The sequence below is a fragment of the Crinia signifera genome, unplaced genomic scaffold (genome assembly GCF_055691185.1).
Source record: "Crinia signifera unplaced genomic scaffold, ASM5569118v1 HAP2_SCAFFOLD_83, whole genome shotgun sequence".
Lineage (NCBI taxonomy): Eukaryota > Metazoa > Chordata > Amphibia > Anura > Myobatrachidae > Crinia > Crinia signifera.
Window position 1 is genome coordinate 363519 of NW_028142741.1, and position 72089 is coordinate 435607.

A 72089-nucleotide genomic window follows, 5' to 3' on the forward strand; every position below is an offset into this window, starting at 1 on the left:
GTTTGTGACATATTGGACATTACAGTGTGTGGCATATTATGTCTGGGGCATTGCAGTGTGTGTTTTTTATATTATGCAGATTTTTTTACATTTTTTACTTTAGTAGCTCTTCGGGCGGTTTATTTTGTCGCGAGTAGCTCCCGACCCAAAAAAGGTTGGAGACCACTGATCTAGACCACTAGGGGCACATGTATCGGGTGCCGGACGGGGTCCCGACAGGCATTTACCTGACGTCGGGATCCCAAGTGTCAAAACACCGACAGCCGGGTTCCCGACGGCCGTCGGCTATTTTCCCTCGTGGGGGTCCACGCGAGCCACCGTGCCCGCAGCGAGCCCGCAAGGGGCTTTGTTGCTCTTGTCATGCTGTCTGGGTACAGCCAGTCGGAATCCCGACATTGGGCTAATGACTGTTGGGATCCCGACTGTCGGACCCCTGTACCACACCCGATGTATTAAGTCTGGAGAAGAGATAAACTGGAGATAGAGTGAAAGGAAATAAAGCGCCAGCCAAATAACTGTGTTTGAAAATGACAGTTGGGAGATGATTGGCCGTTGCATTATCTCCTTTCACTTTATCTCCAGTATATCTGTTCTCCGGGCTTAATACATCTGCCCCATAGTTAACTAGTTACCGATATAATTTCGTGACATCACACGCGGACGTTGAACATGCAGGTTGTTAGCTTCATGGCCAAAATTTGCCTGCACGTTCTGACGACGAGCTGGGTGATTAACGTTAACGATGCGTGGGAAGTGCGCATGGTTAATGATACTGAGTGTACACACTAGATATTTTATTCTTCTGAGTAATATCTTTTAAAAGGTTGTTTAGTGTATATGGGGTTTAAGGGGCCCATGTACCCATGTACTGTGATAATACTGTGATAATATCGTCCGAATTTGCTATATGATTATTGATTACATCGCATGGATGTAAACAATAAACCAAAGCGAACATCGCTTCAGGTCCACTGACAAATATAAAATATAACCATGTAGCTAGGTAAAACAGAAAACTATTTCATAAGTATTCATAAAATTACATTCATCTCGTATTTGGAAAGCCATACAGAAATTCACATGGTATTCAAACAAAGGGGGTTATTTTGGTTCACTCTTTCTGACAAAATTCCTTCTTAGATGGACAAAACCATGTGCACTGCAGGGGGGGGGGGGGGCAGATGTAAAATGTGCAGAGAGAATTAGATTTGGGTGAGTTATTTTGTTTCTGTGCAGGGAAAATACTGACTGCTTTATTTTTACGCTGCAAAATAGATCTCACTTTGAAGTAAAACCCCACCCAAATCTAACTCTCTCTGCACAAGTAACATCTGCCCCACCTGCAGTGCACATGGTTTTGTCCATCTAAGAAGGAATTTGTCAGAAAGAGTGAACTAGAATAACCCCCAAAGGGACATCAATGCTCAAACACCAAGCAACTTTCCATCGCTAGGGGATCAACCACAAACAGTGCTTTGGTGTGGAAGAAAGTGCATCAGTGCTATTATCACAAATAATTTCTGGTAAAATCCCCAGCAGGAGGACAACGTTACCCAATCAGTGTATATAGGGGGTGGTTCTGGTTGGTTTGCAAAAGCAAACTCCTTCTGCAGGTGGGGCAGATGTAACATGTGCAGAGAGAGTTACATTTGGGGGAGTTATTTTGTTTCTGTGCAGGGTAAATACTGGCTGCTTTATTCTTACACTGGAATTTAGATTTCTGTTTGAACATACCCCACCCCAATATAACTCTCTGTACACATGTTACATCTGCCACACCTGCAGTGCAGCATGGGTTTGTGCATTAAAGAAGGAGTTTGCTTTTGCAAACAAACCAGAATCACCACCGTAATCCATTTTGTGCTGCTTAGCAAGATGTCCTCGCAAAGATTGCAGATAGTTGGTAGATGGTGTATCTAATCCTCATTGTTGTGCAAGAAGCTGGTGCGGATAGTGGAATTTCCCACAACTTGCTCAGGTGGGAAAATGGTGCTAAGCCACTATGAGAGACACACATGGGTTTAATTAACCATGCCACGTGGAGATTTAAGCTCATAAAAATAAAGTAAAAACTGTATGTATAGCAGAACATCACATATAGACATTGAACCCTTTCACACTAAACCCAGGTCGCCCATTATATACAAGGTAACCCGGGTTTAACCCTTCTGACAAGAGCATAACTGCCATAGGTGCAGGGGGTGCAGCTGCTTTGGGGCCCAGAGCTGAGAGGGGCCCATCTTTACTGTCTAAGTAATGTTTTACATACATTTATTACCATCAGTTGCTAAATAGGGGGCCCTTACAAACTTTTGCTATGGGGCCTACGCATATATATATATATATATATATATATATATATATATAGTTACGCCTCTGCCTTCTGATGACCAGGGTCAAATTGTCAAATTGGTCGACCCGGGTTATTCAGTTTGATGTTATCACACTGCACCTTGACCCGTCAACCCGGCAACAACCTGGGATTTAGTTGCGGTGTGAAAGGGGTATAGGTGATTACCGAATGTCCAATCAAGAGAAGGAAAGACACCAGAGGTCGGGGTCACTAGTAAGAGGAGGGAACCATCATTTGTTTCCCCTGAATGCCGGGAATGAGGCAGTGCAGGGCCAGATTAACAATGGACCTGATGGAGCTCCAGCTCCAGGCCCACTCCAGGCCCTCGGGAACCGGAGATACTGCCAAGCAAAGCTGGAACGTTTTCCCCATAGGACAACATAGGACCAGGTTCCAATGGCTGCCATTTCCCGCCTGGCATCACTGGTAGAACTCAGTCAAACCCAAATCGCTGGGCCTTCAATCTGATACCAGGCTGGTCCATATGAGTTCATTCTAGAGATATTGCGGGTAAAGTGATTTTTATCATTTCTGAAATGTAATTTCATGGCTGTTCATGTTGTTTGAGGACAGATTTCTCTGTAACCAAACGGCCCAATTTCACAGGACCAAAATCATTCAAAGCCTACAAGTTCTGAAGATATAGCTGGTTGTTTAAGGGGGGGGGGGGGTTGTCTCCCCCTCACACCAGAAAATGCAGGTACTAGGCTGATGTAAAAGGGGCCAGCCCGGGAATGTCCCTGCATGATCATGGGACCATATTCCCAGGTAAATCCCTGCATTTTCTGGTGTGAAAGGGGTATTATTTCAAATAGCCGGGACCTGCAGTGCTCTGAATACAGCCGGGCAGCCCCCGGCTGTCAATGGCTGTCCCCCAGTTACCGCGAGCATGTATTCCCCCCTTGGCAATGAGCATGTAATCCCACATGGCAACGAGCATGGAACCCCTGGCCATGAGCATGTAGGGAAACAGCACTTATGTAGCATCATTTTAATAGGCATTATGGTGTTTGGCATAATACGTAGTGTGGCTGAACATGTAATAGGCATTATGGTGTACATTTTTAATGCACAATGCCCCTGTTTATGAAGCATATTGTGCTTTATTGCTCAATCATTTTGGTATAGCGTGTATTTTGGCTTAATCCATGTGGCAAAATGTGAATCCTGCCTTAATCTGTGTGGCATAGTGTGAATTTTGACTCAGTCGGTGTGAATTTTGGCTCATTCCATGTGGCATAATGTGTAAGAGGCAAATACAGTATAAGGGGGTTACTATTGTGTTGCATGATTTGTATATGGGGTATATGGTGTGGTAAACTTAGGTGACCACATAAAAGGTGCTGAAATGTTGTCTACCAAGTTTCAGCTTTCAGTATTTTTTTTTTTATTACTGGAGTGCCGCCTCACCGTGCAAGTATCTTAGCACCTTTGGGGGGGCACCCGCCAATATATCTCCCTGCATTTTTCCTATGCCAGCACCCTGCCTTTTTCAGGCATATATAATAAGCTGAAAGTATTTACACAAATAGAAACACACCCATGAGCAGACCACCGAAACAGAACATTGGTCACACCACCCACATTATTAGGTGCTGACCACCACCCCTATTATTGTGCATAATAGGTCCTTGATCATTTTTAGCTCCTGGCCCATTTAGACCTTAATCTGACACTGGCGACTGTATACAGATAACACAATAATGCAGAGACACGGCACAGACACACAGGAAACCGGATACTGTATACTGACTGAGTGATGTATAAGATGGCGACTGTATACGGATAACACAATAACACAGAGACACGGCACAGACACACAGGAAACCGGATACTGTATACTGAGTGAGGTACAAGATCGCGACTGTATACGGAGAACACAATAACACAGACAGACAGTGCGGACACACAGGAAGCTGGATACTGTATACTGAGTGAGGTACAAGATCGTGACTGTATACGGAGAACACAATACCACAGACAGACGGTGCGGACACACAGGAAGCTGGATACTGTATACTGAGTGAGATACAAGATGGCAGCTGTACACGGAGAACACAATAACACAGACAGACGGCGCAGACACACAGGAAGCCGGATACTAATACTGCTTTCACATTGCAGAAATGGGTAATGACACAGTATTCTTAAATGGGATTTTAAAACGGGTCTGAGCCTTGAGACCTTTCACATTGCAGGTGAAAACCGTTTTAAAAATCATTTAATACCATTCAAAATTCAACCCGTTTAACCCCCAAGGGACAAGTTTCAAGCCATTGAAAAAGAGCCATTCACACTGCCTAAAAAACGGCTTTAAAACGTGTAGGACTCTGCTTTTTAACCTTGTTGAAATACCGGTTATCTTTAACCGGTAAATCAACTTTGGCACTTTCACATTGCAGCCTTAAACGTTTTAAAATGGGAAAAAACGGCAATATACCGTTTTAAAAGTGCAATGTGAAAGGGGTATAAGTGTAGTCCAAGATGGCGACCGTATACATAAAACACAATGACGCAGTGATATGGCGCACCAAATAAAATATAATAATAACACAATGACAAATTTCAGGTCACTTTTCTCTTTACACATTTCGGTACTTGTTTCCTAGCACGGCCACCCCGATTTAGATCGGGGTGGTCGTGACGGAAAAATCGGGTCGATCGCATCGCATGCGATTTGGTCGCATGCGATGCGATCGACGCGACCGACCGATTTTGGACCCGATTTTTTTCATTGAATCCAATGTAAATTGGGTCCCTGGGACCCAATTTTACATTGGATTCAATGTAAAATATTCCCAACCCCCCCAAATTTAACCGCGTAAACCCCACCCCACGATAGACGCCAACCCGAAGCGTGGCGAGCGCAGCGAGCCCGCGAGGGGCGGCGGTACGCGTCCTCCGACCTTTTCATGCCCTACTATCCACTAGGGCGTGGAGTGAGAATAGAATAGTGTGGCGAGCGCAGCGAGCCACCGAGCCCGAAGCGGATACCTTCACAGGTAAACGCGTCCCTTCGCGGGCTTCACAGGTGTCCGCGTCGCCACGGACACCTGTGAAGCCCGCAAGGGGACGCGTATAACTATCGATGCCCCCGATATTGTGTCCTAGCCGGCAAAATGGACCTGATTTCAAAGGAAATCGGGTCCATCGGGGGTAATCGTGTCCCTTAAGTAAGGGACACGATTACCCCCGATTGTGGCCGTGCTAGGAAACAAGTACCCACATTTCTTTATATTACACTATTTCTCTGGTGTATTAGTTATGTAACAATCAGTTTTATGATAATTAATACTATTTATATGTTAAACAAATGCCACCACCAGCCTCTGTCCTTCCCCCACTTATTCTTCTCGGGTATATAGATAATATTATCTATACAGAATATTTCCTGCTGAAAATAAATGTATAGATAATATTATCAATATATAAAAATAAAAATCAGGTTGTTTCGATGTGTCCTTCCCTTGCCACGTGCTGGGTCTCGGGACTCGAACCTGCAACCTGTGGCTCCCCGTAGCTTGGACTAATAGACACGCGCCACTGTGCCAACCAACCAGAAGAGCCTCTCTGTGTAACTCGTAGATCCACTGCAGTGACGTCATCCGTCTGTACTGCACCATCGCCACCTATTGGCAGCTGCTGGAACTACACCCGGAACGACTGTGTAATCCGGGCATACACTGAGCTCCGCTCCCGGTCATCTCCCTGCTCCTGCGGAAGTAGGGTCAGAGTGTCTGCTTCTGCCGCTGCTGCAGTGATCTGGGTCCCAGTACCTTGGATGAAGGAGGCTTCCAGAATATCAGGCTCATGGGGAGGTAAGCAGGGGGGAGGACATTTAACTCCTAGCAGGTTACTATACGGAGGGGGGTGGGGGGGTCTTTTGTGTACACTTGTATACTCATGCTACAAATAAGATGTAATAACAGGCGGGGGGGGGGGGGGTTGGTTACTGAAGTACTGCTGTTCTTCTGGAGGAGGGACTGGAAGTGCTGCTTTTCTACTTGGGGAGGGGTTACTGGAAGTGCTGCTGTTCTATTGGGGGGTGGGGTGTACTGGAAGTGCTGCTGTTCTGCTGGATGGGGGGTACTGGAGGTGCTGCTGTTCTACTGGGGGGGGGGGGGGTACTGGAAGTACTACTGTTCTACTGGGGGGGGGGATACTGGAAGTGCAGTTGTTCTACTGGAGGGGGGGACTGGATGTGCTGCTGTTCTACTGGAGGGGAGTACTGGAAGTGCTGCTGTTCTACTGGGGGGGGGGGGGTGGTGGTGGTTACTGGAAGTGCTTCTGTTTTACTGGGGTGGGTGTATGGGAAGTGCTGCTGTTCTACTGAAGGTGGTGGTTACTGGAAGTGCTTCTGTTCTACTGGGGTGGGTGTATGGGAAGTGCTGCTGTTCTGCTGGAGGGGGGTACTGGTAGTGCTGCTGTTCTACTAGGGGGGTGGGTACTGGTAGTGATGCTGTTATAGTGGGGGGAGGGTGCACTGGAAGTGCTGCTGTTGTGCTGGGGGGGGTACTGGAAGTGCAGTTCTACTGGGGGGGGGGGACACTGGGAGTGCTGTTCTTCTATGGTTGCGGGGGATGGGGGTGGTGTAGTGCATCCCTCACAGCCTGTAACATGGCATTTAAGAGCTGATTGGCTGTTACTTTACCTCTCTCCCCTTTATCTCTCTCCAAGGAGGGTATTTAATCCTGGGTGAATTGTTCACCAGGTGAAAAATCAGCAAATTTCGGCCATTTTTGAGGCAAATTTAACTCGCCCTATTCAATCCCAGTGCTTATTTTTCACATGGGCTGAAAATCCAGCATCGTGAAGGCTGTGTGGATAGGAGAACATTCCACAAATTCACATGGTTTTGCCAAATTGGTTTATGTTTTCACATGTTTTTGCCACTGTTTTTGCCCATCCCGAAAAAAAGGTGAAACGCCATAGTCAAAATGTTAAAACGGGCGATTGAATACTAATCAGAGAATTATTGACGATTTTTCACCTGCCCAGGAAATTCGACCGGATTGAATACCCCCCAAGGCTTAGTACATAGACCGCTCAGTTTGTAAAAGTGTAACAGATCATTTTAAGTACGTTTCCTTTTGTCTCTATTTCCCCTTTCACATGGCACAAATAACCCACAACCGATGTGAAAGGTCCATTAGAAAACTCTCGGGTCCTCGGGTCCCTGGGTGTGACCCGGGTTGCTGAACAGTGTAAACAGGCTCCAAGCGCTGCCTACTGCCACACCCCCAGATGACACACCTTCTTTGTGATGTCAGCGTCCTGTGGGGGAAATCATCACAAATGCCGGGTCGCTCTAGGGGTGGACCCGTGTCAAAAATCCCGGGTGTGACCCCACATTCGCGATGTGAAAAGGGTTTAAATGTCTTTGTGGCCTATGTAAGTTCTGTAAGTGTAATGGGTTAGAATGCCGTGGGTTCTCTAACCTCCGCCAGTGATCACTTCTTGGTTTTCTTCTTATGCGCCTAGTGGGGTACGCTTTCCATGCATCCTCCATCCCCCACTCCTCCATACTGACCTTGTCATTGGAAAGGCCGCACGTAGTTGGGTTGTGGTTTCATGATACCTCCGATCTAATAATTCTGGTGCTAATAAACTCAATCTCCATCCTTTGCCCATACTCCCCTACTTTTTTTCCTCCCCTTTTGATGGGCACATTATGGGGTGGAGCAGAATATTTTGCGCTATTTCCGCCATGTTCCCATGGAGCAATGATGCAATACTCAGAGGGAGGCTGGGCTGTGGGATTTTGATTCGCTGAGACTGTCCGCGTCACGCCCCTATCCCGCCCATGATGTATTACAGCAGCATGTACTCCTCCAGCGGAGGTTGCCACAACTGCATGTACTGTAAAACATTGACTCCTGTTTGGCTGTTTTGAATGGGGTATGGGTCATAGAATCGACCCAATAAAGGTTGACACTCAATAGTTGACCATTGTTGGTCAACAGGCCATAGGTCGACACCTTATAAAGGTCAACATGGCTTAGCTCGAGAAGGACAAAAGGTCGGCAAAAGCAATAGGTCTACGTACAAAAGTTAGACATGAAGGTCAACATGAGTTTTTCACAGTGTCTGTGTCGACTTAGGTCGACATGAACTGTATTTCAGTGTACCGCTTCGCTCACCAGGCTTCCGGCACGATGTCTCGCTACCCTTGTCAGCCTTTTTCATGTCCACATTTTCTATTTCCTATGTTGACCTATTGCTTGTGTTGAACTTTTGTCACTGTCGACATAGCCATGTCAACCTTTTTAAAGTGTCGACCTATGGTCTGTTGGCCAATAGTAGGCGATCTATCGAGTGTCCACCTAATTACCATCGACCCATGGAACGCACACGCCAGGCTTGCAGGTTGTACTGTATGGTATGACTGCACGCCAGGTCACTATGTTTGAAGAAATTACGGTACTTCCTCATCTTTGCGGCCAGCGCTACGCCAGTTATGTTAGCCGCTACTTAACTGCTATGTAAGGGAACCGTTACAAATCTACTTTAGAGGCATTTTTTGAGGTAAAAGATGTTTAGTATATTTGTCCCCTGGCGGGCTCGCTTCACTCGCCACGCTTCGGGCTCGGTGGCTCAGTTCGCTCACCTGAACTTTACTAATGGTAATACATGGTGGCGTGGACACAGGATGGTAGCATGGACCTAGGGTGGTGGCATGCTCCCAGTGTGGCGGTGCGAAAAGATTCGTACAGTACGTAAGATCCGTAGCGTAAGCGGTGGCCGCAAAGATGAGGACGTGGTTTCAAATTGATTATTTTCATGGTGTGAGAACAGAACACAGACATCATTTAGTCCATGTTCTGCTGTCTGTCTATCCCATGTGTATTATTAACAATTTCATGTGTTCTGTTTGAGATTTCACACTTTTGTCAATTTCTCCATCTTTCCAAAATCCCCACACATTTGTGTTACCCCTCCTGGAATCATCAATTCTCTTCTTTGTATATCCCCATATACTGTATCTTCTCTGGCTTTCCTACACGTTATATAACTAGGAATAACTATATGCCGGTTATGGTTATCATTGCAATTTACCTCAGTATTCGCTACAAGGTTGAATCTCTCCCTGGATCAGGATTAAAATCACTTCAGGGATTTTATCTCCTAAAGTATAATAATACGATAATGGCATTTAAAACTGAACTCTCTCTATTACCAGTAGACGTTGTATCATATTCTGGGGGGTGGAAGAAGCTGCCATTATTTCAGCAGCCCCTTGGTACTAGTTTAAATAACCACTAATAAAATGCCAGAATTTCTGACAAAAGATGCCCACACACGCTGCAGTTATCGCATGTGTTTTGGACTTTTAAAGTACAAAACGCATGCGATAATTGTAGCGTGTACCTGCAGGGATGCGATGCGCGTCCCCGCAGGTAAAATATTGTAAAGCACAAAAAGTATCTGCAGGCAGTACTTTTTGTGCTTCATTGCATCGCATCAGTACAGGAGTACATGCGATGCGATGCGATACGATGCGATGTCCATTAGTACCTATTAACTTTAAAATAAAAAAAAGTGGCTAAAATCACATCTCATCGCACCCGCAAAGTACAGTACATGGCATCGCATCCACTTCAAGTGCCAAAATCGTACATGGTACAAAATGCACAGCACACAAAATTGGTGCGTGTATGGGCATCTTAAGGGCTGAGTTCAATTAGGGACAAGCTTATTTTATGCAACCTGTATACATTGGGGGTATTCTGATTCAGTCGGTTCCCCACGCGTTTGCACAGGGACCGATTGTTTGGGACTGCGTATAGGTTTTATGTGCATGTGCAGCCGCTGTGTGGGAGCAGACAGCGACCATCGAATGATTTATCTGCCGCACCCCAGGCTGCGAATGGATGATTATGCAATGGTGTAGTTACTGTGTGGCAGATCCCGCGGCTGTTTGGAGGAGCAAGCGCCAGCAAAGACTGTTGTGGGCACAGTGACACCGATTGACAGGCAGCCATCAAGAGTGGGGTTTAATAAAGAGTGTACAGATGGGGCAGGTCCCATCTTTGCAGGGGATGGCGATGGCGACGCCAGCCGCCATCCCCCGCCAGCGCCATCTGTATAACGAGAAGGGGACGCGCGCGCACGAGAGGCGCGCGCGTCCCCTTCCGACGGTGGAGATGGACAGGGTTCCCGTCGCCCCGCGGACGGAGATTGAGACACGCGTGCGCGAGAGACGCACGCGCGTCTCAGTCAGATGGTGAGGCAGGGCACTGGTGGATCGCCAGCGCTGACGTTCTGGCGATTCGCCAGCAAGGAAGAGGCCTGCCCCATTTGTATGTTCAATAAATTGGCTGGTTGGGCAAGCACTCCAGAGCTGTGTGAGTGGGGAGGAGCGTCTATAATAAGTTGGGGGGTGGGGGACTTGTGTGTAGAGACTATAATGAGTAATGGTGTTTTATGTGCTTTAATACATTTTGCTGGTGGTTTTTATTATGTCAAAACAGGTTAATGGCTCAACTGTGTGCATTCTATAGATTGTAAGCTTGCGAGCAGGGCCCTCCTACCTCTATGTCTGGTTGTTTCTACCCAGTTTGTTTAATCACTGTTGTTTCCAAATGTAAAGTGCAACGGAATATGCTGCGCTATATAAGATAATGTAAATAAATAAATGTGTTTCAGCACTGTATATGTATTCTCTATGTGTGTGTGTGTTGGCAGTGTGTATATATGCTATATATCGATTTTCGCGTGAACGTCCCATTTTTTGGGGACGTTCCGGGGGCTGGCAGCGTCCCGCAGTGGCAGGGGGGGGGGGGGGGGGAGTTGGTAGTCCCCCGTATTACCCGACGCTGGGCGCATCTATTCCTGCAGGCAGAGGGACTGACTGCGTGGCCAGCAGCTCACAGTGCATAATATGATGTAACAGTATGTTCTATTGTGTTGGTGTAAGGTAGCCTTTTCCTGCAAGTCCACGCCTCTTGAAACAAGGCCACACCCCCTTTCGGGGGAGCAAATATTTTCTCTTTTGAAACGTCTATGAGGTGGCAATACATTTTTTAGTGCACTGGGATCCAAATTGTCTCCTCTTACCCACCGCTTCTGCTATATAAGCAGCTAAATCACGGACAGCCATACAAGTCCCTCAGTCCCAGCAACCCGGGTAGAGTCCGCCCCAGGGAGTATTGACGCCCCCTCCACCTCCTATAGTCCTGCCCTGGTGTCAATTATTTTCTCAGGCTTTTAAGTGGTATATTAATTTTGAGCCTGATAAATGTAAACCCAGTGGTTTACTTTACCAATATGGCCCATTCCAGGAGGTACAACATTCTCTGCTGTCGAACCTCCTTCTGAATGTAAGATTCCTGTCACCTGTGTGGAATTACTTAATTGATAAGAAAAGTGTTCAGCTCAGCTGACAGCAACCATGAATTATGCGGGAAGTCCAGATACGGAGCCTCTCTCCCTCCTGGAATGGGTCGTGTTGGGAGGTACAGTATGTAGGCATTTCTATTACTCACGGACCCAGACAAAGTAGAAGTTGTCAAAGTTGTCTACGGTCTGGGCCTGGACCAATGAATGAGCTGCATTACCAGTGCTATTGCTAATGGTGTACAGAGGAGGAGTGCTGGATGTCTGCGATCTCGCCCCTCAGGGTGCACAGGGAAGCAGACGCCCCCATGTCTTGTTCCAAGTCCTTGGCTGCAGAAAGCTTGGTCTGTCTAGGCTTGTTGTGAATGACAGCCAGCTTTCTGCCGTTCCTTGCTATTCCTCATGTCATCCAACTAAGGGAAAGAAAAGCATGTACTGACATCATCACCCAGGTGCACTGTGCATTCCCTGCAGGGTTCCCACTCAGCGGGCGTCACCCACGTTCCTCTTCCTCCAATAACTTGGGCTGTCAGGGCCAAGAATCCACTGAGTTCAATTAATCTGAGGAGGCAAAGCTATTGCTGGGCACCATTCTGCTATCATTACGCATAGCACAGATGTAACATGTACAGAGAGAGTTACATTTGGGTGAGTTATTTTGTTTCTGTGCAGAATAAATAATGGCTGTTTTATTAGACTGCAATATAGCATACCTCCCAACTTCTACTCCGAAGGACCCAGGACACTGGCATGCGTGGCCTAACGGAAGGGGCGTGGCCTATACCAGAGGCTCTCCTGCGAGGCCACCCCCCCTTTTCCATCGCTGTGGGGGCATGCCCAGCAGCTCCATCAGCTTCTGGCTATGCCCCAGCCCCTCTGGCTGCAGGAATAGATGCTGTGCGCATGCGGGTGCGATCTCTCTTCCTTCTCCCGCACATCATCCAGGGAGAGAGGACTGACTGCCTCTGCAGCTGCCTCTCTCCCCAGTCAGCACCCAGCAGCTTGTGCTCTGCTGGGGAGAGAGAGGCTTCTGCTGCAGCAGCAGCAGTCAGTCTTTTCTATGAATGAATGGGCAGATGGGTGAGTTAGGTGGAAGAAGGCAGCAGGACCCTTCAGCAAGCCTGGGCCCAGCTTAAAAGTAGCCCCCCCCCCCCTTCTTTATTGACGCCACTGGCAACCAGCCATCTGAAGAAGCATAAGTCTACTCAGATTGGCTGCTAAAACTGTAGCTGGGGCCAGTAATTGTGCATTGGGAAAGATGCAGACACTAACCTTGACACGCCCAGTAAACTGGACTGACATGCCCCTCCCCATTTTGAAACAACCATTCTCCCCACCCCCAAAGAGCCGCAGCATGTTAATTAAGCTACAGCTTCCCTAACACTGCAACTGCAGCATGGCAGCATATCAGACCCTACAACTGTACCGTTTTAGCCAGTACAGTACCGTTTTTTTGTGGTCTGTACCGGCTAAAACTAATGTCAATAACAACACACCATTCACAAATATTATGACAATGTATTTATTTAGCCCAGAGATTACCTTTAAACCATTTCTTCGGCTTTAATTAACAACATGTTCGCAGAGTATTCCAAATCGAAGATACATGGAAAGAGTAAAATAGTTTTATCACAATGTAATCAAGTAACCTTGGCAGGAAAAAAAATCACCAGATATCTTTTATGATGAATGAAATCAAGCGACCATGTGAAGGTGCATTAGCCTTCAGATCAGTGAAAGATCTGGAAACAAGTTGAGTGTAGACTAGCAGATAAATAATGTGGTAACATCACATGAGGATAAGCATAAGATAAAATGGTACTCTTTACCTAGAAGGGCGCCCATCGCGGTGATCGCGGGCATCGCGGGTAGTACATTAACGGCACCCGCGAACACCGCGATTTCCCATAGGGTTCAATGTTAAATTTAGTGGTGACCGCGATTTTACATTCAATGCTTCAATGCCCGCGATTTTGACATAGGAATCAATGTTAAATGGGCTACAGAGCCCAAATAGGCACAATTAACCCTTAAATGTCCCCCCAAATTTTTAACGCCACCCCACGATCCACGCCAACCCGAAGCGTGGCGAGCGCAGCGAGCCCGCGAGGGGCGGCGGTACGTGTCCTCCGACCTTTTCATGCCCTACTATCCACGTCGGCGTGGAGTTGAGAATAGAATAGTGTGGCGAGCCACCGAGGCCCGAAGCGTGGCGAGCGGATGCGGATACCTTCACAGTTATACGCGTCCCCTCGCGGGCTTCACAGGTGTCCGTGGCGACGCGGACACCTGTGAAGTCCGCCAAGGGACGCGTTTACCTGTGAAGGTATCTGCGCTCGCCACGCTTCGGGCCTCGGTGGCTCGCTGCGCTCGCCACACTATTCTATTCTCAACTCCACGCCGACGTGGATAGTAGGGCATGAAAAGGTCGGAGGACGCGTACCGCCGCCCCTCGCGGGCTCGCTGCGCTCGCCACGCTTCGGGTTGGCGTGGATCGTGGGGTGGCGTTAAAAATTTGGGGGGACATTTAAGGGTTAATTGTGCCTATTTGCGCATTGAACATTGATTCCTGTGTCCAAATCGCGGGCATAGAGGCATTTTACATTAAAATCGCGGTCAATCAGCATTTTTAACATTGTTCCCTATGGGAAAATCGCGGTCATCGCGGGCACCCGATTTTTATGTACCCGCGATGACCGCGATTTTTTACCCCCGACGCCCGCGATTCCAATCGCGGGCGCCGTTCTAGGTAAAGAGTACCGATAAAATATACCCTTAATACCCCTTTCAGACAGAAAAAAAGACCCGGGAATTTCCCTGCTCTTGCCGTGTCGACCCGGGTTTTTCTTCTGTCAGAAAGGGTCAACACAGGTCTAAAGTTCCGGGACTTCGACCCAGGTATTTACCTGGGTTTTTCCCGTGTCAGACACGTGTTTGCGGCTGTGTGAAAGGGTCCGACCCGTGTTTTTCTCCCGACAATTAAAAAAAACATGCTGATTGGCTGTGCAGCATGGCGCTGCGCGATTGGCTGATCTTTTCAGCTTCCCTGAAGGCGTGGCAGTGGCGTGCAGCGCAACACTGGACAAAATCAGGGCTCTCCTCCAGTGCAAATACCTGCGTCGAGTGGAAGCCCTCTCCACCAAAAATTGTGCCTTCCTCCTCCTGGCATAACACTGTGCCAGGTAGCATAGTGTAATGCTGTGTAACACGGGGGAGATATATTGCTCAGCCATATATGGCTGAGCAATATATGGCTGAGCAATATATTGCTCAGTTTCTCCTTAACATCAGCGACCAGAGATGGTCGCTGATGTAAAAGAAACTGCCGGGGGGAGCCCGGCAGTGGAAATCAGCTGGTCGCAGGAGCATGTTCCTGCGACCAGCGATCACCACAGGGGCAAAAACGGGAGCGCGCACCCGGCGATATATCGCCGGTGCACACTCCCATTGCGGGCAATATGGTCGCTCAGCGACCATATTTCCCGCGATTTTGCCCTAAATCGCCCCCGTGTGTACGCACCTTAAGCATCTGCATAATGCTCTGATTTGCTGTAAGCAGCAAAACACACAGAGAACTCATGACCTCCAGGTTCTGCAACTTGTCAGCCATGTTTAATGCAATGCAGTGAGCAGACACCTCCCACTTTTCATGATCTCATCTCTGTGTGCCTTTAAAACTGTCCTTTTCTTATGACACACAGAGTTTTGCAGGAAAAATCCGGCTTCTGTGTGAAAGGGGTCGACACGGGAAATACCCAGGTTTTTGCTCCTGTGTGAAAGGGGGTCAGCCCCTTGCTGCCTAGTTCTACCTGGGTTTTTTCTGTCTGAAAGGGGTATCAGAATTTAATTCCGTGACGAGGCAAGAATCGGTAATTATTTTAAGAAATGATAAAATACTGTAGATATTTTTTTTTAAATACATATTTAAGTACTTTTCGTTATCATGTGATCATTGGGGATAATTCAGATCTGAACGCTGCTAAGCGAATGTGCCGCAGCCAGCGAACAGGTAGATGAATCGGGCCCACTAATCACAACTTTACCAACTCTCCCACATTGGCTGGTGGAGTTGCAAATAGACCAAGCCCCTTTATGTGAAGCCACACCACAATTTCTGATCTACACTTCAAGAAAGTTGGGAGGTACAGTATAGGTCTAAAGTGCAAGGGGCAGATTTATCAAGTGGCGGCATTTCCCATAGCAACCAGATTGTAGCTATAATCTATGTAGCACATTTAAGATGATATCTACAGGTGTGGATCAGTTGGTCACCAGAAGTTGTTAGACAGTCATTAGGTTGACATGCATTTAGGTTGACATGTGTCTAGGTCGACATGAGTGTAGGTTGACATGGGTTGGGTCTACAGGGTCATTAGGTCGACAGGGTCGTTAGGTTGACAGCCAAAAGGTCGACATGGGGTTTTTCACTGTTTTTACCCGAATGTCGACATCGTCGACAAGGAAACAGGTTAAAGTGCACCACGTCCCCTCGCATGGCTCGCAGCACTCGCCATGCTTCGGGCTTGGTGCCTCGCTAAGCTCGACACACTATTTTATTCTCCCATCACGTCCTGGTGGATGGTAGGGCATGAAATACCACCTGTCGGCACATATCGGCTCAAAAAAACAGTGATAAATCCCATGTCAACCTTTTGACCCTGTCGACCTAATGGCCCTGTCTACCTAACTCATGTCGACCTAGACACATGTCAACCTAAATGCATGTCGACCTAATGGTGTCGACCTAATGACGGTCTGAATGGATGCTATAAGCAATACCTCCACTTGTCACCTTGAGATGGTTTTATAAATTTCCCCTCAGAGGAGGCTACAAATTTGTTGGATGAAACCACATTCATGTAATTGCAGCCTATCAATTCACAGGTAAAAACAGTTGTATCACTGGCATTCAGTGACTTCATTGGATTCAGTCTCATTAGTACTAACTCCGCCTACAAAATGTCTGCCTTCTAGTTAAAGGAAGTTAAATCTGAGCACAGATCTATTATATTTCTTAAAATATTAGCACTGGCTAAGAAGCAATGATGCAATTCAGACGCTTATAGAAACGTCACATACTCTGGTGTTTATTTACTTTGATAGGAGTTTTATTAAAGGTGCGCACCTCCCAACTGTCCCGATTACAGCGGGACAGTCTGGATATTTGGAGACTGTCCCGCTGTCCCTTCGGCAGGTGGCAATATTGGGGGAAGCTTCAGATCACTGCTGTTAGGCTCGTCCCCGAAACTGGCGAAAATACTGTAGATACCGAATGGGTTTTATAGACAGGATACAGGTTGGGGCCTCTCTCCCCACATCTATCCTAGTAAACATGGCTTTATTATACATAGATATACATACATGTAATGTCATATACACATATATATATATATATATATATATATATATACACACATATAAATCTGTACAAGCTGGGACTGACACTAACTATAATGCATACCTGCCAACTTTTTAAAACTCCTCTCTGGGAGAAGCTGGAGAGGAGTGAAAGGGGGGCTGGACGAGGCTACGTTTTGGGGGCGGGCGAGGCTGATGTCACCAAGCCCCGCCCCCACAACCGACAGCCGCATTAATTCATGGGTCCGTGGATTGGGCTAAAATAATGCGAAATTACGCGATTTGATGCATTTTTGCCCCGCCCCCCTCCCCGCGGACCCATGAAATTCAGAAATTTATACCACGGGGAAGGGGGGGGGGGGGGACAGGAGCTGTGGCTATAATGCGGGAGACTTGCCTACCTTCCCGGGGGGCCGGGAGGGAGACCCATTTTGCGGGACCCTCCCGGCCATTCCAGGAGGGTAGGCAAGTATGCTATAATGGACATTTAGCAACTATGGGGGTTATTCAGACCTGATTGCAAATTCGCATCTGCCCCAACCCATTCCTTCATGTGGGAGATCCTTCTGAAACCTCTAAACAGGCTGCAGCTTTGTATACATGGTCACGGGACACTTATACTATGTGCAGACACCTCACTACCAACCAGTGATGCCCATTCATCCTTATATCAGGAGAGATACCGATGCTTATGATTCCAGTTGCTTGTAATCGCTTTCGGTTGTGTACATAGGGGTATGGGTCATAGGGTCGACATATATTTAGGTTTTGACCACTTAAGAGCAACACATGAAATAGGTAGACGTGGGTCGGAAAGTCAATACAACTGATACATTAAGTCGACATGAGTTTTTCACGTTTTTTTGTTTTGTTCTGAATGTCGACATGAACCCCATATCAGTGTACCGCGTCCCTTCGCATGGCTCGCTGTGCTTCGGATCCTATCGTATTCGCCTTCCACGCCCTAGTGGATGGTCAGGTCGGCTAAAAATAAAAACCATGTGAAAAACGCATGTCGACTCTCCCATTGTCGACCTAATGCTTGTGTAGACCTAAGACCTGTCAACCGTTAGTGGACGACCTAATGTATGTTGACCTTCATAGTGTCAACCTAGCGGCTGTATCCCGTACACAGATGCGGACTCTTTAACCTTTACATCTGCACACTATTCCTTGTGCAGATTGTGATAGTGATTTGTGTGCACATTACACAGCTGCAAATGTATTTATTTTTTGTGGACTTTGGACTTGCTAATCATGTCAAGTGAAGTGAGGCAAACGCTCACATCACATCCACCAGCGCCATGGCAACTGCATACATATACTCAGCCTTGGCGCAAAAGCATAGGGCCTAATTCAGACCTGGTTGCTCATCTGCAAAGTTGCAGATGACTGTAACTAGATAGCCGCCGCCGAGACAGACAGAAAACCTGCGCAAATCTGTGAGTTCCAGTCTGTGTACATGTGAGTAAGTCTGACCCTTCTACAGTTCTGCGACAGGCAGACCGAAGCACGCACTGGCGTCACACATCCTCCCTTAAAACGCCTGGGCAGGCCTGCATTTTTCTTTTTGGACACTCAGTTAAAAAAAAAAAAAAGTTTGGTTACCACCCCCCAAACGCCAGCTTCCTGTCAATCCAGTTTGCTATTTGGGCTCGCGCATGCACACTACGATTTGTGCACATGAATGTCATTCCATGATCAAACGGATTGCAAATTCGCACAACAGCGATCAACTTTGAATCAGCCCCATAGACTTCCGAAATGAGTGTCTGATCATGAAGAGTGGACGCGCCAATAGAGACACTGGAGGCTTGTTTCTCTATGTACATGATCTCATCTGATTATGGAAACTGGATTGATACGCATTTCTGCTTGCAGACATTCCCTGTTTCCTACCTTAAACAATACCTTCCTGTCAATAACTGCGCTGAAATTCTCAGCGAGAGCGGCATCGCAACTCTACCGCGGTGCATGTACAGTCTACCATTAATTGCTCAGTCTTGTGGACATTGACCATGTATTCAAGCTGGAATTGGGCCCTGTGTGTATTGTGTTTTCTCCTTTGGACTCTTTAGCAAACAAAGCACTTTTTTTTTTTTTTTTCTCAAATGGACAAAACCATGCTGCACTGTAGGTGGGGCAGATGTAACGTGGGAACCAACCCCCAGTGCTGTGAGGCAGTAATACTAACCATTACATCGTCCATGCTGCTGTTTTTGTTCCTACACAATTGTTAAGTTCTGGGTAGCACAGTAATCTGTCCCTCTCCCCCTCTAATTCTTGTGTTCAGCTAAGAACATGTAAGTCACATGGGTCTTCAACCTGTGGCCCCCCAGATGTTGTGAAACTACATGTTCCAACATGCATTGCCACATTTTTTTCCTATGAGAGCATACCAAAACTGTCAGTGCATGCTGGGACATGTAGTTCTACAACATCTGGAGGGCCACAGGTTGAAGACATGTGATGTAAGATAAATGTGTAACTGGTGATTGCACAAGGAAGCAGGTGGAGATCCTGAGGTCCAACGGCACCGTGCTCCTCTCTGGTGTAGTGTGATTTCCCAGCATGGTTTATTTTATATGTATATGAAATTGCCTACTTCTGGTTATGTGTAATGTGTCACATGAGCTTTGCTGTATTGGTCACATTGTGTACTGTTGCAGGTTGGACAGGCGGCCTACTCTGCCTCCAAAGGGGGAATTGTAGGAATGACCCTCCCTATCGCTCGAGATCTGGCTCCACTTGGCATCAGAGTCGTGACAATCGCTCCTGGTACTTTCCTTTTTATATCTGTTTTACTTACATAAATGTGACCTGCTAGGGCAGGGAAGGGGAACCATTGGCCTTCAACTGTTGTTAAACTACACATACAAGAATGCCGTGCAACTATTGAGCATTGTCAAAAAGCAAAACTGTAGCAGAGCATGCTGGGATGTTTACTTCAGCAACAACTGGGAGCCAAAGGTTCCCCATCCTTGCACTAGGGAACCATTTGTTTATACTACCTGATGCCTACACATAGTGAAGGCAGCCATTTTGTGTCCAGCACTAATGTTCTTGGGAATGATGCCTAGTCATACATCTATGACCAGCCCTACATGGATAGTAGTTGGGGGATTCTTCATTGAGGTCATTTATTGCTGGCAATAAAGTTACGTTTGCCAGGCATCCTTGTGATCCCCCTCAACTTAGTCATATGGGACACCTGTAGTAAAGAAAGAGGGTCCCAATTATACAGATATAAGTAGTTTACATAAAGTGTCAGCAGCCATTTTATTTCTTAAGCAACTCTTTATGCAATTGCAGCCAGGAAATTCACTACAAACTATAAATTCTGATTAGAGTTTTTCTGAAATAGAAGGCATTACCACACAAAATGGCTGCCTATGTTGTGTCTGTGACTGATGCTCTCTGTGAGACTGTTACAGCTGAGGAAGCCTGATACAGATGTGTTTGCAGTGCTAACAAAGCAGCAGCAAACTGTGAGGCAGCCGCCTACAAGCGAACAAACGTCCACCAAAGCCATCACAACATGCTCGGCAACTGAGTGCGAGTGGTCCCATTGTGCCTTCATGGCTGTTCAAGAATATACATGGGAGTTGTGATGTCGCCATTTTTTGTATGCATATAAGATCGCCTTCTTTTTGCAGACACTCCCCGCTATCTCCGTGACTGAGTTTTCACTGCGAGCAGCATTGCAAGTTTACCTTGGTGCCGTGTGCTGTCTCCCTGTTGTACACTTCCTCCTTAGTCAATACTAGATATGAGTGACTTTTTTCGTTGTGCTGTTCTCCCACATTGGCTGGTGGAGTTGCAAATAGACCAAGCCCCTTTATGTGAAGCCACACCACAATTTCTGATCTACACTTCAAGAAAGTTGGGAGGTACAGTATAGGTCTAAAGTGCAAGGGGCAGATTTATCAAGTGGCGGCATTTCCCATAGCAACCAGATTGTAGCTATAATCTATGTAGCACATTTAAGATGATATCTACAGGTGTGGATCAGTTGGTCACCAGAAGTTGTTAGACAGTCATTAGGTTGACATGCATTTAGGTTGACATGTGTCTAGGTCGACATGAGTGTAGGTTGACATGGGTTGGGTCTACAGGGTCATTAGGTCGACAGGGTCGTTAGGTTGACAGCCAAAAGGTCGACATGGGGTTTTTCACTGTTTTTACCCGAATGTCGACATCGTCGACAAGGAAACAGGTTAAAGTGCACCACGTCCCCTCGCATGGCTCGCAGCACTCGCCATGCTTCGGGCTTGGTGCCTCGCTAAGCTCGACACACTATTTTATTCTCCCATCACGTCCTGGTGGATGGTAGGGCATGAAATACCACCTGTCGGCACATATCGGCTCAAAAAAACAGTGATAAATCCCATGTCAACCTTTTGACCCTGTCGACCTAATGGCCCTGTCTACCTAACTCATGTCGACCTAGACACATGTCAACCTAAATGCATGTCGACCTAATGGTGTCGACCTAATGACGGTCTGAATGGATGCTATAAGCAATACCTCCACTTGTCACCTTGAGATGGTTTTATAAATTTCCCCTCAGAGGAGGCTACAAATTTGTTGGATGAAACCACATTCATGTAATTGCAGCCTATCAATTCACAGGTAAAAACAGTTGTATCACTGGCATTCAGTGACTTCATTGGATTCAGTCTCATTAGTACTAACTCCGCCTACAAAATGTCTGCCTTCTAGTTAAAGGAAGTTAAATCTGAGCACAGATCTATTATATTTCTTAAAATATTAGCACTGGCTAAGAAGCAATGATGCAATTCAGACGCTTATAGAAACGTCACATACTCTGGTGTTTATTTACTTTGATAGGAGTTTTATTAAAGGTGCGCACCTCCCAACTGTCCCGATTACAGCGGGACAGTCTGGATATTTGGAGACTGTCCCGCTGTCCCTTCGGCAGGTGGCAATATTGGGGGAAGCTTCAGATCACTGCTGTTAGGCTCGTCCCCGAAACTGGCGAAAATACTGTAGATACCGAATGGGTTTTATAGACAGGATACAGGTTGGGGCCTCTCTCCCCACATCTATCCTAGTAAACATGGCTTTATTATACATAGATATACATACATGTAATGTCATATACACATATATATATATATATATATATATATATATATTCATATATATATACACACATATAAATCTGTACAAGCTGGGACTGACACTAACTATAATGCATACCTGCCAACTTTTTAAAACTCCTCTCTGGGAGAAGCTGGAGAGGAGTGAAAGGGGGGCTGGACGAGGCTACGTTTTGGGGGCGGGCGAGGCTGATGTCACCAAGCCCCGCCCCCACAACCGACAGCCGCATTAATTCATGGGTCCGTGGATTGGGCTAAAATAATGCGAAATTACGCGATTTGATGCATTTTTGCCCCGCCCCCCTCCCCGCGGACCCATGAAATTCAGAAATTTATACCACGGGGAAGAGGGGGGGGGGGGGGGACAGGAGCTGTGGCTATAATGCGGGAGACTTGCCTACCTTCCCGGGGGGCCGGGAGGGAGACCCATTTTGCGGGACCCTCCCGGCCATTCCAGGAGGGTAGGCAAGTATGCTATAATGGACATTTAGCAACTATGGGGGTTATTCAGACCTGATTGCAAATTCGCATCTGCCCCAACCCATTCCTTCATGTGGGAGATCCTTCTGAAACCTCTAAACAGGCTGCAGCTTTGTATACATGGTCACGGGACACTTATACTATGTGCAGACACCTCACTACCAACCAGTGATGCCCATTCATCCTTATATCAGGAGAGATACCGATGCTTATGATTCCAGTTGCTTGTAATCGCTTTCGGTTGTGTACATAGGGGTATGGGTCATAGGGTCGACATATATTTAGGTTTTGACCACTTAAGAGCAACACATGAAATAGGTAGACGTGGGTCGGAAAGTCAATACAACTGATACATTAAGTCGACATGAGTTTTTCACGTTTTTTTGTTTTGTTCTGAATGTCGACATGAACCCCATATCAGTGTACCGCGTCCCTTCGCATGGCTCGCTGTGCTTCGGATCCTATCGTATTCGCCTTCCACGCCCTAGTGGATGGTCAGGTCGGCTAAAAATAAAAACCATGTGAAAAACGCATGTCGACTCTCCCATTGTCGACCTAATGCTTGTGTAGACCTAAGACCTGTCAACCGTTAGTGGACGACCTAATGTATGTTGACCTTCATAGTGTCAACCTAGCGGCTGTATCCCGTACACAGATGCGGACTCTTTAACCTTTACATCTGCACACTATTCCTTGTGCAGATTGTGATAGTGATTTGTGTGCACATTACACAGCTGCAAATGTATTTATTTTTTGTGGACTTTGGACTTGCTAATCATGTCAAGTGAAGTGAGGCAAACGCTCACATCACATCCACCAGCGCCATGGCAACTGCATACATATACTCAGCCTTGGCGCAAAAGCATAGGGCCTAATTCAGACCTGGTTGCTCATCTGCAAAGTTGCAGATGACTGCAACTAGATAGCCGCCGCCGAGACAGGCAGAAAACCTGCGCAAATCTGTGAGTTCCAGTCTGTGTACATGTGAGTAAGTCTGACCCTTCTACAGTTCTGCGACAGGCAGACCGAAGCACGCACTGGCGTCACACATCCTCCCTTAAAACGCCTGGGCAGGCCTGCATTTTTCTTTTTGGACACTCAGTTAAAAAAAAAAAAAAGTTTGGTTACCACCCCCCAAACGCCAGCTTCCTGTCAATCCAGTTTGCTATTTGGGCTCGCGCATGCACACTACGATTTGTGCACATGAATGTCATTCCATGATCAAACGGATTGCAAATTCGCACAACAGCGATCAACTTTGAATCAGCCCCATAGACTTCCGAAATGAGTGTCTGATCATGAAGAGTGGACGCGCCAATAGAGACACTGGAGGCTTGTTTCTCTATGTACATGATCTCATCTGATTATGGAAACTGGATTGATACGCATTTCTGCTTGCAGACATTCCCTGTTTCCTACCTTAAACAATACCTTCCTGTCAATAACTGCGCTGAAATTCTCAGCGAGAGCGGCATCGCAACTCTACCGCGGTGCATGTACAGTCTACCATTAATTGCTCAGTCTTGTGGACATTGACCATGTATTCAAGCTGGAATTGGGCCCTGTGTGTATTGTGTTTTCTCCTTTGGACTCTTTAGCAAACAAAGCACTTTTTTTTTTTTTTTTTCTCAAATGGACAAAACCATGCTGCACTGTAGGTGGGGCAGATGTAACGTGGGAACCAACCCCCAGTGCTGTGAGGCAGTAATACTAACCATTACATCGTCCATGCTGCTGTTTTTGTTCCTACACAATTGTTAAGTTCTGGGTAGCACAGTAATCTGTCCCTCTCCCCCTCTAATTCTTGTGTTCAGCTAAGAACATGTAAGTCACATGGGTCTTCAACCTGTGGCCCCCCAGATGTTGTGAAACTACATGTTCCAACATGCATTGCCACATTTTTTTCCTATGAGAGCATACCAAAACTGTCAGTGCATGCTGGGACATGTAGTTCTACAACATCTGGAGGGCCACAGGTTGAAGACATGTGATGTAAGATAAATGTGTAACTGGTGATTGCACAAGGAAGCAGGTGGAGATCCTGAGGTCCAACGGCACCGTGCTCCTCTCTGGTGTAGTGTGATTTCCCAGCATGGTTTATTTTATATGTATATGAAATTGCCTACTTCTGGTTATGTGTAATGTGTCACATGAGCTTTGCTGTATTGGTCACATTGTGTACTGTTGCAGGTTGGACAGGCGGCCTACTCTGCCTCCAAAGGGGGAATTGTAGGAATGACCCTCCCTATCGCTCGAGATCTGGCTCCACTTGGCATCAGAGTCGTGACAATCGCTCCTGGTACTTTCCTTTTTATATCTGTTTTACTTACATAAATGTGACCTGCTAGGGCAGGGAAGGGGAACCATTGGCCTTCAACTGTTGTTAAACTACACATACAAGAATGCCGTGCAACTATTGAGCATTGTCAAAAAGCAAAACTGTAGCAGAGCATGCTGGGATGTTTACTTCAGCAACAACTGGGAGCCAAAGGTTCCCCATCCTTGCACTAGGGAACCATTTGTTTATACTACCTGATGCCTACACATAGTGAAGGCAGCCATTTTGTGTCCAGCACTAATGTTCTTGGGAATGATGCCTAGTCATACATCTATGACCAGCCCTACATGGATAGTAGTTGGGGGATTCTTCATTGAGGTCATTTATTGCTGGCAATAAAGTTACGTTTGCCAGGCATCCTTGTGATCCCCCTCAACTTAGTCATATGGGACACCTGTAGTAAAGAAAGAGGGTCCCAATTATACAGATATAAGTAGTTTACATAAAGTGTCAGCAGCCATTTTATTTCTTAAGCAACTCTTTATGCAATTGCAGCCAGGAAATTCACTACAAACTATAAATTCTGATTAGAGTTTTTCTGAAATAGAAGGCATTACCACACAAAATGGCTGCCTATGTTGTGTCTGTGACTGATGCTCTCTGTGAGACTGTTACAGCTGAGAAAGCCTGATACAGATGTGTTTGCAGTGCTAACAAAGCAGCAGCAAACTGTGAGGCAGCCGCCTACAAGCGAACAAACGTCCACCAAAGCCATCACAACATGCTCGGCAACTGAGTGCGAGTGGTCCCATTGTGCCTTCATGGCTGTTCAAGAATATACATGGGAGTTGTGATGTCGCCATTTTTTGTATGCATATAAGATCGCCTTCTTTTTGCAGACACTCCCCGCTATCTCCGTGACTGAGTTTTCACTGCGAGCAGCATTGCAAGTTTACCTTGGTGCCGTGTGCTGTCTCCCTGTTGTACACTTCCTCCTTAGTCAATACTAGATATGAGTGACTTTTTTCGTTGTGCTGTTCTCCCACATTGGCTGGTGGAGTTGCAAATAGACCAAGCCCCTTTATGTGAAGCCACACCACAATTTCTGATCTACACTTCAAGAAAGTTGGGAGGTACAGTATAGGTCTAAAGTGCAAGGGGCAGATTTATCAAGTGGCGGCATTTCCCATAGCAACCAGATTGTAGCTATAATCTATGTAGCACATTTAAGATGATATCTACAGGTGTGGATCAGTTGGTCACCAGAAGTTGTTAGACAGTCATTAGGTTGACATGCATTTAGGTTGACATGTGTCTAGGTCGACATGAGTGTAGGTTGACATGGGTTGGGTCTACAGGGTCATTAGGTCGACAGGGTCGTTAGGTTGACAGCCAAAAGGTCGACATGGGGTTTTTCACTGTTTTTACCCGAATGTCGACATCGTCGACAAGGAAACAGGTTAAAGTGCACCACGTCCCCTCGCATGGCTCGCAGCACTCGCCATGCTTCGGGCTTGGTGCCTCGCTAAGCTCGACACACTATTTTATTCTCCCATCACGTCCTGGTGGATGGTAGGGCATGAAATACCACCTGTCGGCACATATCGGCTCAAAAAAACAGTGATAAATCCCATGTCAACCTTTTGACCCTGTCGACCTAATGGCCCTGTCTACCTAACTCATGTCGACCTAGACACATGTCAACCTAAATGCATGTCGACCTAATGGTGTCGACCTAATGACGGTCTGAATGGATGCTATAAGCAATACCTCCACTTGTCACCTTGAGATGGTTTTATAAATTTCCCCTCAGAGGAGGCTACAAATTTGTTGGATGAAACCACATTCATGTAATTGCAGCCTATCAATTCACAGGTAAAAACAGTTGTATCACTGGCATTCAGTGACTTCATTGGATTCAGTCTCATTAGTACTAACTCCGCCTACAAAATGTCTGCCTTCTAGTTAAAGGAAGTTAAATCTGAGCACAGATCTATTATATTTCTTAAAATATTAGCACTGGCTAAGAAGCAATGATGCAATTCAGACGCTTATAGAAACGTCACATACTCTGGTGTTTATTTACTTTGATAGGAGTTTTATTAAAGGTGCGCACCTCCCAACTGTCCCGATTACAGCGGGACAGTCTGGATATTTGGAGACTGTCCCGCTGTCCCTTCGGCAGGTGGCAATATTGGGGGAAGCTTCAGATCACTGCTGTTGGGCTCGTCCCCGAAACTGGCGAAAATACTGTAGATACCGAATGGGTTTTATAGACAGGATACAGGTTGGGGCCTCTCTCCCCACATCTATCCTAGTAAACATGGCTTTATTATACATAGATATACATACATGTAATGTCATATACACATATATATATATATATATATATATATATATATATATATATATATATATACACACATATAAATCTGTACAAGCTGGGACTGACACTAACTATAATGCATACCTGCCAACTTTTTAAAACTCCTCTCTGGGAGAAGCTGGAGAGGAGTGAAAAGGGGGCTGGACGAGGCTACGTTTTGGGGGCGGGCGAGGCTGATGTCACCAAGCCCCGCCCCCACAACCGACAGCCGCATTAATTCATGGGTCCGTGGATTGGGCTAAAATAATGCGAAATTACGCGATTTGATGCATTTTTGCCCCGCCCCCCTCCCCGCGGACCCATGAAATTCAGAAATTTATACCACGGGGAGGGGGGGGGGGGGGGGGACAGGAGCTGTGGCTATAATGCGGGAGACTTGCCTACCTTCCCGGGGGGCCGGGAGGGAGACCCATTTTGCGGGACCCTCCCGGCCATTCCAGGAGGGTAGGCAAGTATGCTATAATGGACATTTAGCAACTATGGGGGTTATTCAGACCTGATTGCAAATTCGCATCTGCCCCAACCCATTCCTTCATGTGGGAGATCCTTCTGAAACCTCTAAACAGGCTGCAGCTTTGTATACATGGTCACGGGACACTTATACTATGTGCAGACACCTCACTACCAACCAGTGATGCCCATTCATCCTTATATCAGGAGAGATACCGATGCTTATGATTCCAGTTGCTTGTAATCGCTTTCGGTTGTGTACATAGGGGTATGGGTCATAGGGTCGACATATATTTAGGTTTTGACCACTTAAGAGCAACACATGAAATAGGTAGACGTGGGTCGGAAAGTCAATACAACTGATACATTAAGTCGACATGAGTTTTTCACGTTTTTTTGTTTTGTTCTGAATGACGACATGAACCCCATATCAGTGTACCGCGTCCCTTCGCATGGCTCGCTGTGCTTCGGATCCTATCGTATTCGCCTTCCACGCCCTAGTGGATGGTCAGGTCGGCTAAAAATAAAAACCATGTGAAAAACGCATGTCGACTCTCCCATTGTCGACCTAATGCTTGTGTAGACCTAAGACCTGTCTACCTAACTCATGTCGACCTAGACACATGTCAACCTAAATGCATGTCGACCTAATGGTGTCGACCTAATGACGGTCTGAATGGATGCTATAAGCAATACCTCCACTTGTCACCTTGAGATGGTTTTATAAATTTCCCTTCAGAGGAGGCTACAAATTTGTTGGATGAAACCACATTCATGTAATTGCAGCCTATCAATTCACAGGTAAAAACAGTTGTATCACTGGCATTCAGTGACTTCATTGGATTCAGTCTCATTAGTACTAACTCCGCCTACAAAATGTCTGCCTTCTAGTTAAAGGAAGTTAAATCTGAGCACAGATCTATTATATTTCTTAAAATATTAGCACTGGCTAAGAAGCAATGATGCAATTCAGACGCTTATAGAAACGTCACATACTCTGGTGTTTATTTACTTTGATAGGAGTTTTATTAAAGGTGCGCACCTCCCAACTGTCCCGATTACAGCGGGACAGTCTGGATATTTGGAGACTGTCCCGCTGTCCCTTCGGCAGGTGGCAATATTGGGGGAAGCTTCAGATCACTGCTGTTGGGCTCGTCCCCGAAACTGGCGAAAATACTGTAGATACCGAATGGGTTTTATAGACAGGATACAGGTTGGGGCCTCTCTCCCCACATCTATCCTAGTAAACATGGCTTTATTATACATAGATATACATACATGTAATGTCATATACACATATATATATATATATATATATATATACACACATATAAATCTGTACAAGCTGGGACTGACACTAACTATAATGCATACCTGCCAACTTTTTAAAACTCCTCTCTGGGAGAAGCTGGAGAGGAGTGAAAAGGGGGCTGGACGAGGCTACGTTTTGGGGGCGGGCGAGGCTGATGTCACCAAGCCCCGCCCCCACAACCGACAGCCGCATTAATTCATGGGTCCGTGGATTGGGCTAAAATAATGCGAAATTACGCGATTTGATGCATTTTTGCCCCGCCCCCCTCCCCGCGGACCCATGAAATTCAGAAATTTATACCACGGGGAAGGGGGGGGGGGGGGGGGGACAGGAGCTGTGGCTATAATGCGGGAGACTTGCCTACCTTCCCGGGGGGCCGGGAGGGAGACCCATTTTGCGGGACCCTCCCGGCCATTCCAGGAGGGTAGGCAAGTATGCTATAATGGACATTTAGCAACTATGGGGGTTATTCAGACCTGATTGCAAATTCGCATCTGCCCCAACCCATTCCTTCATGTGGGAGATCCTTCTGAAACCTCTAAACAGGCTGCAGCTTTGTATACATGGTCACGGGACACTTATACTATGTGCAGACACCTCACTACCAACCAGTGATGCCCATTCATCCTTATATCAGGAGAGATACCGATGCTTATGATTCCAGTTGCTTGTAATCGCTTTCGGTTGTGTACATAGGGGTATGGGTCATAGGGTCGACATATATTTAGGTTTTGACCACTTAAGAGCAACACATGAAATAGGTAGACGTGGGTCGGAAAGTCAATACAACTGATACATTAAGTCGACATGAGTTTTTCACGTTTTTTTGTTTTGTTCTGAATGTCGACATGAACCCCATATCAGTGTACCGCGTCCCTTCGCATGGCTCGCTGTGCTTCGGATCCTATCGTATTCGCCTTCCACGCCCTAGTGGATGGTCAGGTCGGCTAAAAATAAAAACCATGTGAAAAACGCATGTCGACTCTCCCATTGTCGACCTAATGCTTGTGTAGACCTAAGACCTGTCAACCGTTAGTGGACGACCTAATGTATGTTGACCTTCATAGTGTCAACCTAGCGGCTGTATCCCGTACACAGATGCGGACTCTTTAACCTTTACATCTGCACACTATTCCTTGTGCAGATTGTGATAGTGATTTGTGTGCACATTACACAGCTGCAAATGTATTTATTTTTTGTGGACTTTGGACTTGCTAATCATGTCAAGTGAAGTGAGGCAAACGCTCACATCACATCCACCAGCGCCATGGCAACTGCATACATATACTCAGCCTTGACGCAAAAGCATAGGGCCTAATTCAGACCTGGTTGCTCATCTGCAAAGTTGCAGATGACTGCAACTAGATAGCCGCCGCCGAGACAGACAGAAAACCTGCGCAAATCTGTGAGTTCCAGTCTGTGTACATGTGAGTAAGTCTGACCCTTCTACAGTTCTGCGACAGGCAGACCGAAGCACGCACTGGCGTCACACATCCTCCCTTAAAACGCCTGGGCAGGCCTGCATTTTTCTTTTTGGACACTCAGTTAAAAAAAAAAAAAGTTTGGTTACCACCCCCCAAACGCCAGCTTCCTGTCAATCCAGTTTGCTATTTGGGCTCGCGCATGCACACTACGATTTGTGCACATGAATGTCATTCCATGATCAAACGGATTGCAAATTCGCACAACAGCGATCAACTTTGAATCAGCCCCATAGACTTCCGAAATGAGTGTCTGATCATGAAGAGTGGACGCGCCAATAGAGACACTAGAGGCTTGTTTCTCTATGTACATGATCTCATCTGATTATGGAAACTGGATTGATACGCATTTCTGCTTGCAGACATTCCCTGTTTCCTACCTTAAACAATACCTTCCTGTCAATAACTGCGCTGAAATTCTCAGCGAGAGCGGCATCGCAACTCTACCGCGGCGCATGTACAGTCTACCATTAATTGCTCAGTCTTGTGGACATTGACCATGTATTCAAGCTGGAATTGGGCCCTGTGTGTATTGTGTTTTCTCCTTTGGACTCTTTAGCAAACAAAGCACTTTTTTTTTTTTTCTCAAATGGACAAAACCATGCTGCACTGTAGGTGGGGCAGATGTAACGTGGGAACCAACCCCCAGTGCTGTGAGGCAGTAATACTAACCATTACATCGTCCATGCTGCTGTTTTTGTTCCTACACAATTGTTAAGTTCTGGGTAGCACAGTAATCTGTCCCTCTCCCCCTCTAATTCTTGTGTTCAGCTAAGAACATGTAAGACATGGGTCTTCAACCTGTGGCCCCCCAGATGTTGTGAAACTACATGTTCCAACATGCATTGCCACATTTTTTTCCTATGAGAGCATACCAAAACTGTCAGTGCATGCTGGGACATGTAGTTCTACAACATCTGGAGGGCCACAGGTTGAAGACATGTGATGTAAGATAAATGTGTAACTGGTGATTGCACAAGGAAGCAGGTGGAGATCCTGAGGTCCAACGGCACCGTGCTCCTCTCTGGCGTAGTGTGATTTCCCAGCATGGTTTATTTTATATGTATATGAAATTGCCTACTTCTGGTTATGTGTAATGTGTCACATGAGCTTTGCTGTATTGGTCACATTGTGTACTGTTGCAGGTTGGACAGGCGGCCTACTCTGCCTCCAAAGGGGGAATTGTAGGAATGACGCTCCCTATCGCTCGAGATCTGGCTCCACTTGGCATCAGAGTCGTGACAATCGCTCCTGGTACTTTCCTTTTTATATCTGTTTTACTTGCATAAATGTGACCTGCTAGGGCAGGGAAGGGGAACCATTGGCCTTCAACTGTTGTTAAACTACACATACAAGAATGCCGTGCAACTATTGAGCATTGTCAAAAAGCAAAACTGTAGCAGAACATGCTGGGATGTTTACTTCAGCAACAACTGGGAGCCAAAGGTTCCCCATCCTTGCACTAGGGAACCATTTGTTTATACTACCTGATGCCTACACATAGTGAAGGCAGCCATTTTGTGTCCAGCACTAATGTTCTTGGGAATGATGCCTAGTCATACATCTATGACCAGCCCTACATGGATAGTAGTTGGGGGATTCTTCATTGAGGTCATTTATTGCTGGCAATAAAGTTACGTTTGCCAGGCATCCTTGTGATCCCCCCCCCCCCTCAACTTAGTCATATGGGACACCTGTAGTAAAGAAAGAGGGTCCCAATTATACAGATATAAGTAGTTTACATAAAGTGTCAGCAGCCATTTTATTTCTTAAGCAACTCTTTATGCAATTGCAGCCAGGAAATTCACTACAAACTATAAATTCTGATTAGAGTTTTTGTGAAATAGAATGCATTACCACACAAAATGGCTGCCTATGTTGTGTCTGTGACTGATGCTCTCTGTGAGACTGTTACAGCTGAGGAAGCCTGATACAGATGTGTTTGCAGTGCTAACAAAGCAGCAGCAAACTGTGAGGCAGCCGCCTACAAGCGAACAAACGTCCACCAAAGCCATCACAACATGCTCGGCAACTGAGTGCGAGTGGTCCCATTGTGCCTTCATGGCTGTTCAAGAATATACATGGGAGTTGTGATGTCGCCATTTTTTGTATGCATATAAGATCGCCTTCTTTTTGCAGACACTCCCCGCTATCTCCGTGACTGAGTTTTCACTGCGAGCAGCATTGCAAGTTTACCTTGGTGCCGTGTGCTGTCTCCCTGTTGTACACTTCCTCCTTAGTCAATACTAGATATGAGTGACTTTTTTCGTTGTGCTGTTCTTACTCTAGGAAAGGTTTAAATTATTAATAATGACCCTTTTTTTCTTGTGAGGCGTTATGGAGTCTGGTCCCCCCCGCTAAAGCCCCATACACACTGGGTGATTTTGAGTTTAAAGCAGCTCAGTTTGTTGTACCAGCTGCTTTCCGCTCCAAAGCGGCCTAGTGTGTACGGGAGAGTGGTGATGCGCGCTCTGGCATCATCGCCAGCCGCGCCACTCATCTATTACTCATGGTATTACCAGCAGATGAGACAGGGTGGACATCTTTCAATAGCGTCCGACTATGGAAAGCTGTCCACGCCCTGGAGAAATCACTGGGCAGGGGGAAATCGCTTGGTGTGTATGCACTTTGCTTGAACACCGTTGGCTTATTTAGTACCTTCAATTTTTATATTTAAACATCTGTTCTCAAGTATGAATATTGCAAAAACCTAGACAGCTAGTGAGCCTTGGGGACCAATATTGGAAAACACTTTTTTTTTTTTTTGTGTAAGATTTTTCTGTGCTCCGGAACACTGCAAAATGTCACTGAATATTCTGTCTTTCCAGGCTTGTTCGCAACCCCTCTCCTCCTTGGTCTCCCTGAGAAGGCAAGAGAATTCCTGGCCAAGCAAGTACCTTTCCCCAGCCGACTGGGCCACCCTGAAGAGTATGCCTACCTGGTACAAACCATTGTAGAAAACCCCATGTTGAATGCAGAAGTCATTCGTCTGGACGGTGCCCTTCGTATGCAGCCTTAAGAAAGTTAGAATCTTACGGGGAACCACCAAACCTTCCGTCCACGTCTTAAAGCATTGCTACCGGGTTACACTAGGAGTTGTAAGGCTATTGAGGCATTGATGCCAGGAATGTACCCAGAAATCTATCACTAGATTATTCTAGAAGACGTGGAAGGCCAGCCAGATTTTCTGGAACTGTGATTTTGACCTAATTCTGTTTATGCGGTTTGTAGGATAAAATTAGTTTTCTGATTATCGGATGCTTCTGCTTTTTGATTCATTTTGTTCTTCTCATTGAACATAACAAGTGTTCATTTGGTGTGGGTGGAAATGCATAAGGAACGTCATGTGATACATAACACCAATGGAAACAAATAAACTATGGAAATACATCAGATAACAAAGGTGCATTTTATTTTTTTTTTAACAATTTTATTTACAGTTTCTTATATAGCGCACACATATTCGGCAGCGCTTTTACAGAGAATATTTGAACAATCACATCAGTCCCTGCCCCAGTGGAGCTTACAATCTATATTCCCTACCACATGTACACACACATACAGACATTCTAGGGTTAAGGGATTGTGGCAGGAGTACCCAGAAGAAACCCACACAGGTGCGGGAGAATATACAAACACCGCACAGTTAGAGCCATGGTTGGAATTGAACCCATGACCTCAGTGCTGTGAGGCAGTAATGCTAACCATTACACCCATCCATACTGCCCACTTTGCAATATTAACATGGCTGTGGAATCATGTTACCATGGGCGTGGGGTGGGGTGGCTGAGGTAGGGGGTGTTTAATGGGTAGCAGGGAGTGTGTGATGGGGGGCAGAGAGTGCAGTGGTTGGGGCAGGGTCTGTGTGATTGGGAGAGGGGGGCATGCAATGAGACACAATTGCATATGAAAAATCTCATCGAGGGTAATCTAACTGACTATGGAACTGGAGAAATGTTCTAATACCCAGACTACCAATGATTCCCCCAAATTTACCGTTTAATTTTAAACAAGTCCAGTTCCTGATACGTTTGCTTTGCCATGACCATAAATAAAGCACAAGATCAAACACCTAATGTAGCTGGAGTTGATCTAAGTGGGAAATGTTCTTCCCAGGACAACTTCTTGTGGCCCTTTCGCGTGTTACATAAAAATATATATATATATCTTTTTGTATTCATGTCCAGAGGAAAAATTACAAATGTGGTCGATTTAAAGAAATATATTATAAGGCACTAATTTTTTTTTTTTATGTAAAAACATCACTGTTACTAGAAATAATGTACCTGTGCAAAGCAGAAGGGCGGCTCACTAGTAAGGAATAAGAACAAGGCTTTCCCTTTAGTGTAGAAACAAGTCTGCAGGTGACCACTAGGTGCCGCTAATGCCTAGCAATGCTTTGTAATCAAAATTGGGCCAAATTCACTAAGGTAGCATTAGAACAAGAAAATATAAACGTATCTACAGTAATTTAAGAATATACTGTTTTTATTATAGGCTGTATAGTTTATAAAGTAGAAAACCATTTTCAAGAAAGCCCTTTTTTTTTTTATTATGAAAAATTTCTAGTGAAAGCATACCTCCCAACATTTTGATTTTAGAAGTCTGGATGCTCGCATGGCTGAAAAAGGGGTGTGCCCTATGTCACAGGGGGCACGGCCTTACAGGGATACCGTCACTACAGGAGCATGGCCAGCTCTGTGTAAGCTGTCTCTGTCTCATGCAGTGCGGTCCTTTTGCCTGCCGGTGCGGTCCTTTTGCATGGGATTTATCGCATACGATCCCACAGATTGCTTCTGCAGCAGGGACGACTGCTGTCAATCACATTCAATTTGGATGCTTTTCATGCGTTTGATCGCTGTAATCGCATGCAAAGAGCCCAAATTGCATGTCAATAATCCTATAGTATGGGGACCTGACCCCTCCCTTCTATAAAGGCCCCATATACTTGTGTAACATATCTACGGCTCAAGTCGCATGTGATTTCCCTTGAACTCCCCCGGCAGCTTCTTGGAAGTTCTTTAATGCAATTTTGTAGTTGATGTGCTATTGTCACATGCAATTTATCACAATGCATTCACATTGCCATACATCTGATGCGCTGGACTACAGGGTGCTAGCTGGTTGACAAATCATAGCTGTAAGTGCCCAAACACACCCCGTCCTCCTGGCTGCACACTAAACTGCCCACATACTCTCAGAATGTGGGCAGACGGGATTGAAATGCCGGCATCCTAATTGATGTTGGAATTCTGGCATCGGTCTTCTGACTGTTGGCATCCCATTGAAAGATGAGAGCATGATGGTCTGGTCTGCAACAGACATCAGATGGAACACCAGTTCAGTACACAAATAGCGTACTGGACCGATGGCGTGCATGCGCATAAAGGCTGAATGTATTATACTTTTATGGTAGTGACCACCATACTTTTTGAGGCTTCAGCTGTCATGGTTCCATGATTGTATTCCCCCCCCACCGCCCATTACGCCAACCATTACTCCCCCCCCCCCCCCTGATTATTACAAGGCAATACTATAATCTCCAAAAAATCACTTTAAAAACAAAAACTTAATGGGCTAGTATTTTTCCAAATATGCTGATATTTGTTTAATTAAACCAAGCATACCTCCAAACATCTTCAATGTAGAAATCACACGGCTCAGGAAAATGGGTGTGGGCCTATGCCATAGGGGGATCCACATTTTACATCACTACGAGTGCATGGCCAGCACTGTCATGCTGGTCATGCCCCCAGCCCCTCTGCCTCTCTAAATAGATGCTGGACGGTCCTGCGATAAGCGAGACAGTTGGGGGGGAATGAATTATATTAAAGCTATTTAATCTTTATTTAGTATAATTTTATGTACATTTTTCATATTTGTCAATAAAATGAATACGGTTAAATATCTATAGTGTACATAATTTGGTCATTAAAAATATATCTACAAATGTGCCCTAGACATTAGATAAGAGGTGGGCAGAGCCTGGCAGCTGCTGGAAGGTTAGTTTCCAACAGGTAATGGCAGGCCCTCAGGGGCTACTGTACTGCCAGAACTTCCAGACCAGCAGCCACAATGGCCGCTCTTGAATGGCTATTGGTCTGCGGCCTCCTCTTGGCTCACGACTGGTTCCATATGTAAAATGCCACCAATGCTGTCTCTGCCTGGCTGACATTTGTTGCTCCAACTGCAATAAGATGGTGGCGGGGACCCTGCCTAAATTGTCTATCCCAGGTTCCCCAATTTCTGGTGGCAGGCTCCTCTGAAGCGGTCACAGCCGATGCCCTGCTGCATGGCATTTATGTGTTTTCTCCACAATTGTACAAGATCGCAGGCTACAACCCTTCCCTCATTCAGTCCAGAGGAAGAGTACCGATACTTGGTAATGTGACTGGATAGAGCTACACCTCCAGTCCCCCACAAGACAATAGGCCCATCATGATAGTATGATGATGACACACATCCAGCTGGTCACATGGTTGTTAATAAGTCAAAAGTGTACAAAATTGTATTTCTACTTTCTTCACAACATTTTTCTATTATTATTCAAGGAGACATTGTGGCATATAGTAATCACTACAGGCCCATGTAGCCTTATATCCAGCACAGCATGCAGGGGAGTGGCAAGGGGCGATACTGGTGGAGCATGAGCTCCAGTTGCCAAAAACTTTAGAGGCTGCGCTGCAGGCTGCTGCCAGGACCATTACCCACAGTGCAGCTCCCTTGTACCTTGGCCCAGCCAGTGCTGGGCTCTTCCCTGATACAGCCCTGGTTGAGCACACACCAACGATCATGTCACCACACATAGGGGGTATTCTGGTTGATTCCATCAGATGCAAATTCGCACCCTTGTTAGTCAACTAAACCCTGCCTTGAGAATGGTGGTATGCTGGCCCACCATTTGCAAGGCACATTAGTTCGCACTGGCTTTGAATGGATGTTTTACATAAACATCCATTTGCAGCCTGTGAGGTAATACCCAAATCATTCGATGGTCAGTGACCATCGAATGAGGTGGAACATGCACGCATATCTAAGGTTGCTCTGAACAACCTTACATATGCGTGCATGTTCAGAAGGCAGTGGGCGGGCTGCTGACATCTGGTGATATTAGCTGCCCGCCCCCACGTGATCGGCCCATTAGCATGAGAATGCCCATGAAACGCTGGACGCTCCCATATGCTAATGGGATGCACCACGGTACTGACTCATTTGCTGGTATAAACAATACAGGCCTGATTCAGGACCTTGGAGAGTGCCCCGCATTTGTTCCTGAGCCCTCAATAACAAGGACTACAGCATCTAGACCACTAGGGACACAGCCGATATAGGGGCAGATGGATCGGGTGCCGGACAGGGTCCCCGACAGGCATTTTTTATCCGACGTCGGGATCCCAACTGTCAAAACACCGACAGCCGGGTTCCCGACGGCCGTCGGCAATTTTCCCTCATGGGGGTCCACGCGAGCCACCGTGCCCGCAGCGAGCCTGCAAGGGGCTTTGTTGCGCTTGCCATGCTGTCTGGGTACGGCCAGTCGGGATCCCGACATTGGGCTAATGACTGTCGGGATCCCGACTGTCGGACCCCTGTACCACACCCGATGTATTAAGTCTGGAGAAGAGATAAACTGGAGATAGAGTGAAAGGAGATAAAGCACCAGCCAATTAACTGTGTTTGAAAATGACAGTTGGGAGATGATTGGCCGTTGCATAATCTCCAGTTTATCTCCAGTATATCTGTTCTCCGGGCTTAATACATCTGCCCCATAGTTAACTAGTTACCGATATCATTTCGTGACATCACACGCGGACGTTGAACATGCAGGTTGTTAGCTTCATGGCCAAAATTTACCTGCACGTTCTGACGACGAGCTGGGTGATTAATGTTAACGATGCGTGGGAAGTGCGCATGGTTAATTATACTGAGTGTACACACTAGATATTTTATTCTTCTGAGTAATATCTTTTAAAAGGTTGTTTAGTGTATATGGGGTTTAAGGGGCCCATGTACCCATGTACTGTGATAATATCGGCCGAATTTGCAATATGATTATTGATTACATCGCATGGATGTAAACAATAAACCAAAGCGAACATCGCTTCAGGTCCACTGACAAATATAAAATATAACCATGCAGCTAGATAAAACAGAAAGCTAATAAGTATTCATAAAATGACATTCATCTCGTATTTGGAAAGCCATACAGAAATTCACATAGGTTAATCTTAAATGGTTCTCAACTCCTTTGGTATTCAAACAAAGGGGGTTATTTTGGTTCACTCTTTCTGACAAAATTTCTTCTTAGATGGACAAAACCATGTGAACTGCAGGGGGGGGGGGGGGGGCAGATGTAAAATGTGCAGAGAGAATTAGATTTGGGTGAGTTATTTTGTTTCTGTGCAGGGAAAATACTGACTGCTTTATTTTTACACTGCAATATAGATCTCACTTTGAAGTAAAACCCCACCCAAATCTAATTCTCTCTGCACAAGTTACATCTGCCCCACCTGCAGTGCACATGGTTTTGTCCATCTAAGAAGGAATTTGTCAGAAAGAGTGAACCAAAATAACCCCCAAAGGGACATCAATAACACAGATGTGATTGTATAGCAGTGCTGCTCAAACACCAAGCAACTTCCATCGCTAGGGGATCAACCACAAACAGTGCTTTGGTGTGGAAGAAAGTGCATCCGTGCTATCACAAATAATTTCTGGTAAAATCCCCAGCAGGAGGACAACGTTACACAATTAGTGTATATAGGGGGTGATTCTGGTTGGTTTGCAAAAGCAAACTCCTTCTGCAGGTGGGGCAGATGTAACATATGCAGAGAGAGTTACATTTGGGGGAGTTATTTTGTTTCAGTGCAGAGTAAATACTGGCTGCTTTATTCTTATGGTGCGTACACACGGGGCAATATGATCGCTGGCAATATATTGCTCAGCAATCATATTGCTCAGTGTCCCGTTTTCATCTGCGACCAGACATGGTCGCAGACGAAAATGTCACACGTCGGGAGAAAAGGCAGGCGAAGTCGCTGGTCGGAGGAGCATGCTCCCACGAGCAGCGACCATTCAGGGGCTGAAAACAGGAGCGCGCACTTGGCGATTTATCGCCGGTGCACACTCCCATCGCTGGCAATATGGTCGCTCGGCGACCATATTGCCAGCGATATTTGCAATAATCGCCCCTGTGTACACACCATTACAATGCTATTTAGATTTCTGTTTGAACACACCCCACCCAAATATAACTCTCTCTACACATGTTACATCTGCCCCACCTGCAGTGCAGCATGGGTTTGTGCATTAAAGAAGGAGTTTGCTTTTGCAAACAAACCAGAATCACCACCGTAATCCATTTTGTGCTGCTTAGCAAGATGTCCTCGCAAAGATTGCAGATAGTTGGTAGATGGTGTAAGAATCCTCATTGTTGTGCAATAAGCTGGTGCGGATAGTGGAATTTCCCACAACTTGCTCAGGTGGGAAAATGGCATTAAGCCACTATGAGAGAGACACATGGGTTTAATTAACCATGCCACGTGGAGATTTAAGCTCATAAAAATAAAGTAAAAACTGTATGTATAGCAGACCATCACATATAGACATTGAACCCTTTCACACTAAACCCAGGTCGCCCATTATATACAAGGTAACCCGGGTTTAACCCTTCTGACAAGGGCATAACTGCCATAGGTGCAGGGGGTGCAGCTGCTATGGGGCCCAGAGCTGAGAGGGGCCCATCTTTACTGTCTAAGTAATGTTTAACATACATTTATTACCATCAGTTGCTAAATAGGGGGCCCTTACAAACTTTTGCTATGGGGCCTACGCATATATATATATATATATATATATATATATATATATATATAGTTACGCCTCTGCCTTCTGATGACCAGGGTCAAATTGTCAAATTGGTCGACCCGGGTTATTCAGTTTGATGTTATCACACTGCACCTTGACCCGTCAACCCGGCAACAACCTGGGATTAGGGTGGCCAATCCCGGGATCGGGATCGGCGGGATCCCGGGATTTGGCCCTAAAAAGTCCGGGATTTCAATCCCGGGATTGGAGTATCCAATCCCGGGATTTCGGTATTAGACTGCGCATGCGCAGTCTAATACCGGGCAGCGTCTGAACACTCGCTCAGACGCTGCCCGACTGTTCTAGACCCCTGCGTGCGGCCTGCGCAGCGTGACGGTCACGCTGTGCAGGCCACGCACACCGCCCACAGCGTCGCTCCTCCTGGCCGCCCGCCCCCACCTCTTCTCCTGCGCCGGCCAGCCCGCCCCTTCACCGACGCCGGCGCGCCCGCGCCTTCCTCCCGGCTGCAGTGATGATATGAGGAGGTGCACGAGCCCGACGGCACCGTGCACCTCAGAACCCACACCACTCCCGGCCGCCCGCCTGCCAATGTAAGTAAATCTGCGGGTCGGCCGGTGTGGGAGTGGGTATAGGGCACATGCCAGCAAACTAAGGATGCCAATCCCGGGATCCCGGGAATCCCGGGATTGAGCATTTTTCAATCCCGGATCCCGGGATTGAAAAAATGCCCCGGGATTGGCATCCCTACCTGGGATTTAGTTGCAGTGTGAAAGGGGTATAGGTGATTACCGAATGTCCAATCAAAAAGAGAAGGAAAGACACCAGAGGTCGGGGTCACTAGGAAGAGGAGGGCACCATCCTTTGTTTCCCCTGAATGCCGGGAATGAGGCAGTGCAGGGCCAGATTAACTAGCCCCTCGGGAACCGGAGATACCGCCAAGCAAAGCTGGAACGTTTTCCCCATAGGACCAGGTTCCAATGGCTGCCATTTCCTGCCTGGCATCACTGGTAGAACTCAGTCAAACCCAAATCGCTGGGCCTTCAATCTGATACCAGGCTGGTCCATATGAGTTCATTCTAGAGATATTGCGGGTAAAGTGATTTTTATCATTTCTGAAATGTAATTTCATGGCTGTTCATGTTGTTTGAGGACAGATTTCTCTGTAACCAAACAGCTCAGTTTCACAGGACCAAAATCATTCAAAGCCTACATGTAAATGGGTCAGTTGGTTCTGAAGATATAGCTGGTTGTTTAAGGGGGGGGGGGGGGGTGTTCTCTCCCCCTCACACCAGAAAATGCAGGTACTAGGCTGATGTAAAAGGGGCCAGCCCGGGAATGTCCCTGCATGATCCTGGGACCATATTCCCAGGTAAATCCCTGCATTTTCTGGTGTGAAAGGGGTATTATTTAAAATAGCCGGGACCTGCAGTGCTCTGAATACAGCCGGGCAGCCCCCGGCTGTCAATGGCTGTCCTTTCTGCCAGCGGCGGCTGTCCCCCAGTTACCGCGAGCATGTATTCCCCCCTTGGCAATGAGCATGTAATCCCACAGGGCAACACGCATGGAACCCCTGGCAATGAGCATGTAGGTAAACAGCACTTATGTAGCATAATTTTAATAGGCATTATGGTGTTAGGCATAATACGTAGTGTGGCGAAACATGTAATAGGCATTATGGTGTACATTTTTAATGCGCAATGCCCCTGTTTATGAAGCATATTGTGCTTTATTGCTCAATCTTTTTGGTATAGTGTGTATTTTGGCTCAATCCATGTGGCAAAATGTGAATTCTGCCTTAATCTGTGTGGCATAGTGTGAATTTTGACTCAATCCGTGTTCCATAGTGTGAATTTTGGCTCAGTCGGTGTGAATTTTGGCTCATTCCATGTGGCATAATGTGTAAGAGGCAAATACAGTATAAGGGGGTAACTATTGTGTTGCATGATTTGTATAAGGGGTATATGGTGTGGTAAACTTAGGTGACCACATAAAAGGTGCTGAAATGTTGTCTACCAAGTTTCATCTTTCAGTATTTTTTTTTTATCACTGGAGTGCCGCCTCACCCCGCAAGTATCTTAGCACCTTTGGGGGGCACCCGCCAATATATCTCCCTGCATTTTTCCTATGCCAGCACCCTGCCTTTTTCAGGCATATATAATAAGTTGAAAGTATTTACAGAAATAGAAACACACCCATGAGCAGACCACCCAAACAGAACATTGGTCACACTACCCACATTATTAGGTGCTGGCCACCACCCCTATTATTGTGCATAATAGGTCCTTGATCATTTTCAGCTCCAGGCCCATTTAGACCTTAATCTGACAATTGGCGACTGTATACGGATAACATAATAACGCAGAGACACGGCACAGACACACAGGAAACCGGATACTGTATACTGAGTGAGGTACAAGATCGCGACTGTATACGGAGAACACAATAACACAGACAGACGGCGCAGACACACAGGAAGTCGTATACTGTATACTGAGGGAGGTAAAAGATGGCGGCTGTATACGGAATCCGGATAACACCAAATAAAATATAATAATAACACAATGACAATTTTCAGGTCACTTTTCTCTTTACGCACTTCTTTATACAGATAGAGTGGGCCTTGCTCTTGTAGGTGACGTCGGAAGATTCGCCATCCGCCATCCCCCGCCAGCTGCCGTGTCCCCGCCGCCTCGCCGACGGACGCCCCGGGTCCCCGCCGACCCCCCCCCTAACCCTGTCCGTCTCTCTGAAGTGGAGACGGACAGGGTTCCCATCCCCCCGCCGACGGGAAACTGAGACGCGCGTGCGAGACGCGCGCGTCTCAGTCAGATGGGGTGCCTCTCGCCAGATTTTGGAGCTGGCGCAGCGGCAGCAAAAATGAGAGACGCTCCATCTGTATTACACTATTTATCTGGTGTATAAGTTATGTGACAATCAGTTTTATGATAATTAATACTATTTATATGTTAAACAATTGTATTACACAAATGCCACCACCAGCCTCTGTCCTTCCCCCACTTATTCTCCTCGGGTATATAGATAATATTATCTATACAGAATATTTCCTGCTGAAAATAAATATATAGATAATATTATCAATATATAAAAATAAAAATCAGGTTGTTTCGATGTGTCCTTCCCTTGCCACATGCTGGGTCTCGGGACTCGAACCTGCAACCTGTGGCTCCCCGTAGCTTGGACTAATAGACACGCGCCACTGTGCCAACCAAGCAGAAGAGCCTCTCTGTGTAACTCGTAGATCCACTGCAGTGACGTCATCCGTCTGTACTGCACCATCGCCACCTATTGGCAGCTGCTGGAACTACATCCGGAACGACTGTGTAATCCGGGCATACACTGAGCTCCGCTCCCGGTCATCTCGCTGCTCCTGCGGAAGTAGGGTCAGAGTGTCTGCTCCTGCCGCTGCTGCAGTGATGTGGGTCCCACCCAGTACCTTGGATGAAAGAGTCTTTTAGAATATCAGGCTCATGGGGAGGTAAGCAGGGGGGAGGACATTTAACTCCTAGCAGGTTACTATGCGGAAGGGGGTGGGGGTCTTTTGTGTACACTTGTATAATCGTGCTACAAATAAGATGTAATAACAGGCCTGGGGGGTTTGGTTACTGAAGTACTGCTTTTCTTCTGGAGGGGGGACTGGAAGTGCTGCTTTTCTACTTGGGGAGGGTTTACTGGAAGTGCTGCTGTTCTATTGGGGGGTGGGGTGTACTGGAAGTGCTGCTGTTCTGCTGGATGGGGGGTACTGGAGGTGCTGCTGTTCTACTGGGGGGTACTGGAAGTACTACTGTTCTACTGGGGGGGGGGGTACTGGAAGTACTACTGTTCTGCTGGGGGGGATACTGGAAGTGCAGCTGTTCTACTGGAGGGGGGGGGGAACTGGATGTGCTGCTGTTATACTGGAGGGGAGTACTGGAAGTGCTGCTGTTCTACTGGGGGGGGTTACTGGAAGTGCTTCTGTTTTACTGGGGTGGGTGTATGGGAAGTGCTGCTGTTCTACTAGGGGTGGTGGTTACTGGAAGTGCTTCTGTTCTACTGGGGTGGGTGTATGGGAAGTGCTGCTGTTCTGCTGGAGGGGGGTACTGGTAGTGCTGCTGTTCTACTAGGGGGGGTACTGGTAGTGATGCTGTTATAGTGGGGGGAGGGTGCACTGGAAGTGCTGCTGTGGTGCTGGGGGGGTACTGGAAGTGCAGTTCTACTAGGGGGGGACACTGGGAGTGCTGTTCTTCTATGGTTGCGAGGGATGGGGGTGGTGTAGTGCATCCCTCACAGCCTGTAACATGGCATTTAAGAGCTGATTGGCTGTTACTTTACCTCTCTCCCCTTTATCTCTCTCCAAGGAGGGTATTTAATCCTGGGTGAATTGTTCACCAGGCGAAAAATCAGCAAATTTCGGCCATTTTTGAGGCAAATTCAACTCGCCCTATTCAATCCCAGTGCTTATTTTTCACATGGGCTGAAAATCCAGCATCGGTGAAGACTGTGTGGATAGGAGAAATTTCCAAAAATTCACGTGGTTTTGCCAAATTGGTTTATGTTTTCGCATGTTTTTGCCACTGTTTTTGCCCATCCCGAAAAAAAGGTGAAACGCCATAGTAAAAATTTTAAAACGGGCGATTGAATACTAATCAGAGAATTATTGACGATTTTTCACCTGCCCAGGAAATTCGACCGGATTGAATACCCCCCAAGGCTTAGTACATAGACCGCTCAGTTTGTAAAAGTGTAACAGATCATTTTAAGTACGTTTCCTTTTGTCTCTATTTCCCCTTTCACATGGCACAAATAACCCGTAACCGATGTGAAAGGTCCATTTGAAAACTCTCGGGTCCAGCAACCCGGCATTCCGACACAGGTTAAAATAAGTGTTTTACCCGGGTCTGACCCAGGTTGCTGAACAGTGTAAACAGGTAACACTATTGCGTCAGCTCCAAGCGCTGCCTACTGCCACACCCCCAGATGACACACCTCCTTTGTGATGTCAGCGTCCTGTGGGGCAAATCATCACAAATGCCGGGTCACTCTAGGGGTAGACCCGTGTCAAAAATCCCAGGTGTGATCCCGCATTCACGATGTGAAAAGGGTTTAAATGTCTTTGTGGCCTATGTAAGTTCTGTAAGTGTAATGGGTTAGAATGCCGTGGGTTCTCTAACCTCCGCCAGTGATCACTTCTTGGTTTTCTTCTTATGCGCCTAGTGGGGTACGCTTTCCATGCATCCTCCATCCCCCACTCCTCCATACTGACCTTGTCATTGGAAAGGCCGCACGTAGTTGGGTTGTGGTTTCATGATACCTCCGATCTAATAATTCTGGTGCTAATAAACTCAATCTCCATCCTTTGCCCATACTCCCCTACTTTTTTTCCTCCCCTTTTGATGGGCACATTATGGGGTGGAGCAGAATATTTTGCGCTATTTCCGCCATGTTCCCATGGAGCAATGATGCAATACTCAGAGGGAGGCTGGGCTGTGGGATTTTGATTCGCTGAGACTGTCCGCGTCACGCCCCTATCCCGCCCATGATGTATTAAAGCAGCATGTACTCCTCCAGCGGAGGTTGCCACAACTGCATGTACTGTAAAACATTGCCTCCTGTTTGGCTGTTAGGCATGGGGTATGGGTCATAGAATCGACCCAATAAAGGTTGCCACTCAATAGGTTGACCACTGTTGGTCAACAGGCCATAGGTCGACACCTTATAAAGGTCAACATGGCTTAGCTCGAGAAGGACAAAAGGTCGGCAAAAGCAATAGGTCTACTTACAAAAGTTCGACATGAAGGTCGACATGAGTTTTTCACAGTGTCTGTGTCGACTTAGGTCAACATGAACTGTATTTCAGTGTACCACTTCGCTCGCCAGGCTTCCGGCACGATGTCTCGCTACCCTAGTCAACCTTTTTCATGTCCACATTTTCTATTTCCTATGTTGACCTATTGCTTGTGTTGAACTTTTGTCACTGTCGACGTAGCCATGTCATTCTTTTTAAAGTATCGACCTATGGTCTGTTGGCCAATAGTAGGCGATCTATCGAGTGTCCACCTAATTAGTGTCGACCCATGGAACGCACACGCCAGGCTTGCAGGTTGTACTGTATGGTATGACTGCACGCCAGGTCACTGGGTTTGAAGAAATTACGGTACTTCCTCATCTTTGCGGCCAGCGCTACGCCAGTTATGTTAGCCGCTACTTAACTGCTACGTAAGGATTTTCGGCAAATCTACTTTAGAGGCATTTTTTGAGGTAAAAGATGTTTAGTAAATTTGTCCCCTGGCGGGCTCGCTTCACTCGCCACGCTTCGGGCTTGGTGGCTCAGTTCGCTCACCTGAACTTTACTAATGGTAAATGCAGGGGGCCGGCGGCCATTTTCCTGTAGCTGCGGCCGTGTTCTGGAAGCCGCGACCAGCGCAGGAGGGCTGCCTGGAGAAGGTGGATGGTGATCCAGCGCGGCCCGCAGCCAGTGACTGGCTAAGCGGCCCGGGGGGCACATGGCACCGTGCCCCCCGGCCCAGCCCACCCCTGCCCGTATTACCCGACCCTGGGCGCATCTATTCCTGCAGGCAGAGGAGCTGACTGCGCGGCCAGCAGCTCACAGAGCATAATATGATGTAACAATATGTTCTATTGTGTTGGTGTAAGGTAGCCTCTTCCTGCAAGTCCACGCCTATTGAAACAAGGCCCCTTTCGGGGGAGCAAATATTTCCACTTTTGAAACGTCTATAAGGTGGCAACACATTTTTTAGTGCACTGGGATCCAAATTGTCCAGAAATGCTCCTCTTACCCACCACTTCTGCTATATAAGCAGCTAAATCACGGACAGCCATACAAGTCCCTCAGTCCCAGCAACCCGGGTAGAGTCCGCCCCAGGGAGTATTGACGCCCCCTCCACCTCCTATAGTCCTGCCCTGGTGTCAATTATTTTCTCAGGCTTTTAAGTGATATATTAAGTTTGGGCCTGATAAATGTAAACCCAGTGGTTTACGTTACCAATATGGCCCATTCCACGAGGTACAACATTCTCTGCTGCCGAACCTCCTTCTGAATGTAAGATTCCTGTCACCTGTGTGGAATTACTTCATTGATAAGAAAAGTGTTCAGCTCAGCTGACAGCAACCATGAATTATGCGGGAAGTCCAGATACGGAGCCTCTCTCCCTCCTGGAATGGGTCATGTTGGGAGGTACAGTATGTAGACATTTCTATTTTTCACAGGCCCAGACAAAGTAGAAGTTGTCAAAGTTGTGTACGGTCTGGGCCTGGACCAATGAATGAGCTGTATTACCAGTGCTATTGCTAATGGTGTACAGAGGAGGAGTGCTTGATGTCTGCACTCTCGCCCCTCAGGGTGCACAGGGAAGCAGATGCCCCCATGTCTTGTTCCAAGTCCTTGGCTGCAGAAAGCTTGGTCTGTCTAGGCTTGTTGTGAATGACAGCCAGCTTTCTGCCGTTCCTTGCTATTCCTCATGTCATCCAACTAAGGGAAAGAAAAGCATATACTGACATCATCACCCAGGTGCACTGTGCATTCCCTGCAGGGTTCCCACTCAGCGGGCGTCACCCACGTTCCTCTTCCCCCAATAACTTGGGCTGTCAGGGCCAAGAATCCACTGAGTTCAATTAATCTGAGGAGGCAAAGCTATTGCTGGGCATCATTCTGCTATCATTACACATAGCACAGATGTAACATGTACAGAGAGAGTTACATTTGGGTGAGTTATTTTGTTTCTGTGCAGAATAAATAATGGCTGCTTTATTATACTGCAATATAGCATACCTCCCAACTTTTACTCCGAAGGACCCAGGACACTCGCATGTGTGACCTAACGGAAGGGGCGTGGCCTATACCAGAGGCTCTCCTGCGAGGCCACACCCCCTTTTCCATTACTGTGGGGGCATGCCCAGCAGCTCCATCAGCTGCTGGCTATGCCCCAGCCCCTCTGGCTGCAGGAATAGATGCTGTGCGCATGCGGGTGCGATCTCTCTTCCTTCTCCCGCACATCATCCAGGGAGAGAGGACTGACTGCCTCTGCAGCTGCCTCTCTCCCCAGTCAGCACCCAGCAGCTTGTGCTCTGCTGGGGAGAGAGAGGCTTCTGCTGCTGCTGCTGCAGCAGCAGTCAGTCTTTTCTATGAATGAATGGGCAGATGGGTGAGTTAGGTGGAAGAAGGCAGCAGGACCCTTCAGCAAGCCTGGGCCCAGCTCAAAAGTAGCCCCCCCTTCTTTCTTGACGCCACTGGCAACCAGCCATCTGAAGAAGCATAGGTCTACTCAGATTGGCTGCTAAAACTGTAGCTGGGGCCAGTAATTGTGCATTGGGAAAGATGCAGACACTAACTTTGACACGCCCAGTAAACTGGGCTGACGTGCCCCTCCCCATTTTGAAACGGACATTCTCCCCGCCCCCAAAGAGCTGCAGCATGTTAATTAAGCTACAGCTTCCCCAACACTGCAACTGCAGCATGGCAGCATATCAGACCCTACAACTGTACCGTTTTAGCCAGTACAGTACCGTTTTTTTGTGGTCTGTACCGGCTAAAACTAATGTCACTAACAACACACCATTCAAAAATATTATGACAATGTATTTATTTAGCCCAGAGATTACCTTTAAACCATTGCTTCGGCTTTAATTAACAACATGTTCGCAGAGTATTCCAAATCGAAGTTACATGGAAAAAGTAGAATAGTTTTATCACAATGTAATCAAGTAACCTTGGCAGGAAAAAAAATCACCAGATATCTTTTATGATGAATGAAATCAAGCGACCATGTGAAGGTGCATTAGCCTTCAGATCAGTGAAAGATCTGGAAACAAGTTGAGTGTAGACTAGCAGATAAATAATGTGGTAACATCACATGAGGATAAGCATAAGATAAAATGGTACTCTTTACCTAGAAGGGCGCCCATCGCGGTGATCGCGGGCATCGCGGGTAGTACATTAACGGCACCCGCGATCACCGTGATTTCCCATAGGGTTCAATGTTAAATTTAGTGGTGACCGCGATTTTACATTCAATGCTTCAATGCCCGCGATTTTGACATAGGAATCAATGTTAAATGGGCTACAGAGCCCAAATAGGCACAATTAACCCTTAAATGTCCCCCCAAATTTTTAACGCCACCCCACGATCCACGCCAACCCGAAGCGTGGCGAGCGCAGCGAGCCCACGAGGGGCGGCGGTACGCGTCCTCCGACCTTTTCATGCCCTACTATCCACGTCGGCGTGGAGTTGAGAATAGAATAGTGTGGCGAGCGCAGCGAGCCACCGAGGCCCGAAGCGTGGCGAGCGGACGCGGATACCTTCACAGTTATACGCGTCCCCTCGCGGGCTTCACAGGTGTCCGTGGCGACGCGGACACCTGTGAAGTCCGCCAAGGGACGCGTTTACCTGTGAAGGTATCTGCGCTCGCCACGCTTCGGGCCTCGGTAGCTCGCTGCGCTCGCCACACTATTCTATTCTCAACTCCACGCCGACGTGGATAGTAGGGCATGAAAAGGTCGGAGGACGCGTACCGCCGCCCCTCGCGGGCTCGCTGCGCTCGCCACGCTTCGGGTTGGCGTGGATCGTGGGGTGGCGTTAAAAATTTGGGGGGACATTTAAGGGTTAATTGTGCCTATTTGCGCATTTAACATTGATTCCTATGTCCAAATCGCGGGCATTGAGGCATTTTACATTAAAATCGCGGTCAATCAGCATTTTTAACATTGTTCCCTATGGGAAAATCGCGGTCATCGCGGGCACCCGATTTTTATGTACCCACGATTTGCCTGCGATGACCGCGATTTTTTACCCCCGACGCCTGCGATTCCAATCGCGGGCGCCGTTCTAGGTAAAGAGTACCGATAAAATATACCATTAATACCCCTTTCAGACAGAAAAAAAGACCCGGGAATTTCCCTGCTCTTGCCGTGTCGACCCGGGTTTTTCTTCTGTCTGAAAGGGTCAACACAGGTCTAAAGTTCCGGGACTTCGACCCAGGTATTTACCTGGGTTTTTCCCGTGTCAGACACGTGTTTGCGGCTGTGTGAAAGGGTCCGACCCGTGTTTTTCTCCCGACAATTAAAAAAAACATGCTGATTGGCTGTGCAGCATGGCGCTGCGCGATTGGCTGATCTTTTCAGCTTCCCTGAAGGCGTGGCAGTGGCGTGCAGCGCAACACTGGACAAAATCAGGGCTCTCCTCCAGTGCAAATACCTGCGTCGAGTGGAAGCCCTCTCCACCAAAAATTGTGCCTTCCTCCTCCTGGCATAACACTGTGCCAGGTAGCATAGTGTAATGCTGTGTAACACGGGGGAGATATATTGCTCAGCCATATATGGCTGAGCAATATATGGCTGAGCAATATATTGCTCAGTTTCTCCTTTACATCAGCGACCAGAGATGGTCGCTGATGTAAAAGAAACTGCCGGGGGGAGCCCGGCAGTGGAAATCAGCTGGTCGCAGGAGCATGTTCCTGCGACCAGCGATCACCACAGGGGCAAAAACGGGAGCGCGCACCCGGCGATATATCGCCGGTGCACACTCCCATTGCGGGCAATATGGTCGCTCAGCGACCATTTTTCCCGCGATTTTGCCCTAAATCGCCCCCGTGTGTACGCACCTTAAGCATCTGCATAATGCTCTGATTTGCTGTAAGCAGCAAAACACACAGAGAACTCATGACCTCCAGGTTCTGCAACTTGTCAGCCATGTTTAATGCAATGCAGTGAGCAGACACCTCCCACTTTTCATGATCTCATCTCTGTGTGCCTTTAAAACTGTCCTTTTCTTATGACACACAGAGTTTTGCAGGAAAAATCCGGCTCCTGTGTGAAAGGGGGTCAGCCCCTTGCTGCCTAGTTCTACCTGGGTTTTTTCTGTCTGAAAGGGGTATCAGAATTTAATTCCGTGACGAGGCAAGAATCGGTAATTATTTTAAGAAATGATAAAATACTGTAGATATTTATCATGTGATCATTGGGGATAATTCAGATCTGAACGCTGCTAAGCGAATGTGCCGCAGCCAGCGAACAGGTAGATGAATCGGGCCCACTAATCACAACTTTACCAACTCTCCCACATTGGCTGGTGGAGTTGCAAATAGACCACGCCCCTTTATGTGAAGCCACACCACAATTTCTGATCTACACTTCAAGAAAGTTGGGAGGTACAGTATAGGTCTAAAGTGCAAGGGGCAGATTTATCAAGTGGCGGCATTTCCCATAGCAACCAGATTGTAGCTATAATCTATGTAGCACATTTAAGATGATATCTACAGGTGTGGATCAGTTGGTCACAAGAAGTTGTTAGACAGTCATTAGGTCGACACCATTAGGTTGACATGCATTTAGGTTGACATGTGTCTAGGTCGACATGAGTGTAGGTTGACATGGGTTGGGTCTACAGGGTCATTAGGTCGACAGGGTCGTTAGGTTGACAGCCAAAAGGTCGACATGGGGTTTTTCACTGTTTTTACCCGAATGTCGACATCGTCGACAAGGAAACAGGTTAAAGTGCACCACGTCCCCTCGCATGGCTCGCAGCACTCGCCATGCTTCGGGCTTGGTGCCTCGCTAAGCTCGACACACTATTTTATTCTCCCATCACGTCCTGGTGGATGGTAGGGCATGAAATACCACCTGTCGGCACATATCGGCTCAAAAAAAACACTAAAAAATCCCATGTCAACCTTTTGACCCTGTCGACCTAATGGCCCTGTCTACCTAACTCATGTCGACCTAAATGCATGTCGACCTAATGGTGTCGACCTAATGACGGTCTGAATGGATGCTATAAGCAATACCTCCACTTGTCCCCTTGAGATGGTTTTATAAATTTCCCCTCAGAGGAGGCTACAAATTTGTTGGATGAAACCACATTCATGTAATTGCAGCCTATCAATTCACAGGTAAAAACAGTTGTATCACTGGCATTCAGTGACTTTATTGGATTCAGTCTCATTAGTACTAACTCCACCTACAAAATGTCTGCCTTCTAGTTAAAGGAAGTTAAATCTGAGCACAGATCTATTATATTTCTTAAAATATTAGCACTGGCTAAGAAGCAATGATGCAATTCAGACGCTTATAGAAACGTCACATACTCTGGTGTTTATTTACTTTGATAGGAGTTTTATTAAAGGTGCGCACCTCCCAACTGTCCCGATTACAGCGGGACAGTCTGGATATTTGGAGACTGTCCCGCTGTCCCTTCGGCAGGTGGCAATATTGGGGGAAGCTTCAGATCACTGCTGTTGGGCACGTCCCCGAAACTGGCGAAAATACTGTAGATACCGAATGGGTTTTATAGACAGGATACAGGTTGGGGCCTCTCTCCCCACATCTATCCTAGTAAACATGGCTTTATTATACATAGATATACATACATGTAATGTCATATACACACATATATATATATATATATATATATATATATATATATATATACAGTGGTCGAAGTGGGGCGGTATATGGGGGTATGGCATACCCCCACTTTAATCTGAAGATAAAAAAAAAAAAGTTTTTTTCCCCCTCAGGATGCTCTCTGATCACTCAGCAGCACATATTGTGCTTTTGTAATACCCCTGTACAACGGGGCAGTCTGGCAGGGGACGTTGATGGACAGGGGGGTGTCCGAAGGTGCGCTCTGTATTCACTCTTTACTTTTCCATACCCCCACTTCAAAATTTCCATACCCCCACTTCAAAATTTCCACTTCGACCACTGTATATATATATATACACACATATAAATCTGTACAAGCTGGGACTGACACTAACTATAATGCATACCTGCCAACTTTTTAAAACTCCTCTCTGGGAGAAGCTGGAGAGGAGTGAAAGGGGGGCTGGACGAGGCTACGTTTTGGGGGCGGGCGAGGCTGATGTCACCAAGCCCCGCCCCCACAACCGACAGCCGCATTAATTCATGGGTCCGTGGATTGGGCTAAAATAATGCGAAATTACGCGATTTGATGCATTTTTGCCCCGCCCCCCTCCCCGCGGACCCATGAAATTCAGAAATTTATACCACGGGGAAGGGGGGGGGGGGGGGGGGACAGGAGCTGTGGCTATAATGCGGGAGACTTGCCTACCTTCCCGGGGGGCCGGGAGGGAGACCCATTTTGCGGGACCCTCCCGGCCATTCCAGGAGGGTAGGCAAGTATGCTATAATGGACATTTAGCAACTATGGGGGTTATTCAGACCTGATTGCAAATTCGCATCTGCCCCAACCCATTCCTTCATGTGGGAGATCCTTCTGAAACCTCTAAACAGGCTGCAGCTTTGTATACATGGTCACGGGACACTTATACTATGTGCAGACACCTCACTACCAACCAGTGATGCCCATTCATCCTTATATCAGGAGAGATACCGATGCTTATGATTCCAGTTGCTTGTAATCGCTTTCGGTTGTGTACATAGGGGTATGGGTCATAGGGTCGACATATATTTAGGTTTTGACCACTTAAGAGCAACACATGAAATAGGTAGACGTGGGTCGGAAAGTCAATACAACTGATACATTAAGTCGACATGAGTTTTTTTGTTTTGTTCTGAATGTCGACATGAACCCCATATCAGTGTACCGCGTCCCTTCGCATGGCTCGCTGTGCTTCGGATCCTATCGTATTCGCCTTCCACGCCCTAGTGGATGGTCAGGTCGGCTAAAAATAAAAACCATGTGAAAAACGCATGTCGACTCTCCCATTGTCGACCTAATGCTTGTGTAGACCTAAGACCTGTCAACCGTTAGTGGACGACCTAATGTATGTTGACCTTCATAGTGTCAACCTAGCGGCTGTATCCCGTACACAGATGTGGACTCTTTAACCTTTACATCTGCACACTATTCCTTGTGCAGATTGTGATAGTGATTTGTGTGCACATTACACAGCTGCAAATGTATTTATTTTTTGTGGACTTTGGACTTGCTAATCATGTCAAGTGAAGTGAGGCAAACGCTCACATCACATCCACGAGCGCCATGGCAACTGCATACATATACTCAGCCTTGGCGCAAAAGCATAGGGCCTAATTCAGACCTGGTTGCTCATCTGCAAAGTTGCAGATGACTGCAACTAGATAGCCGCCGCCGAGACAGACAGAAAACCTGTGCAAATCTGTGAGTTCCAGTCTGTGTACATGTAAGTAAGTCTGACCCTTCTACAGTTCTGCGACAGGCAGACCGAAGCACGCACTGGCGTCACACATCCTCCCTTAAAACGCCTGGGCAGGCCTGCATTTTTCTTTTTGGACAAGTTTGGTTACCACCCCCCAAACGCCAGCTTCCTGTCAATCCAGTTTGCTATTTGGGCTCGCGCATGCACACTACGATTTGTGCACATGAATGTCATTCCATGATCAAACGGATTGCAAATTCGCACAACAGCGATCAACTTTGAATCAGCCCCATAGACTTCCGAAATGAGTGTCTGATCATGAAGAGTGGACGCGCCAATAGAGACACTGGAGGCTTGTTTCTCTATGTACATGATCTCATCTGATTATGGAAACTGGATTGATACGCATTTCTGCTTGCAGACATTCCCTGTTTCCTACCTTAAACAATACCTTCCTGTCAATAACTGCGCTGAAATTCTCAGCGAGAGCGGCATCGCAACTTTACCGCGGCGCATGTACAGTCTACCATTAATTGCTCAGTCTTGTGGACATTGACCATGTATTCAAGCTGGAATTGGGCCCTGTGTGTATTGTGTTTTCTCCTTTGGACTCTTTAGCAAACAAAGCACTTTTTTTTTTTTTCTCAAATGGACAAAACCATGCTGCACTGTAGGTGGGGCAGATGTAACGTGGGAACCAACCCCCAGTGCTGTGAGGCAGTAATACTAACCATTACATCGTCCATGCTGCTGTTTTTGTTCCTACACAATTGTTAAGTTCTGGGTAGCACAGTAATCTGTCCCTCTCCCCCTCTAATTCTTGTGTTCAGCTAAGAACATGTGTAAGATAAATGTGTAACTGGTGATTGCACAAGGAAGCAGGTGGAGATCCTGAGGTCCAACGGCACCGTGCTCCTCTCTGGCGTAGTGTGATTTCCCAGCATGGTTTATTTTATATGTATATGAAATTGCCTACTTCTGGTTATGTGTAATGTGTCACATGAGCTTTGCTGTATTGGTCACATTGTGTACTGTTGCAGGTTGGACAGGCGGCCTACTCTGCCTCCAAAGGGGGAATTGTAGGAATGACGCTCCCTATCGCTCGAGATCTGGCTCCACTTGGCATCAGAGTCGTGACAATCGCTCCTGGTACTTTCCTTTTTATATCTGTTTTACTTGCATAAATGTGACCTGCTAGGGCAGGGAAGGGGAACCATTGGCCTTCAACTGTTGTTAAACTACACATACAAGAATGCCGTGCAACTATTGAGCATTGTCAAAAAGCAAAACTGTAGCAGAACATGCTGGGATGTTTACTTCAGCAACAACTGGGAGCCAAAGGTTCCCCATCCTTGCAGTAGGGAACCATTTGTTTATACTACCTGATGCCTACACATAGTGAAGGCAGCCATTTTGTGTCCAGCACTAATGTTCTTGGGAATGATGCCTAGTCATACATCTATGACCAGCCCTACATGGATAGTAGTTGGGGGATTCTTCATTGAGGTCATTTATTGCTGGCAATAAAGTTACGTTTGCCAGGCATCCTTGTGATTCCCCCCCCCCTCAACTTAGTCATATGGGACACCTGTAGTAAAGAAAGAGGGTCCCAATTATACAGATATAAGTAGTTTACATAAAGTGTCAGCAGCCATTTTATTTCTTAAGCAACTCTTTATGCAATTGCAGCCAGGAAATTCACTACAAACTATAAATTCTGATTAGAGTTTTTGTGAAATAGAATGCATTACCACACAAAATGGCTGCCTATGTTGTGTCTGTGACTGATGCTCTCTGTGAGACTGTTACAGCTGAGGAAGCCTGATACAGATGTGTTTGCAGTGCTAACAAAGCAGCAGCAAACTGTGAGGCAGCCGCCTACAAGCGAACAAACGTCCACCAAAGCCATCACAACATGCTCGGCAACTGAGTGCGAGTGGTCCCATTGTGCCTTCATGGCTGTTCAAGAATATACATGGGAGTTGTGATGTCGCCATTTTTTGTATGCATATAAGATCGCCTTCTTTTTGCAGACACTCCCCGCTATCTCCGTGACTGAGTTTTCACTGCGAGCAGCATTGCAAGTTTACCTTGGTGCCGTGTGCTGTCTCCCTGTTGTACACTTCCTCCTTAGTCAATACTAGATATGAGTGACTTTTTTCGTTGTGCTGTTCTTACTCTAGGAAAGGTTTAAATTATTAATAATGACCCTTTTTTCTTGTGAGGCGTTATGGAGTCTGGTCCCCCCCGCTAAAGCCCCATACACACTGGGTGATTTTGAGTTTAAAGCAGCTCAGTTTGTTGTACCAGCTGCTTTCCGCTCCAAAGCGGCCTAGTGTGTACGGGAGAGTGGTGATGCGCGCTCTGGCATCATCGCCAGCCGCGCCACTCATCTGCTGGTATTACCAGCAGATGAGACAGGGTGGACATCTTTCAATAGCGTCCGACTATGGAAAGCTGTCCACGCCCTGGAGAAATCACTGGGCAGGGGGAAATCGCTTGGTGTGTATGCACTTTGCTTGAACACCGTTGGCTTATTTAGTACCTTCAATTTTTATATTTAAACATCTGTTCTCAAGTATGAATATTGCAAAAACCTAGACAGCTAGTGAGCCTTGGGGACCAATATTGGAAAACACTTTTTTTTTTTGTGTAAGATTTTTCTGTGCTCCGGAACACTGCAAAATGTCACCGAATATTCTGTCTTTCCAGGCTTGTTCGCAACCCCTCTCCTCCTTGGTCTCCCTGAGAAGGCAAGAGAATTCCTGGCCAAGCAAGTACCTTTCCCCAGCCGACTGGGCCACCCTGAAGAGTATGCCCACCTGGTACAAACCATTGTAGAAAACCCCATGTTGAATGCAGAAGTCATTCGTCTGGACGGTGCCCTTCGTATGCAGCCTTAAGAAAGTTAGAATCTTACGGGGAACCACCAAACCTTCCGTCCACGTCTTAAAGCATTGCTACCGGGTTACACTAGGAGTTGTAAGGCTATTGTGGCATTGATGCCAGGAATGTACCCAGAAATCTATCACTAGATTATTCTAGAAGACGTGGAAGGCCAGCCAGATTTACTGGAACTGTGATTTTGACCTAATTCTGTTTATGCGGTTTGTAGGATAAAATTAGTTTTCTGATTATCGGATGCTTCTGCTCTTTGATTCATTTTGTTCTTCTCATTGAACATAACAAGTGTTCATTTGGTGTGGGTGGAAATGCATAAGGAACGTCATGTGATACATAACACCAATGGAAACAAATAAACTATGGAAATACATCAGATAACAAATGCATTTTTTTTTTTTTTAACAATTTTATTTACAGTTTCTTATATAGCGCACACATATTCGGCAGCGCTTTTACAGAGAATATTTGAACAATCACATCAGTCCCTGCCCCAGTGGAACTTACAATCTATATTCCCTACCACATGTACACACACATACAGACATTCTAGGGTTAAGGGATTGTGGCAGGAGTACCCAGAAGAAACCCACACAGGTGCGGGAGAATATACAAACACCGCACAGTTAGAGCCATGGTTGGAATTGAACCCATGACCTCAGTGCTGTGAGGCAGTAATGCTAACCATTACACCCATCCATACTGCCCACTTTGCAATATTAACATGGCTGTGGAATCATGTTACCATGGGCGTGGGGTGGGGTGGCTGAGGTAGGGGGTGTTTAATGGGTAGCAGGGAGTGTGTGATGGGGGGCAGAGAGTGCAGTGGTTGGGGCAGGGTCTGTGTGATTGGGAGAGGGGGGCATGCAATGAGACACAATTGCATATGAAAAATCTCATCGAGGGTAATCTAACTGACTATGGAACTGGAGAAATGTTCTAATACCCAGAATACCAATGATTCCCTCAAATTTACCGTTTAATTTTAAACAAGTCCAGTTCCTGATACGTTTGCTTTGCCATGACCATAAATAAAGCACAAGATCAAACACCTAATGTAGCTGGAGTTGATCTAAGTGGGAAATGTTCTTCCCAGGACAACTTCTTGTGGCCCTTTCGCGTGTTACATAAAAGTATATATATATATATCTTTTTGTATTCATGTCCAGAGGAAAAATTACAAATGTGGTCGATTTAAAGAAATATATTATAAGGCACTAATTTTTTTTTTTTTTATGTAAAAACATCACTGTTACTAGAAATAATGTACCTGTGCAAAGCAGAAGGGCGGCTCACTAGTAAGGAATAAGAACAAGGCTTTCCCTTTAGTGTAGAAACAAGTCTGCAGGTGACCACTAGGTGCCACTAATGCCTAGCAATGCTTTGTAATCAAAATTGGGCCAAATTCACTAAGGTAGCATTAGAACAAGAAAATATAAACATATCTACAGTAAGTCAAGAATATACTGTTTTTATTATAGACCATTTTCAAGAAAGTCCTTTTTTTTTTTTATTATGAAAAATTTCTAGTGAAAGCATACCTCCCAACATTTTGATTTTAGAAGTCTGGATGCTCGCATGGCTGAAAAAGGGGTGTGCCCTATGTCACAGGGGGCACGGCCTTACAGGGATACCGTCACTACAGGAGCATGGCCAGCTCTGTGTAAGCTGTCTCTGTCTCATGCAGTGCGGTCCTTTTGCCTGCCGGTGCGGTCCTTTTGCATGGGATTTATCGCATGCGATCCCACAGATTGCTTCTGCAGCAGGGACGACTGCTGTCAATCACATTCAATTTGGATGCTTTTCATGCGTTTGATCGCTGCAATCGCATGCAAAGAGCCCAAATTGCATGTCAATAATCCTATAGTATGGGGACCTGACCCCTCCCTTCTATAAAGGCCCCATATACTTGTGTAACATATCTACGGCTCAAGTCGCATGTGATTTCCCTTGAACTCCCCCGGCAGCTTCTTGGAAGTTCTTTAATGCAATTTTGTAGTTGATGTGTGTTAGAATGGGACAAAGTTATATTTCCACACAAGTTGAAGATTTCAAGTTAATAAACAATATATATATATATTCAGTATATGTATCCAAGGACTTATCCATGTGACATATCGTAATTACAAGCTACTATCACCTGTTCCTGTCAATCAAAGACCAATCAACAAGCTATTATGAGGATCACCAGTTGTTCCTGTCCATCGAAGAGATCGTGAAGTGAATGTATAGCTTAAATGTATAATTACAACAAGTTTACGTCAGAGAGCCGATTAGAACTGCTGACCAATACTAAATATGTTCTTCCATATATGTAATGATTTAAATAAAGGTAGTTAGCATGATCACCATATATGAAAGCACCCCCATACTATTGTGGCCAAAAATAGATAGTAAAAAGTATAAATTGTATGATATGACGACAGCAAAGGGGGAAGTGCTGGGGGCCCGCCCCTCACACTATCCTCACACTACACATGCTTTTGGAGGCTGTGCTGTCCTGTTCTGTCTGTCTAGGAATTAAGCAATATTGTATAATATATTATTTTGGATAAAGATGTAATTACGTGTCATTTATTTATCCTCGAACTTAACAGTGGATTTATTCCCAACTTATCAATGGTGACTCCGACGTTCCTGCCTAATCACATCAGGCTACCTGCTGCATTCTACGCAACTTCTACAGACACAAGGTGAGAAAAAGCCTTTTTTTACTATAATATGATTGCAAAGTTGCGTTATGAATGGCAGGTGGACTGATGTGGACGGTAGGTGACACGATATATCTTATGTGATATTGCTTATTCTTAGGGGGGTATTCAATCGTTATCGAAATGGTTTTTTTCACGTGTTTTTTTTCACTTTTTCACATCGGAGAGTCCTCAGCTATTCAATCTAGTCATTTTTCGAGTATGTGAAATGTTTTTTTTCACGATGCATTTTCGTTTGATTCGGTAGCGATTTTTCCACTTTTTCACTTTTTTTTATAGCTTTTTTTCGACTTTTCACTCAGACATATTCAATGATATGATACCGATATGAATGTTTCCGCGTGTATGCTCTTCTTCTCAATTTTCCTTTCACCATGTCACGGGTGATGAATTCATAGATTCAACTCTGTATTTTGTTAAGTAACGGCTCGTTTGCTCTCCAGAATAAAATATATGCAGGATTGTTTGCCCTTATTTTGTTTTTTGCTTATTTGTGTGAAATATTACTTGTTTTCTTACAATTCACTTCCCAGCATGCCTTTCTTTTCTCCCATCATGCACTTCACCACACCTCCTCACTCCTGCGTTTGGGATTTCATGGAGTAGCAGCCTTGTGCAGTCAGCTGTATTTGGAAGCGTTTTTATAGGTCAATTTGCGTTTTTGGATACAAATTCCTTCATTTTTTATCACTGTCTCAAAGAATGGATTATTTTGCTGACTTGCTTGTGATGTTCATGATCGTGTCAACATACCTGATGCGCTGTCGACGTCGTCGTTTGGCAAGTGGCTATCGGTGTCCTGTTCAGGGCCGTGGATATCATCATCGTGGTCAGCATCTTACTCCTTCTGGTGAGTCAGTGCGTGTTTCAATTCCACGTCCACGCCAGTATCGTACTAGGCGTGTACTGGATGGTCTCTCTGAGACGGAAGTGATTGGTACCTTTCGCTTGTCGTCTCAGGATATATATTCGCTGTATGATCTGTTGGAAGCTGACCTTGAGCCCCGGGTACGGTCAAACCATGCAGTCAGCGGTTTCCAGAAACTGCTGGCTGCATTGCAATTTTTTGCGTCTGGCACCTTCCAGCCAACTTTATCCCAGACATGCGGTTTTTCCCAGCCAACGATGTCTCGCTGTTTATCTCAGGTCATTAAAGCTTTCCGTAAATTAACGGCCCAGGTTATAAAATTTCCAGACACTGACAGCGAATGTAATGAGATCAAATTTGGCTTCTTTCAAAAATGGAGATTCCCCAATGTGCTGGGCGCGATTGACTGCACCCATGTGCAACTCACACCTCCCAGGGAATCGGAAGAATGTTATCGGAATCGAAAACACTTCCATTCCCTGAATGTCCAGATGGTGTGTGATTCCACAATGAGGTTATTGGACATCTGTGTGGGTTTTCCTGGGTCGACCCACGACTCCTTCGTTTTAAGCCAGTCATCTATTTTCCGTGATTTTGAGGAAGGAAGAATGCCAGATGGCTGGTTGTTAGGTATGTAATCTATATATATATATATTTTATAATGCATAAGTTATTAGCAAATATCTTACAACTTTTTATTGATATTTTAGGTGATGCGGGTTATCCGAATAAACCGTGGCTGTTGACCCCATTGCTTAATCCTGTAGGTGATGCTGAAAAAAGGTACCAGGAGTTACACATTGCATCGAGGGGTGTAATTTAAAGGACCTTCGGTGTACTTAAGAGCCGGTTTAGATGTTTAGACATCTCCGGTGGTAGCCTCTTATATTCTCCGGGAAAAGTCTGCGGCATTATTAATGCCTGTTGCATTCTGCATAATATCTGTGTCGCAAGACGTTTGCCGGTGAATATTCGTGCTAGTGTTAACCAGCATGGGGATCTTTCTTCAGTGTTACCTGTGGGCATGGACGAAGGAGCAGAAACCAGAAGAAATCTGATCAATACTTTTTTCGCATGTGAGTATTTCTGTGTTTTTTTTTCGTTTAAACAGATATCTCTATATATCATGATCCGTATCATTAACGATACATATGTATATACACACATGTCTGTATGGTTGACAGACCTTGTAATATTATTGTTTTAACGATTGCTATCGTATTGGGACATGTGTGTATAGCACACATTAGTTCTTTACATGTAAATGCACATGGACTTTACATATATATATTTGGTGTTTGTAATGTGATGCAATGGAACTGATTTTTCCGTGGTATTCAATTTGTACAATATTTAACTACGCATGGCGGTGGATAGAAACCTGTGCCAAGGGTAGTGACCCTCCGTGGCCCAACGAGGCAAGCACAGCGAGCCCTGCAAGGGGACGTTGTTTTGTTTTTAACTAATCAGCATCCCCTTGCGTGGATAGCTGATCATGTCCCCGATCTGGGTGGGTGCCTCTTGACGCTTGTCCCAGGTTTAGATCCAACTGAATGCCTTGTTGGATAGTGGGGATTTGCAAAGCTTACTTCCCATACAACCCTTTGAAAAATCGGGACCATCACATTGCATCGCAGTGCATATAAATTTGTTACATGCGATGTGATGCGATTATGGAGTTGCAACACACCAGATTGTGTGCCATGTTTCTGAACAAGTCCCTGAATATTTTTTAACGATATACTTTATCCCTTTCTAATTACAGAGTTGATCCATGTTGGTTCTTGTTGGCCTAGTTGGTTCTTGTTGGCCTTGTTCGGCTTGAAGTTTTCTGTCTTTTTTGGAGTTGTTGATTCAAAGTTTATTTTCGATATAATAATGGTTATATTTGCAAAGAGTCTGCATCACAAAATTATTGGGGTTCATTTGCAATGGATGTAAGTAGCAAACTGCCAGGTGTAACTCGGTGCCATGTCCGTCTGCAACAGGGCCACTACTGACCAGCACGCTATGTTCCCATTCATGTTTCCCCCTGCAGGTCCTTATGTCTCCTGCTGCCTCTGCAAACATCCCTTTGCAGTTTTCTGTCTGCCTTGACGCCACATCCACTTCATTCCCAAGTGCCAGAGACAGGCCCCACTTCTCAGCTGCTGTGTGAAATTGGTAAGTAGCTCATTCATGTGCCCCCGCAACACTGGTGTTCAACCTGTGGCTCTCCTCAGGGAGGGCCACAGGTTGAAGACCCATTCCCTAGGTTAAACCCCAAACATACCAAGGGCGCATGCGCTGTGTGCCAGGTGTACCTCGGTGCCATGTCCGTCTGCAACAGGGCCACTACTGACCAGCACGCTATGTTCCCATTCATGTTTCCCCCTGCAGGTCCTTATGTCTCCTGCTGCCTCTGCAAACATCCCTTTGCAGTTTGATGTCTGCCTTGACGCCACATCCACTTCATTCCCAAGTGCCAGAGACAGGCCCCACTTCTCAGCTGCTGTGTGAAATTGGTAAGTAGCTCATTCATGTGCCCCCGCAACACTGGTGTTCAACCTGTGGCTCTCCTCAGGGAGGGCCACAGCTTGAAGACCCATTCCCTAGGTTAAACCCCAAACAAACCAAGGGCGCATGCGCTGTGTGCCAGGTGTACCTCGGTGCCATGTATGTTTATAACAGGGCCAATACTAACCATTAATTTTTCCCCTTGCAGGTCCATATGTCTACTGCTGGCCACACAGAGAACACTGTGCTTGATGACCGGTTGAACCGATGGCAAAATCTTTGCATTACACCACTTGCATCGTGTGTCATAAAATTGTATTGTTATACTATAATAGTTCAATGTAAATAATTGTATACGAAAAATGATTCTTGAAATGTTGTTTGGTTCAATAAAATTTTATTGAACAATTTTGGATTTTCGACTGACATGAATCATGACCTTTGATGTTGTTTCATTTATAAATAGTTAGAAAGATATAAAAACGCTCAAAAAATGAGAAAATATTCAAAGTGTTTAGAGAAACAGAGAACCAAGATACGCCACAAGGTAAAGTTTCAGAACTGTCATTTGTTTGTAACAATGACCATTGTCACCACTGACCACGCTGCTCCTTCCAAATGTGCAGTGCGTCACATCTGGGGGGAGAAGGTTGGCCAGTGTTGACAATGGAACATTGAAATCAGCACAAATGATATACGCCACAAGGTAAAGTTTCAGAACTGTCATTTGTTTGTAACAATGACCATTGTCACCACTGACCACGCTGCTCCTTCCAAATGTGCAGTGCGTCACATCTGGGGGGAGAAGGTTGGCCAGTGTTGACAATGGAACATTGAAATCAGCACAAATGATATACGCCACAAGGTAAAGTTTCAGAACTGTCATTTGTTTGTAACAATGACCATTGTCACCACTGACCACGCTGCTCCTTCCAAATGTGCAGTGCGTCACATCTGGGGGGAGAAGGTTGGCCAGTGTTGACAATGGTTCCTATGTTGCTGCATTGAAAAAAATAACTTATAGATAATAAACAATAAAAACTTAAATAAGTGCAATTTCACAATAAAAATACCTATTCCTTCCTAAAGAGACCAGAGTCAGATCTGGATGGAGATGGATGTTACAAGTTATTACTGTGAAAACATTGTAATTTTAAACTTTTTATAATTCCTGTGAAATCTGAGTTTCATCGTCATCGTGTGTAGGTGCTGATAATGACAGATCGTTAGCTAACGATTCAGGTTGCACACAAGATGTTGTCGCATGATCTGGCTCGCTAACATTTGGAAACATGCCTGAATATCCTGTGTACATTTGGGAATAGGAATAGGTATTTTGTGTGGGAAATACACCCCCTTTCCTCTCGTTTACTGATGCTTTTCTTTGTTTTTCACTTATGTTTTTTTTGTGCGACTTTGCAATCATGTCCTCTGCAATTAACTTCAGAGAAGTAGCAATCAACCCTGTACTGGCAGAAGTTTGTCGATGGCACTCTAACATGATATTAAAGGTATTTGCTGATTGTGCATTAGCATCTGAAATTTTCATTAAACTGTGTGCGTGGCTAGTTGTATTGTCAACCAATTTGTTGATTGACACAGCTATAATATTCAGTATATCCTGAGTAGTTTTGTATTGGCTCTGGCGGTTTACATCAATCTGTTTTACTATGTCTATAAAACCTTTAAAAGTGTTTTCTAAGCTATCTAGTCTTTTGTTTAAAACTTTTTCAAAGTCAACATGTCTCCGCTGCATTTGATCTGCCAAAGCTCTGATATGCAGATATTCTGGTTCTTCTGATGTGTCCGTTGTTTCCAAGCTGCCTTGCTTGAGATGCTGTAAGGATAGAGAAATTTTGAAGAACATTCAATTACTTGATTTTATTTGTAAATAATGAAGAGTGTAGTAGAAAACCAAAGATATTGCTGAAATATATTATTACTTACGTATAGGTGTTGATTCCGATTGTCGCACCTCCACATCTCCATCCTCAGACAAATTTTCAATTAAATCAGGCCTAAAAAAACGACCAATTCCGGAGGAAAGTCCTCCACTTGTCATAGGCATATCTTCTGTAATTAAAATTCCCATAAAATTTATTATAAACAAATAAATCACACTTTTCATGTAAGGAGTGCATAACATTTCCAAAAAAGTATTACTGTTTAATAAAATACATCCCTTGATTATAAACTGGTTTTATGCCGCAATACACAGCTATTTTTTAAAAAAAAACTAACCTTTTTCTTTTGGATTTACAGTACTCTCGCATTCCATCTGTTGAGAATTTCTCTCCCTTGAGGATCGGTTCCCGGAATAATTATCTATGGAACTGCTGTTGAAACCCTCAAACGTTACGTCGGTTACATCAGATGATTCAAGGAAGCATGTGGGTATACTTTGCAATTCAGCCATACCACTGCCATCATTATCTTTCGAACGTTCAAGAACTCGATTGCTGGAATTATTGTGCCTTCTTTCCGCTTGCATTAAATGTTGACGCTCATCTAATGAAGGTAAAAATATTATTAATAACATTTCATTACATTTTGGTACATAGATTTTATGCTATTAAATTATTACCATTTTTACTAGACATATTTTTCTCATTGCTAATTCTGCTGCCTCTTTTCTTTCTAGGATTCTCCTCTTCCTCCTGAATGCCTCCTCGTCTAGAGTCAACACCTCCTTTCACTCCATAAATCATTATTGGGTTTAATCGTTTCTTGATTATTTCCTCCCAGGAAAGCCACTTTATTTTCATCTCCGGTCCGCCACCTGTACCTATCTCATGTCTTCTTTGCATACCCATTTTTTTTTTAGTTTGCCTGCGGCAGTCACTATACCTTTTGATACAATGTTTGGAATCTCTTTGAACACCTGATATAGAGGTGACTTTTTCGGCAATATTATTCCACATCTTTCTTTTCAATTTTGGAGCTGTAGTTGGTGCCCTTGGACCAAACAACATATCATAATATCTATCAACTGCCTCCACCAGAGCATAATTCTCGGACTCATTGAACCGTACGCCACGTTGAGCCTTTTTCAGATTTTCACCACCGGATCCTTCACCAGAAGAATGATGAGATGCTGAGTCATCAGAAAACCTTGCAACCTCATTTGTATCACTTTGCATGCTTTCTTGACTACGGATATTTGATCGCTGCCTATCATTGGGACGCTTCTTTTCTTGACTGTTTTGTGGCCGGCTGTGATGAACATTTTGTAAATGTTGCCTTTTGCTGTGGAACATCTGCAAACAGAATGAGAATTTACAATTTAAACATCATTACATTGCAAAATTGAAATCATCTTTGGTTGAAATAAAAATAAATACCTTCGAATGTCCACTTGTGGTGGCTTTTTGTTTATTGCGCGATGCTTCAACTTTCGCCCTCCAGATTCTAAATTCGGCACTTTGCTCCCAATCCTCCTCAAATCTTTCAAAATCTTCCTCCGTTGTAGAAATATCGGAACGATGTGGGCTTCTCAATGTAGGAGACTGTATAAAAAAGATGTAGTGTTATTGTTTTTAAACAAGCACATAATAAAAATTATTTGCCATGTTCAATTTGCCCTTAGTTTACCTATCTCTTTCAGGAATTTTTCTTGTATGTCTAAATAAAAGGCATGTGTGCCAATGACATTCATTGATCACCCAGTTTAAGAAACCATAATGGTTATAGACCCAGCACCCACCCATGTTTTACCAAAGCACACCAAGCTGTAACCGCTACGTTTTGCCTTATAGAAGGCTGCTGTGTCTGTTCCAACTTCTCGAATAATGTGTTGTACTTGTGAGAGCCAAATACCATTTTTTCCAATAAATTATGGTTGGATATTAGGACAACATTTTAAGAAATTGGCGTGTTATAAAATCACCATAAACAAATAAATGGATGTTAGTATTGATGTACCGACACATGGTGATTTTTAAAATCGCATTGGGGCGTGGTGTGAGGGTTGTTGGGGTTGGAATATCATATAGGAGGGTTCACTCTGAGGTGGCAACAGTATGAGCCGCACACCCACAGGCCTTGTCCGTGACACTCGATGCAATGCATATTTACTGATCCAGACTATCATTACATATTGGTGATACTATATTCATAAACCCAAAATAATTTTAATTACCCGATGTCTTCCATTGCTTTTCTTTCTAGTTCCAACAAGGCTTGTCGTCTTCAAAGCCATCTCATCCAGTTCTTGATGCTCTGTATTTTTATGCACTGAATCTTCTGAAGAGGAATCCACTGGTGAAAAAAGACTTCTTTCTGTAGACATTCCTAATAAATACAAATGTCATGATTGAGCATGGTCGTTTCAATGTACAACAAAAGATCCCCATGTGCTAAACTTGCACAGTGAATACACCCAGTTGAATAACTTTATAACAGATGCCCATAGGCGGGGTGTGGATCATGTGTGAGAATGAAATTATATATGTACAGTCATAAAGTCGTCCCCACTAGTGCAACTTCCCTGGAAGGTCGACCTGACTTAGGTCTAAAAAGGACAAGGTCTTAATGAGTTATGTTGGAATTTGAATAGAGATCGACAGGTCATAAGATGAGCAGGGAATTTCCAGCACTTATGTGGGCACGACATATAACTGTAGAAATAAGGTCAGTCTGAATGATTACCGCTTCTATTAGAATGACTACTGTTTATGCCAGACTAATATACAGACACACCCGCATAGGCACACACAGCAACTCACACACATATAAAATCCACATATATAGAAACTGCAACATACTTCACATGTACACACATAACAGGACGGACATATGCACATACACCCACAATTCATATATGGCATTAACAGACACAAATCCATGTATACACACAACAACATATGCACATACACCCACATCCATACACACAGCGTTATATGCACAAGAACCACCATCTATACACACTTCGACAAACATCACATGTATACACATGCAGTTGCTACAGATGCACATACACCCACAATTATAAACTGCAACTTTCAGGTACACAGACACATGTATACACACAGCTACATGTGCCCATACATCCACATGTACTGTAGACCAACCTCTCTAAATACAGTGACATAATAGCCCTTACATACACACAAGCAACACATACATAAATAAACAAAGCAGCATCTACATAAACACACAATACACATACAAATCCTCACACACTGCGACTGCCCCCTCACACCTCTAAAAGAGCCATCTAGCTATTTCTTTATTCATAAGATAGTTGGAGGTGGTCAGCTGGATGGGCTTTATGGCTGCGAGGAAGACACAGGGGCTTTCTGCGTGTGACAGGAAGTCACGTCTCCTCCTGTGACTGAGCTCCTCCAGCAATGCTGCTATTCACTGCAGCGCTGCTCCATCACAAAGCATTCTGGCTGGCACGCAGGGGCTGGAGTTTAACAAATGCTGCTGGTCAGGCAGGGTGCACCCTTAAGACGTTCCCCAACAAGAAAGTGCAAAGCTTTGAAAAGTGGCCATGCTGACCCACCCCAACCGTGCACACTTCAAAGCTCATATAACAGTACAATTTGAATTTATCCCCTTAACAACCAAGCACTAAAAAGAACCAATTTGGAAATATGAAAGACATGCCACACACAAGGAGAGTATCGTTTAAAGGACATGCTGAAATCTCACTAACAACGGACAAAACTAAAAAGCCCTAACCTGTGGTTAAATTCAAGGACAACGCTGTCGAGCAGAAGGTTCCATTTTAAAGAAAATAAACAATAGAAACAGCGCAGCAATACTGTACAAAACAACTAATAAAATAAAGGATATTACTCACTCTGTTTGAAGACACGCGGTCCGAACGTGGAAGGGGGCTGCTGTGATCCACTGCACTACGGCCATTAGACACAACACTGTCGGCATCCCAAAATGGTGGATGCGTTGCGCAGCACGTTCTTTTTATACAATACGCGTAAGTTTCGCTTAGCGAAAAAGTCACGCCCATTTTTCGATACATTTCACTTTTTTCACTTCTTGCTGTCTCCGGAAAAAAAACCTTTGAATACCTCGAAAAAAAAAATAGCGAAAAATGATTCTTGATGCGAAATAAACGAAAACATAATGTTAAACGTAAAATAGTTTTTTTCGGAGCACATTGAATACCCCCCTTATTCTAAATTGGAAAACTTATTATAAAAACTGAAGCTATTTTCTGAATAATAAATTATAGGCTGTTAATAAGGAATAGATTAATTTAATCACAGTGTGTGACAAAAGGTCAATTGTCACTGTGGTTCACGTTAAATATTAGGGCTCTTGTGTCTTATAATATTTTAACGGTTCTATGGGTTTTTTTGGAACACTAAAATTAAGTTTTAAATAGATGTAATTTAATCGCAGTAAGTGACGGGAAGTCAGCTCTAGTATGTGATAGGTACAATGACTATTGTGTCATAAAATATAAGCCTTTCATTTGTACGGGTTTTTAAGACCTACAAAACTTCGATGAGATATGTCTGGGACTATCTGCTTGAAGTTTTATTCTAGTTCATATAAGTCTTAGCAAGAGACGTCTTGCTCGGATATTGAACTGGATTGTTCTGAATATGGTAATTCAGTAATCATCTATTAACTAGATCAAAATCATAGCCTATTCTAAATTGAAGTAACATATGGTATACAGTTTTTTTTAATAAAGCAAATTAAACTTCAGTAACTTAAGAAGAAGTGTTAAGATAATCATAACAGGTTAGAGATTAACTTAGCTTAAACTTAATAAAATAATGTACACTGAGAGCAATTAAGAATAAAATGAAGTATCTTAAAGACAGACAGTATAAAAATTCATATAAAACATGCCAACTAAAGTAACTAGTTACAATGAAATTAAAGTTTTTAAAATCCTAGGAATACATAAATGTGTGCCCAGATCAAACAACATGATCTGAGAAAGTAAAAATGTCTAATATGACTTATGTTTGAAGTCTGCAATTTGGTAAAATGGGAAAATGTATCCTGGCCAGGAAAATACATTTATATCTTTATTTAGCTTTTTTTCCCTTTACCAATAAACAGTCAAATGTATTGCGTTACGCTCATGAGCTCAAAAGTAACGGTACTTGTTTCCTAGAACGGCCACAATCGTGAGTGATCGTGGCTCTTAATTAAGGGACACGATCCTCACGATGTGGCCGATTTTTTAAATTTTTTTCCCTTTGATTGACAGAAATCGGGTCAATCGGTCGGTCGCGACCAATTAAAATCGGCCGCGATGCGACCGACCGATTGACCCGATTTTTCCATAGACTTCAATGTTAAAAAATCTTTTAACATTGAAATCGGGAGGATCTTGTCGGTCTTGTGCCATTATAATGGCACAAGATGAGATGGACTTGATTAAGTCCATCTCACATAGTGAAAAATGATAAAAAAGGTGAAATGGGCCAATATGACCCATTTCACATTTTTTATGTGCCCGCCATGACCCCACGATAGACGTCAACCCGAAGCGTGGCGAGCGCAGCGAGCCCGCGAGGGGCGGCGGTGCGCGTCCTCCGACCTTTTCATTCCCCTACTATCCACTAGGGCGTGGAGTGAGAATAGAATAGTGTGGCGAGCGCAGCGAGCCACCGAGCCCGAAGCGTGGCGAGCGCAGCGAGCCCCGCGAGGGGACGCGTATACCTGTGAAGTTATACGCGTCCCCTCGCGGGGCTCGCTGCGCTCGCCACGCTTCGGGCTCGGTGGCTCGCTGCGCTCGCCACACTATTCTATTCTCACTCCACGCCCTAGTGGATAGTAGGGGAAGGAAAAGGTCGGAGGACGCGCACCGCCGCCCCTCGCGGGCTCGCTGCGCTCGCCACGCTTCGGGTTGACGTCTATCGTGGGGTCTAGCCCACTTAGTAACATTTGGGGGGGCAATTGAAAATAATCAGGTGAAAAAAAAAAAAAAATCGGGTGAAAAATCGGTCGGTCGGATCGGTCGCATCGCATGCGACCAAATCGCATGCGATGCGATCGATCCGATTTTTTATCTTACGACCACAACGATCTAAATCGTTGTGGCCGTTCTAGGAAACAAGTACCAAAGTAACAAACTAAAATTATCTAAGAAATCTTGACATAAGTTTATGTCATGTGTCTAAAGTAATTTGTAATGTTTCATGTGAATGCCTAATTCTTACGTATGCAATTGTGTGCTCTGCATTTGGTGAATTTTACTACTTAACTGTATTTGAACATTCAGTAAGTGCAATGTTTTAACATTTGAGCATGTACTGATCTAAACAACTGCATGTGAGAACTCAGGTCAAACAGGTCACGGTGCTGCACTATTTTTAGTACCAGTGTGTGAATTGAGTGATGTCTCTCTGTGTTAAAGCATGTGACATCTGTGCACGGAAGCTGAAGCTAGCTGAACACCATTCTGTAAAATCAAAAGCGCTAAATTTGAAAAAACTTTTTTTTTTCTTTTAGAAATCTGATCAGTTTTTAAAATTGTTTGTTTCATTTGTTTTTGAAACCATTATGTGACAGTAACATTTGTTTTTTCTGTCTCCTCAGTCAAGTAGAAATACGATCTGACTGCTATTTCTGTTCTCTTTTTTTCAAAGTTCAAAAGTAAAGTACAGTTACATTATGTTTGCAGAT

At 45.4% G+C, this 72089-nt stretch overlaps 3 long non-coding RNA genes across 3 annotated transcripts; 2 read left to right on the plus strand and 1 right to left on the minus strand.

The window, feature by feature from the left end:
• Positions 1-31667: 31667 nt before the first annotated feature.
• On the plus strand, positions 31668-33959 carry LOC146056593 (uncharacterized). The gene is made up of 2 exons (XR_014469362.1): positions 31668-31811; positions 33386-33959. It is a non-coding gene; the product is annotated as an uncharacterized LOC146056593 (long non-coding RNA).
• Positions 33960-43700: 9741 nt separating this feature from the next.
• On the plus strand, positions 43701-57771 carry LOC146056582 (uncharacterized). The gene is made up of 3 exons (XR_014469357.1): positions 43701-43878; positions 55538-55646; positions 57210-57771. It is a non-coding gene; the product is annotated as an uncharacterized LOC146056582 (long non-coding RNA).
• Positions 57772-65280: 7509 nt separating this feature from the next.
• LOC146056597 (uncharacterized) lies at positions 65281-65782 on the minus strand. The gene is made up of 3 exons (XR_014469363.1): positions 65715-65782; positions 65421-65546; positions 65281-65310 (listed from the first exon to the last, which is right to left on the minus strand). It is a non-coding gene; the product is annotated as an uncharacterized LOC146056597 (long non-coding RNA).
• Between the last annotated feature and the right edge of the window lie 6307 nt (positions 65783-72089).